Source organism: Cryptomeria japonica, chromosome 7, assembly GCF_030272615.1.
Source record: "Cryptomeria japonica chromosome 7, Sugi_1.0, whole genome shotgun sequence".
NCBI lineage: Eukaryota > Viridiplantae > Streptophyta > Pinopsida > Cupressales > Cupressaceae > Cryptomeria > Cryptomeria japonica.
Window position 1 is genome coordinate 659136506 of NC_081411.1, and position 72089 is coordinate 659208594.

Below are 72089 nucleotides of genomic sequence, written 5' to 3' on the forward strand. Positions count from 1 at the left end.
AAAACCAAGCGAGGGCATCCCTGCCAAGACTTTTTGGAAAAATCCTTCTAAGGTATAGGTCACTATAGGAGACCTCTTGACACAAAATGTGAAATTCACGCACCTGGTCTCTAGGGTCACCCTTGCCTTTGTATTTTTCAAATGTAGGCATTTCGAACCCAAGTGGGTAGGGTGTGATAGAAATGGATGGGTCATAGGGACAATGACATATTTCCTCGAAGGTGTAAGGTCTTTTGTTTGTCCCATTATTAAAGTTTTTGATAAGGTCCTTCATGTCCTGAATTTGTTTTTATAAGGTCAGGTTGTTGATTAGGGACATTAGGGACATAGTGACATGTGTTAGATCTCGAGATTTGATGAGATGAAGATGGAATACCACCACCATGAATATATTGTTATGAGGAAGAAACAGGTCATGAGGAGATGATAGGTTGTGATGTAATGGAAGGTTGCGATGTGACCCGTGGATAGTGCTAACATGAGGCAAACTTGTGTTAATGTAATTGAGAGAATTATAAAGAGGAGTGGTCGACCTAGGAGGTTGGGACATGGTTGGATTAGACGATATTTGAGGTACAAAATTAGAGGTATAGAAGTTGGAGGTGCGCAAACTACTGGTGTAGATGGAGGATGTTGTCAATGTCAATTTGATGAACATGGTCACCTTCTGGAGGTCTATCAAGGGTATACCAGTCAAATCCTAGGGGAAGTCATTCCCCTTGGGTGATGAAATGAGCTACAAGCCCATTAGCATTATGTTTAAAAAATTTCTCCATCATGTCTTGATTGTAAGGATCAACGAGAAAGGATTGGACACATGGAGAAAGGTCAGGTTGATCAACAAGTTGTTCCTCTTGATGTGGGAGGTCTTGATTGTAGAGGATACTAGTATCGAGCATTCCATAGTCTTCGACTGCCATTTTTTTCCTTTTAAGAGTGAGTCAAGACCATGCACGAATAACCTTAGAGATTATTTAGATGAAAGTTTAATGATAGGACTTAGCAAATTTTGATTTGATGGTGACAGATTTAGATGGTCTTTGGATTGGGACAAGATTGATTTGATTAAGATTATACCTTAGTCCTTGGATTAGGATTTAGGGTGAGGGATTGATGATGTTAACCATAAGATAGGTGACAACCAAGCTAGGTAAAATTTAGACCCTATGATATTGATCAAGTCCTCTCCTACTTAGGGTAGACTAATGTCCCTAAGAAAAATAAGACAAAAGATAGGGGTTTGGATCAACCCACAAAGATTAGACAAAACTACTTAGGGAAGATTCTTTCCCAAGCACAAAGGTTAATTTGATTGATTGATTAAGGATGAGGGTCTAAATCAAACTTTGACAAGGAATTAACCTTAGGATGAGATTGATTGATTGATTGATTTTGGGATGATAGGATTCGATTGATTGGATTAGAGGTTTGATTAAAGTTGGATCATTTGATTAAGGGTTCTAAGTCCTTAAAAATGGAATAATAAAAAATATGAACAAGGATGATGATGATTATGGAAGAAAGATGTCAAGGTTACCCTAGATAGAAGATGACTCAATATGTGATTGGTTGAGAAGGCAAATAAGACAAATTGATATGACCTCCCCTATTGATTGATTGTGAAAGGCCTGACCTCTGTTGGAAAGCACATTCTCTTAGAGATTCCTAATCAAACTCGTTGTTGTGACCATGGAGATAGTTGCGGAAATGTTGCAAGAAGGTCCTATGTTTCAACAAGAGTTTTCAATTGATATACAAGAATTTATGACACTTAAGGAGTTGTTTCAAACTAGAATTATTTTTCTTGACTTGACGATGGGTTGACCTTTTAGGATGTTTGGTTGACGTGGGCATGAAGGGAATTTCAAAATTTTCACGAAAAGTTGGTCAAAGTGGGAAGGTGTTTGAAAGAATGGAAAGTGTTTATGAAATGGGTATTTGTCAACTACTCTTGGCAAGAACAAATCAAGCAAAGTATACACATTGGCCAAGTGCAACGCTTGATAATAAGTGTGTAAGTGATGGGGGGGCTAGATTAGCCCAAACAGATTTTACTATTTTTAAACAAAATGAAGACACACTTTAAGACATACAACCTAAGGTTGGAAAGTGGAAACCATTTGATGCGGTCCCCACAATAAAATACCTCCAACAAGCAAACAGATAGAGATTCTAGTAGCACTGGCTCCACTCCATGACACTCACTTCTCTGGCATACCAGATTCTCTTACCCCAAAGATCTGAAGATCTATGATATGGGGAATTCCTATCTCATCTTGATGTGGTACATGGGGGGTATCTACAGGGTACGATCCGCACTCCCTGAACCATCAAACATGGGATTTGGGCTACTAAAACAAATGTTTTTAGTATAATTTTTGAGGGACCACCAATCCATTGACGGATTCTTGAAGAAAGCCACTTAAGGTTGAGATTATCAGTGTAGGAAAGGCCCCCTCATACATCAAATTCACTCAACACTACAGCTGCCTGACCAACTTATTTATATAGCAGCCTGGAAAAACTTGCTCGAGATCGTGCCGCGAGAGTCGATATCCCTGACATGTCCCAATTCGAAGTACCTTTGTGGGGTAATGAAATACCCAATCAAGAATACCCCTCACCACAAAATAAAGGACCGTGTTGTTGATCTCTTTTTCTCTTACACCCAAGATCCACGAAGGCGAGAGGAGAGGATACTCAAGCGCAATAGTGGGTCCACCCAACAGATGTGCAAGCGCACAAATTAAGAAAAACACTCATGTATTTTAATCCCACATGCAAGGTTATCTAATCTATAATGAGAGAAAACAAACTAAACTAGTGGTAAAAAGTATTCTTTGACAAGCGGGACTGCATAAAAACAGTTAGTAGTCTGAAATCAGCCTTGGACAATTGAAAAATACCTGCAGAAACTGAAAATGAGATTAGTAAGTAAAAAACCCTAAGGCCTCAAAACAAACATTGAACGTCTGTGCACATGTTAAATGCCTACATAGACCTTGAAACAAGTCTTCCTAGAAATAGAAAGTAGAACAAACGGGAAAAAAATTAAAATTTAAAAATTTGAATCTGATTATTAAAATACTATGAGTGCAGATGTCATTCTAAAGAACATACATAATTCTAAAGCATAGATGTTAGGCATCTGCACTGATGTAAAAAATCTAGAAGGACAGACAAGATTAGCCAAAAAATTGAAAATTTAAATTTAAATATAGGTAGGCTTTTTCAGGTTTGATGCAAAGCCTTGAGAGGGTTTAGTAAGACAAGACAATATTTGGACACAACTTCCCAAACCTGATTGGGTACACTTCGATCAAACTCTCAACAGACCATAGACCCCTCACAAGGCTCTAAACATCAGTGATGACATACCAAGTATGATAGACAACTCATCATGCAATACATGATAACTCAATGATGAACGGATAGTACCAAACCGGTATTGAGAGGGGGGGTGAATCAGTACAGACAAAAACACAATCCTAAACCGGTTTGTCAACAGACTCTGTGCTTTGGCAGATAAACAGTAACACCGGTCTTAAATAGAGTTCAACCGGCAAAACCCAGAATAACTGAGACAAGCATAAACCGGTTGACACTTATCTTTTCATACAATCTAATACTTCATTCCATTTCACCCTAGTGCATGAACATGTAATCTATCATCAAAGATATATAAACAGCTAGATCAACATGTTTTACCTTCAAACACAGATCACTCAAACCATCACATGAATAACACCACACATGACACACAGATTTTTCATGTGGAAACCCAACTGGGAAAAACCACGATGGGGATGAATACCCACAAGCTATTTTTGAACTCTTTAGAAGTCCACTCTATTAGGAGCCTTGTTTGGTTAAAGACTGATACAATAGTTTCTGTTAGGAACCGATCTTGTTAGGGATCACCCGGTTAAGGGATGGCTAGAATACTCGGTTAAGGGTTAAACCTTGTTAAAGGTTACCTTGTTAGAGGATTTCAAGAACTCAATGGTTTTGAGTCACCCTGTTAAAGGATTTACAGTAAGCCGGTTAAAGATACCTTGTTAAGGGATTTACCAACTGTTGAAGTGGTTAGAGATAAACAGGTATTACAATGATTTGGTAACAACACTCAATGCCAATGCAGATCCGCTTTAGCTCCTCTTCACCTTCTGCACTTACACTCTGCAGGTATCACTTCTCTCTTCTGGTCTGGAAAGAATCACATATCTCTTCACTTGGATACTCACACACAACTTTTGTCAACAACCTCAGAAAGAAACACAACATCGACCTTATAGGGAACATATAGGTCAGTAGCATAAACCCTAAACCCTAAACCTGTTAGGTTAATCAATTCAAATGGTTCAATCCTAACCATTGAGCACATTGCATTAAATGCAACAGTCTTGAACCAATCTCAAGACGTTCTCCATCGTTCATTTTCCATCAATTTCATGGCGGCTGATAACCCATCACGTGTTATCACCATTTATAGACTTCGCACATTCCCGAGGTAGATAGGGGAAATCTCCTTCATGCAAGATCCTTCATGCGCACAAGACTGACATGGCAACACAATTTGTTCTTCGTTACAATGCTAACTCATCACACAAAGTCAATGATTGAGTCACACAGGCTTGAAGTACTTCAATCGGAAACCCTGAAGTTGAGACTACCAATTAGTAGTCATACAAAGCTTCCATGTACTGGTTCCCATAACCACATGCCGATTCACCTTGAACAACCACACCGCTTCACTTTGGCACATATACCGGTTCACAATGTTATACCGGTTCTCACATATACCGGTTCTTGGTAACATACCGGTTCTCTCTTCTTCAACATATTGACATCAATGACAACATACCATGTCATCATGTCCTCATACCGGTTCACATAATGCCAACAATACGAAGCCTAATCCCCTCTAGGATTCAATACTCAATCATAAGACAAACTTGAGTATGATGTGGAATACCTTGGGTGGAAATCCAATAACCTTGGAACATATTGTAAATGACCTTTTTAAACCCCAAATAGGTATGGTTTGGTCACAACATCCAGTCTAGAGTTTGACACAATGAAAACTACACTTTGGTCGAGTAGCCCTTCAACATTGGACAACACTAATATACACAACCACAAGGAATATGGACACCCCTTTCACTCATGAATTAAATTATTGAAAAAGGTCTAATACATGCCACAAATACAACCTTTGATGCTTTGGATTGCCCTTGAAAATCAATGCTGACCTACTAGCTCTAAAGCCCCAATTAGGTCTTTTTTACAAAGGAACTACCCTACAAATTGGTCAAACAAACAAGCCACCACTTGGAAAAATTTCTATCAACCTCCAATCCACAAAATCCACCACTATTTGGGGTCCAACCCTCTTCAATTCTTCCTAGTCCTAAAAACTCAATCAAACCGTTAACTTGTCACATGGAGATGCTAGGTTAAAAACTCTTAGTTTTTCCTCCATCCTTCACAACCATCTTTGAAACCTCAAAAATCCTATGATACACTTGTAGACTTGAAATTTCCCAAAATATTTTGGTTTTTGGCTTAGGGAATGTCAAGTTAAGGCTTCATTTATTCAAAACCCTAGGTTTGGAGGGTTTCCTGACCCGACATGAGAAAATTATGTAGATATCTCTCCCTACTGCACTAAAACACCTCAAACCAATTGGACATGGAATAAAAGTCACTGTTCTAACATTCGAAGTACATCTTAGGCCATAATCAATCTGTACAAAAGAGAATTAAATGACTGTTACGCGTTTATGCAATAATATTAAAGGAAAACATGGATGCTTGTATTGCAAATTCTTCAAAAATGTCTCAATAATCATTGCCCCAGTCAGAGAGATGCTTATATAAACCAATTACAAGTTACCAATTGATCTTAACCACCTTTTGAACCATATTGCCATTGGAAGACAAATTTTGCAAAAGTTGTCAAAAAAAAATGCAAAAGTTGTCATGCACTTTTTGCAACATTGATAACATTGTACTCTTAACCTATCAAACTCACCTAGACACATGTAAATCATGACAAATAGGCCACAAATGGCTCAAATATGAAAAATACATTGATCTCACCCAATTTTGCACACTTGGGTGACCATTGACCACTAGTTGACCAAATAGGTCCTGATAGGTTACAAAGCACAAAATAGCATGAATGCCTTACATCATTGTCAAAACATCATGAAATGGTCCAATAGGACCTTATTACATCACAAAAACATGAAACAACACAAAAAAAAGGCTATGATCATCTTGAGCCTCTAGGTGCTCCTGCACCATACTCCAGATTAGCAACAAAAGTACCATGCTTCAAAATATCTTCTTCACTCATCCATGTGGCATCTTTAGCAAGCAGACCACTCCATTTGATAAGGCACTCCTTGTAGGTCTTCTTTCTAGTCTTCTTGACCACCTTGGTGTCCAACATGCTCTCCAACTTCAAGGGTTGGCTAGATGGTAGATCCTTAACCCAACCTTCAGCTCCTTCTAATTGCAAATCTGCATCTCAACTTGCAACATTATCACCTTTATAAGGAAAAAAATATGAAACATTAAAGATTGGAGATATGGCTAAGCCTTGAGGGAGTTCAATATCATAGGCATTATGACCAGATTTATGTACAATCCAACAAGGACCAATCTTCTTCATGATCAACTTGGTTGGCTACCCCTTTGGAAGTCTCTCTTTCTTCAAGTGTGCCATCATCAATTCCCCTACCTTATACTGCACATCTCTCTTCCTCTCATTGGATTTCTCCTTGTACATTTATGTGTTCTTTTGAATAGTTTCTCTCACTCTATCATGATCAATGCAAAGTCTTCTCCTTGAGCACTCCTTCTTTCTAATCCTTGTAGATCCCTTAGTTCAAGAATATCTCTTGGATGAATCTCATAGACAACCTCAAAAGGACTCCTCCTAGTGATTCTATTAGTAGAGTCATTATAAGCAAACTCATCTTGAGGGATGATCATATCCCATGCCTCATCATTCTGCTTTGTAAGACACCTAAGAAGATTTCCCAATGACCTATTCACCACCTCAGTTTGGCTATCATTCTGAGGGTGATAGGTTGATGTAAAAGATAATTGAGTTCCCAACTTCTTCCATAAAGTATGCCAAAAGTGGCCCACAAACTTAGAGTCTCTGTCAGTCACAATGTTAAGAGGTAAACCATGTATTCTAATAATTTCTTTCAAGAATAAGCCAACAATATGGGAAGCATCATTAGTACATTTACATGGAAAAAAGTGAGCCATCTTACTAAACCTATCCACCACAACAAATATGCTATCAAAACCCCTTTGAGTCCAAGGAAGACCCAAACCAAAATCCATACTAATACTCTCCCATGGCCTATTAGGAATAGGGAGTGGTTGATATAAGCCTACATTTGATGATGTTCCCTTAGTCCTTTGGCATATGTTGTAACCTTCAACAAATTTTCTAACATCTGATTGTAACTTTGGCCAAAAGTAGAGCCTCTTCACTTGTTCTAGTGTTTTATCAAGCCCAAAGTGGCCCCCCAAACTACCACAATGCTTTTCTTTTTATAATGTTCTCCCTCATGGAGCATCCAGGGATACACAATTGGCTCCCTTTGAACAACAACCCTTGGTGCAACAAAAACTCAAAAAAATCAGAATGATAAGAGAGTGAAAGTTGAGTGCAAACCTCATATATCTCCTTGAAATCTTTATCATCCTTTTACATTTTCTCGAGGGAATAAATCCCCACACTTTGCAACTGAATTTCTTGCACCATGCATACCCTCCTAATCAATGCATCCATCACTTTATTGGTCTGCCCCTTCTTGTGTTTGATGGTAAATGTGTAGGCTTGAAGATGTTCAACCCATTTCATATGCTTGTGATTAATCTTCTCATGTCCAATTAGAAAACTGAGAGCATGATTGTCAGTATAAACAATGAATTCTTTAGGCAAAAGATAATGCCTCCATTTCTTCAAGGCTTGTACCATTGCATACAACTCCAAATCATATGTAGAGTACTTTCTTTTAGCATCATCAATTTTCTCACTAAAGAAAGCCACCAGTCTGCCTTCTTGACTCAAGACAACCCCTATGGCAATATTACTAGCATCACACTCCACTGTGAACAACTTGTTAAAATTAGGCAAAACAAGAATGGGCTGCTGTGCTACTATCTTTTTTAGATATTCAAAAGATTCATTTGCTTCATTTGACCAAGAAAACTTACACTTTTGTCCTCCTTTGATTGTGTCTAGGATAGGTGCACATATATGACTGAAATTTTTGATGAATTTCCTATAGAATGTTGCCAAACCATGGAAGCTTCTCACATCACCTACTATCTTAGGTGTTGGCCATGATAAGATAGCCTCCACCTTTGTTGGATCCATCTTCAAATCACCCTTGGAAATCACAAAGACAAGGTAGACATGTTATTCCTTCATGAAAACACTCTTTTCCATATTGATCATCAACTTTTCATCATGAAACTTCTTCAAAATGAGGTTCAAGTGCTCCAAATGCTCCTCCTTTGTTCTACTAAACATAAGTATATCATGAAGAGAAACCACAACAAATTTACCAATGAAGTCTTTCAATACCTCATTCATGAGGCACATAAATGTTCTTGGGGAATTGGATAGCCCAAATGGAATCACCATCCACTCATAGAGACCTTCATTTGTTTTGAAGGCAGTCTTTCATTCATCTCCTTGCCTTATCCTGATTTGGTGGTACCCACTCTTGAGATCAATCTTGGAGTAATAACAAGCCCCTCCCAAACAATCCATTAGGTCTTCAATTGTAGGCATAGGAAACCTATATCTTATAGTAATCCTATTGATGGCCCTAGAATCATTACAAAGTATCCATTTACCATCCTTTTTAGGTGCTAGGACTATTGGGACAACACATGGACTAAGACTCTTCCTCACCAAACCCTTATCCAACAATTCTTGTACTTTCTTGGCAATCTCCTCATTCTGAGATGGATTCATCTTATAGGTTGGTTTGTTTGGTTATGTAGACCTTGGTATGAAGTCAATCTGATGGCTTATGTCCCTAATAGGTGGAAATGCATTAGGCATATCCTCCACCATGATAGCCTTGTATTTTTCCAACAAATGCTGCACCTCCTTGGGAACTTCTCCCACATCGTGGTCATGCAAATCAGGACTATTTTTGGGCTTCAAAATCAGAGCATACTCGGGGTTTCCTTCCTCCTTTAGGATGTCTAAAAACTCTTTCCCACTCAATAACATGACACTTGACCCAATGTGTTTATCTACACTCTCATTTGGTAAAGGATCCATCTTGTATTTTCTTCCATTTTTGGTTATGAGAAAGGAGTTTGTTTTCTAGTCATGTTGGGATTATACACCATATTGCCATAGACACCTTAGCAACAAGTGGCAAGAATCCATGGGGATTACATCACATAGTATTCTATCCTTATACTCCCTTATCTCAAACTCTACCCAATATTGTTCATCCACTAAGACTTGTTGCCCCTTGTTCAACCATGACACCTTGTAGGGGTTAGCATGAGGTAATCTTTTCAATTTTAATTTGTCTACCATTTCTATGGAAACCAAATTCTCAGTGGAACCTGAATCAACTATTACCTTACATATCTTACCATAGGCCTTGCATGTGGTTCTGAATAATGTCTTACTCTGAGGGGGTTCTTTCATTTGAGGCACCTTCAACATGGTTATCCTCATCATCAAGCTTTCTCCATCATGGGTCGGGGCTGAACTTTCAATTGGGGAATTGACACTGTGGCAATCATCTTCTTGAATCAATTGGTTCCTTCTCTCTCCTCCATGAGAGTTTGAGGCTTTCTCAAGACACTTGCTTGCAGTGTACCCTATTTGGTTGTAGTTGAAGAATATACTTGTGAAGACACTAGAACCTCTTCCTGGTCCTCCAAACCTACCCCTCCCATTGGGTCTCCTTCCTCTAAAGCCTCCTCTTGAGCCCGAGTCTCCACTCTATTATTGTTGGCTAGACTCACCTTGGGGTTTTTGAGATTAACCTCTTCCCCCAAAATTTCCTTTTCCTCTAAAGTTCTTGCCTTCTCTTCCCCTACCATACTGTTCACCTTTCCTTCTTAGCTTATCTTCCGCCCTCAAAGCCATTTGAAAGCATTCATCTACTTTCTTAGGAGTCATAAGACTCATCTCATCTTGAATGTTGAATTTTAATCATCCCACTATAAAATAAATGTGTTTTTGATGAAAATCAAAGCAATGACAGTGCTTGGGAACAGCTCTCCTCCATACCTTCGGGTATATCAAACCTTAGTTTTCAAGGCTGGGAGACCTCTTAATTGAGTTTATACCCCGATGCGCTGAACGGATCCCTTACTAGTGCCGATTAAAATAGAAGCTACCCGATTCACCTCCAAAAGGGTGATAATCTTTGTGCAAGAGAGATAGTAACTCTCCCAAGACACTTGCCATATCGTGCCCCCATTAGCGTTTGGAGTCAGATAATACGACATTGAGAATCCATTGCGTGAGACTCAGTGGCTGTATTCTGATTAGCTATTGGGTGTGTACCTAAGTCAGCAAGCAAAGGTTTTCATTCTCAGCCAACTTCCTTAGGGTTTAGCTTGATTGAGAGTCATTTATCACATCATGTGTTTGCTATGTATTCATCCCTAAATTGAAAAATCAGACACTTAAAACTGGAAAAACAAAGTAAAACATCAAAATTCAGTGATCAAAACTCAAACAAGCAAACAATTTTTACCACTATTCAAATACCTGTCGTACGAGTTAGAAGTCTCTGTCGTATTTCTTGATCCTTTATCGAACAGGTCAGGATTCTTTGTCGTACTGCTTGATCTTCTGTTGTACGAGTCAAGGTTCTATGTCGTACGAAACATTGCTTTACACATGAAGTCACTAGTCTGTCATTCTATTTTGTATCTTGTGTCATCCTAAGTTGAATCTTATATCGTACGAAACTTTGCATCTGTCAGTCCAGAACTATGTCTTACATGCCTATTTCAGACTTGTCATTTCTGCCTAATCAATTTGCAGTAAGCATAAAAACCTGTTATCTGTCAATCCATGCTTAGATTGTCTACTTGGTTCACTTGGTCAAGTTATCATCCGTCAAAATCAAACTCTAGAAGATAAACACCCCAAGATTTTCAATTGCTTACCCCCAACAAGTTCAAAATCTAAACATCTCAAAATGCATTATCACCCTCTTTGATAAACTGATCATTCAAACATAGTTTCTCATCAGGATCAATCATCCTTTATCACAAAACTGAAACGTTTGGTCAGGATAACCTTGTCCCACATCGTAGGATATATCTTTCCTACTGGACTTGGTTCTTATCAACCATCACCATTGCACTCTTAAACTGAAGATCAAAAAACTTGCAAACCTTTAAACACTTGAATTCTCTTTAAGTGTCATATCACTCTATTGCCTTGAAATTGACAATTGATCACTTACCCAAAACAATATTTTGGACAATCAAATCCTAGCACAATATCAAACACAATGCCCATTTTAACAAGAGAGCAGAGACATAAGATCACTGAAACATTTGAAATAACTAAAAATCATATCGACATGACATACCAAAGCAAAACACAAGAAGAAAACATAACAAACCAACATATCAGAGAAATCAAACAAGTTCAAAATAAAAATTCAACTATGTTAAAACCTCACAAGGATTTAAATACAATCAAAAGAAAGGTGGCTCTTTTATGCATCTCTTAAAGAGATCCCTAAAGGATTTGGCTAAAGAAGATCAAAATCATGCACCTATATCTAACAATGATCCATCCATCCATAAGCAAATCGATGCTCCAAAGGAATCTATTCCTACACCTCTTGAAAGCTTGCAAGAATCTTCCATAGCATCATCACCAAAGAATACATCCAAAGCTGAAGTTTCCCAAGGGATATCCATAATTGCCATCAAGCCCATTTCAGAGGATCCTATTCAAAGCTCATATCCAAGCATTAATTCATTTCAAAATCCCCATAGTACTTCCTTGTAAATTGAAGTCCTCATTCATAGAATGCTTGTTAAACGTGTCCTGATAGATGGGGGAGCTAGCTTGAACATTTGCTCTATGAATCTTGTCCGTGCAAAGGATAAAAATCAAAGCATTTGGTGAATAAGAACATTACTCTAAAGGAATGGTGATGTTACCCATCATAGTGGGACCTTTGCAGAAGGACACACCATGCCAAGTTTTAGACTTGGACCTATCATACAATATACTCTTGGGGAGACCATGGATATAGGATATACAGGCTATTCCATCAACATACCACCAATGTGTAAAATTTCCCTATGAGGGATAGGAAATCACAATATCAGGAGACTCAAATCTAGTGCAGTGTGGTAATAATCAGAAATCAGCTCAAGAGGCCATTATTTCACATAACAGAGAAGCAACTTCAAGCACACAATCCAAGGAACAATCATTTGAATCAATTTTGTCAAAAATAGAAAAACAAATGCAGCTAAAAGATCAAGGGAATGGAGAATATTTGCTATCATGGAAAAAAAAACAAGAGCAACTTCAAATTGAGAGGGATGAAGAAGCATATATAGTAGTCAATGTAGTTCACACGTATGCAGAACAAATGTTAGGAACTAGCCTACTTGAATCAGAATCACATTTGACTGACATGGACTTAACCGAGGACGATCAGGATTTTCTTATGCGAGGTCATTCTGATGAGAGTATCGTTCTAGACATCAACATACATACTAAAAGCTTTGACATCTCTATCATGACCCTTAATATCTTTGAAACTATTCAACCTGAAGATACTTTATCCTTAAGCTATCTTGAACCTATGGATTGGGAAAATGAAGGACATACTACTATTGATACCTTTCCAAATGACCATGCCATATCCTTATATCTTGATGAAATCAATCCTGCAACAACTTTCACCAGGGATTCCGCTAACGTATCTTCCAGTCAAGTGGGTGTTAAATCTCTTAGTCGCAAAATTGAAAATCAAGAAAACAATATCAGGTCTAATGCTGAAAACCATTTCTTGGCAACATTAGACCGGGAAAAAGTAAAAATAAATGACAAATCTAATGATGAAAACCTCCTTGAGGCACCGAAAGATGGGAGATTTGACACCTTACCTGAATGTTATCAATAGAAGGTATCTATCATAATAGCACCAGCAAAGGCAACTATCATTGGCACAACAATCTCTTTATCAGAACTAGCAAGGCAAAAATACTTGAAACCATTCAAAAGGTGGAAAATCAACTTTACCTTTTCATATACAGACATTCCATGGTTTGATCCATATCTTACAATACATTACCTGAATATCAGTCCAAGAGAAAACATCAATAATGGAACACATCATGGATCAAGAGCAAGCATCAATAATGGAACACATCATGGATCAAGAGAAAGCATCAATAGAAGAACACAACATAAATCGGAGTAGGCATTCTATTCATCAAAATGACTATAGAATGGAATATTAAACAACTTCAAGTCTTTGGAGACTCTCAGCTTGTCATTAATCAAATCAATGATGACTATCAAACAAAAGATGACAAACTCATGCCTTACAAAAAGATAGTGGATGATTTCAAGAAGTACTTTGTAGAAATAACTTTTGAACAAATCCCCAGAAATGACAACAAAGCAGCAGATGCCATGGCTACACTTGCTTCTCTATTGCAGACATAGGAAAATCAACAACGTTATGAATTCCTGGTTGAAGAGTTGTTTCATCCCGCCTATAATTGTCTTGATTCCCAAACCATCTGTCAACTTATTAGACATGATTCCTCCCACTATGGCCAAACTTACACATACTTGAAAGATAATATCTTACCTCCTGACTTATCGAAAAACCAAAAGAAAAACTTTATTCGCCAATCCTCCCATTTTACTCTCGTCGCGGATACCCTGTATAAACAAGGTCTAGACGGTACTCTCTTAAGATGTCTCGAACAAGAAGAATCTGAGAAGGCTTTACATGAAGTCTGTAACGACATTTGTGGAACTCATTCACGTGGTCTTACCCTTTCGAAAAAAATCATATGCTTGGGCTACTATTGGCCGGCTATGGAACGAGATTCTTTTAAGATAGCAAGAACATGCAAACAATGTTAGATCCATGGGAATTTGATTCATGCACCAGCACAAGAACTACATGCTTTGGAAACATCTTGGCCTTTCTATCAATGGGGTCTTGATCTAGTAGGAAAGATAAATCCTTCCTCATCTAGTGGATACAAATTCATCTTGGTAGCTACTGAATATTTCATAAAATGGATTGAAGCAACACCTCTCATCAATATCATAGGAAAAAAAATTGCTGCATTTATCTTGAACTATATCATCTGTCGCTATGGAATACCAATGACCATTAGCACTGATAATGGGCAACCATTCAAAAATCAAGATGTACAAGAGCTATGTGAGAAGTTCAAAATCCAACACAGATTCTCGACACCATATTATCCACAGGGAAATGGGCAGGCAGAAGCATCTAACAAAACTATCCTGAAAATTCTTAAAAAGACAGTGAACGATGCTGTGAAAGATTGGCATATCCAACTAAACCCTGCTTTATGGGCCTACCGCACTAGTATCCGCACACCGATAGGTGCCACACCTTTCTCTCTTGTATATGGATTAGAAGCCATATTGCCAATCGAAGTAGAGATACCTTCTCTACGTGTATCACTAAAAGGTCTCATCCCAGATGAAGAACAAAGAGTATCTAGACTACAAGAGTTAGAACTAATCCATGAACGAAGACACAATGCCTTTGATCATCTAAAGGTATATCAACAAAGAATGTGCCAGAGCTATAATCATAAGGTTAAACCAAGAAACTTTCAAGTTGGAGAACTAGTGCTAAAGGAAAATCCATGCAATCAGGCAGATCGAGAAAAGAAAGGAAAATTTGAACCAAACTAGTTAGGTCCGTTTGTGGTCACAACAGTATTTGGATCAGGAGCATATCAGCTATCAACACAGGACGAAGATCAACTTGAGGAACCTATCAATAACATGCACCTGAAGAAGTTCTATGTCTAAAAAATCAAAAAAATCAAAAACAGTGAAAAAAAAAAAAAAAACAGTGAAAAATCAAAAAAAAAAAAAAAATAGTGAAAAATCAGAAAAAATCAAAAATAGTGAAAAATCAAAAAATGAAAAACAAGAAAAAATCAGAAAAATCCTAAAAAGTGAAAAAGCAGAAAAAATCCAAAAAAAATCAAATATCAGAAAAAGGGCAATAAAAACAGATGGTGAAAACCTAGCAAATAGGCACTATCTGTTAGCTAGCTCTTCCATCTATTAGTTTATGTATCTTTCTGCTTGCATTCATCTTCCATCAACACTGACCATCATAAAGCCTTTATACATACACATACATCCCAGGTGGCTTCTTACCATGGTTTGGATCATTGGATATATCATAATGACTTTGTTTCTAGGCTTGGGGCAAAATCCTACAGCTAGCTGGGGGCAAAACTTTTGATCATTTTGAGCTTAATCAAACAAGTAGAACAAACAGTTAGACAAATATTATCAAGCAAAAACTAAGACACATCCAACATTGAACACAAGATCAAACTATCAACTATCAAGCTATCACAAAATCAATCTAAGCACATCACACACTTTTCAGTGGATAATATCTTTTTGAATAATGATTGTAATATGATTGTTCAACTTTTCTATATTGCTTTTCACTATCATGATTTTTGAGTGACTCCAAGATGTCATTGACTAGAGGAACAAGGAAGAAACATGATATTTTTCTTGTCTACTATCTGAAAATTAATCATTAATATGTGCAAATTTGTCTCGGGACATGATCATCAAAATATCATTGAAGACATTTCCGATTTGCATATTGAAATGATTAATACTGCCTGTTTTACGCAAACAACACTTAGGTCATCTCGGTTCAATTATACCTCAATGCTTGTGTTAACTTGCTATATCAAAATCTAGGAAAGAAGTGCTTAGGTCATCATGGTTTAATTATACCATCGATGTTTGCACTCACTTCCCACATTTCAAAAGCTCAATGATGACAAAAACACAAAATAATCCAGTGACTAGTTCGGTCATGGTATGCATTCTGTTGCATTTTCATTTGCATTTTAGCTTGCATTTCATCCTTGCATGGGATCCAACAAGCTCCTTTTATCCAAGGTTAAATCTATCATAGGAATCATCAAAGTATCATCACAAGTGTATATGCAATTAGAATGACAACTCATCTCTCTCATGATATTATCAACTCTTATGCTATCTCTCTCAACAAAATCAACAATCAGCATTTCCAAATATTTATGTAACTTGATATCAACAAAATGTCAGTTCTTTATCTATCAACCTTATCAAATCAAATCAATCAATCAAATCTAATCAATTCTATCACGTCTTATACAAGATGAATCCTTCCTGAAACTAGACGATCTGATTCTGAATCATGTCTTATATAAGATATATCCTTCCTTAAACCAGACATTTTGATCATGTCTTATACAAGATGAATCCTTCCTGAAACCAGACGCTTTGATCATCGTTGTCTTATACAGGATGAATCCTTCCTGAAACCAGATGATATGATTCTGATTCATGTCTTATATAGGATGTATCCTTCCTGAAACCAGACGTTCTGATCATGTCTTATACATGATGAATCCTTCCTGAAACCAGACGTTTTGATCATTGTTGTCTTGTACAGGATGAATCCTTCCTGAAACCAGACTGAATCTAATCAATCAAGATTTTTCAATCTTATCAATCTAAGAAATCAAGCTAATCAAAGAACTCGCATTTTCATCAAACACAGTTGCAGAAATCAAATCAAATCTATTGGGATATCAATCTCGCAAAAACTCCAAATATCAATTATCTCAATTGATCTCCCGAGGGGGCATCATCATACCGGAATTCAGCAATCAAGAGCTGGGGCATCCTATCAAATCAATACCATAATCAAAATGAGATTATTCTTTGAATCAACGCGTCATCACACCTCGCTTCAAAGAGGGGCAAAATGTATACACCTAAAAATGGTCTGAAGATAATTAATTATATAAGAAATTATTTAATTAATCTCCCTCCCCAATTTAATTAAATTCACTAAGCAATTTGATTAAATTTTCCTTTTCATCTACTTATTAATAAATCTAAGGATTTATTAAATAGTTTCATTTCACCCCTTTAATTAATTAATTCAAATTAATTAATTCCCTCCATCCAAATTCATTTCTTCTAAATCCCCTAATTAATTAAAACAAATCAAATTTATGAGTTGTTGAGATTAATTAGCCATTTTCCTAATATTTGAATTTCTAAATTCAAATTCTCCTAACTTCTACCACTTCTAAACCTAACCATTCCTAAACCTAACCCATTCTACCTGCCACCATGTCCCCTTTCATCCAACATCTTCTAGAACCTTGTGACACTTGTCACTAAGTGTTCCCTTTAATCCAACCCCCTTTGCCAACCTCCTCCAATTTAACCATTGATATCTTCAGATCAATCTCAACCATTGATTCATGCCAACTCACCCCTAGACTTGGAAAATCCTATAAATAGACTCATTTTGGAGTAATATTGGTCCCAATTTCATGTCCCAATTTCATTTGATTTTTGCATATCATTTGATCCCATCTCATTCTCATCTTATGCATTGTTACTATAGACATCTAGCTTATAGCTTATCATCTTTAGCAATGTTATCATGCTTAATTTTAGCTTAATTGCATCTTAATTCTAGCTCATTTTCTAGATTCATATAGCTTAATCATGCTATTCTTGCTAAGATCATGCATTTTTAGCATTCAAATCCTCCATCTAAGTGTAGTCAAGTCACTGGAATATGCATAATCAGATCTGAGAGCATTTTTCATACTCGCATTTACTAGGAGGCAATAAATCGATTAGCTATGGTTTTACATTTCATTGATTTTAATCTTCTAACCATGCTTGTAATGATTTATTGAGTGCATTGTGTTTGCAGGTACAGGTACACTTCACAGAGCATGACAGTGGCTAATCATGAGGATTAGTCACTAGTAAATGATTAAGTGAGATAATGAGAGATTAGAAGACAAGTGGGATAGGTAGGAGGATTTGACAAGAGGAGAGAGAATGACTGGATGAATTAAAAATTAAAAAATAATGTTAATGATGCTTTTAGAAGAATTCATTAGGGTAAGTGAGGATTAGAGGAAAGTGATTTGTAGGAATCACATAATTTAGTTAATTAATTAACTAAAGGGGATTTAGAAGAATTAATTAATTTGGGGAACTTTAGAAGAATATGGAATAATTAATTTATTTAATAAATCAATTATTGGACTATAGTGACATGATTACTTAAATTAAATTAAATTAATTCTTAGAAGAATAAAAGGTAACATAATAAAAATCAATTAATTATGTAGTAAGGTTAAATTAATTAAATTGATTAATTTAAGCGTCAACATTTTGTATGCAACTTTTAATGACTTATTTTTATAGTAAACAACACTTTAAAAAGTGAGATTTATGACTTTGCAAATAACCTTTTTCTACAAAGGATAAAATTATGTTTTTTTGTTTTAATTTAGATTTAAAGCACTAATATCTAATGCTTGCACTTGGTTTCATAATGTTTTTTTTTTAATATTTTTTAACTAAGTTTTATATTCAAACTAATTATAATTTAGACATGGGTGTATGACATTGGGCATAACTTGTTTTGTATGTATCAAAATTTAATTATTTTTTGTTGAAACAAGGACATCAATGCCTAGCAGGTAGATATTTTTCATAATTTTTTTCACTAATTTACTATTTTCCACATGTGTAGAACAAAGAACTTGATGTTAAGTGAAAAACTTATGTTCATTAAAATATTTAAAAAATAATTATAATAAAACAAAAATATACTTGTTGGAAAGCTTGTTTTGAGGGCTATGATCCTACAAGTTGGTTTGTCAAGTTCATTCTAATTGGACATTCAATCTAACTTTGAAAGTCAAATTTATGAAGAAAATTTTAGAGGATGGGCAGAGAGGCCTAGCCAAGGATGTTCGCTCGAAGGTACCTTCAAGTGAACATATTACATACCTTCAAATGAAGGTACCTTCATTTTAAGGTAATTTTCACAATGTAAAAATCTATTAAAACCTTCAAGAAAAGGTGAAGACCTTTGCTTGAAGGTCCACCTTTGAACAAAGTTACTTACCTTTACTCAAAGGTCCATTAAAACCTTCAAGAAAAGGTATAGACCTTCATTAGTAGGTGTACCTTTAAGCAAAGACACCTTCATTTTAAGGTAATTTTCACAATGTAAAAATTCATTAAAAACTTGGGTCCTTACCTCTAGTAAAAGGTTTAATGCATTGCCTCCATTTGAAGGTGTACCTTCAAGTGAAGGTGCTTGGAAAATAATGTCCTCTCAGCTTGGAAAAAGTTTGTGTAATAAGTTTGTAACCCATTACAATGGGTTTTCCCTCTGCATAAATTTTTGGTTTGCTAGAATAAGTCAATAATACATAATATGATGAAGGAGAGTATCATTCAGGGGGTCTAATTATCCTACTATATTTTCTTGTAGGAGTTTGAGGTACCTGTTGTTCTTCTATTTGTTGAATATTTTGTTTTGTTTTGTTTTGTTTTGGAACTACATTTTCTGGGATTTCATCAAGCACCGTATATCATGTGTTTTCCTTTTCCTATTTCTTTCTCTACAACTGATCTTTGTACATGAAATTCTCATTGAATATGACATCTGTACTTCTAATGATTTTTTGATTCTCATAATCCCATAAATGATAACCAAAATTATTAACTCCATATTCGATAAAAGTAAACTTCTTGGATTTTTCCTTAAGCTTTGTTCTATTTTCTATATCAATATGGACAAATTCTTCACAACCAAAAGGTTTTGTAAATAAGCAGTTTACCCTTTTACTCATCCACGACTCCTTTGGAATACCACCATCTAAGGAACTTGAAGGCCTTTTGTTTATTGTGTTAACAATAGTATCTACAGTATCTGCCAAAAATTGTAATGGCAATCCCAACTGCACTTTCATACTCCTTGCATGCTCCGTCATTGTTTTATTCACCCTTTTAGACACACTATTTTCTTGTGGTATTCATGGAACGATATTCTATTTGTGACTCCCATAGTATGAATATTAACCATCGAACTCTTTGCTACAATATTAAGCTCCATTATTTGATATGAAACATTTCAACTTATTTCTTATCTCATTCCCAAACAAATCTTTCCATTTCTTAAAAGTATCAATTACATTAGATTTTATGGGAATGAATAACCCAACTTTTTATAGTTGCATCATCAAAGAAAGTAACATAATAATAATAAGAGCCACTGTAAGAGATGATACTTGAGTTAGCCCCCATACATCCAAATGAAAAAGATCTAGCTTTTTACCCTTCTTTTTCTTCCCAACTTTGAGAAATCTAACTCTCTTTTATTTTTGATAATCGCACTTTTCACATAAATCAAAATCAACTTATTTTGAACTTGGCAATAAATTCCTTGAATGGACAATATTCATCCCTTTCTCACTCATGCACCTGAGATTATTGTGTCATAATGTTGTATTTGTTCTTGTAGAAGCTAATGAAATAGAAAAATCAGAATTACCAGTACATAAATACAATGTGCCTACCTTTTCTCCTTTAGCTATTGTAATTATTAAAAATAGGGTTCACAAGTTTATGCATGAAAACTAGGAATTCAACCTATGTCCAATTATTAAATTTGGAAGGAGAATGGATCCACTTGGCTCAATCCCTAATCTAATTGAAAAGGACTAAGCACAAGCTGAATTCAGTACACCTTGGGTTCAATTGATAATAAGCTATGGAAATATGTAAATTGAATGAAAGCTCTAGGGATAATTATATTCAAAATGACAATAATCAGCATGCACAAATAGTCTCATATTAGATACACAAATATAAGTATAGATATAGAAAGAGGAAGTCGAGAGGAACCTATGTCTAAAATCCAGACTAAAAAATGTCATACAATTTCACTTGGGGTACCCTTGTCCTCAAACTGTTAGATGCATATCAAGATGTCATTCCAAGTGTTTCCTTGAAGTTTCATCAAAACATTTTTGGACAAATTTGCCCAAGGTGACCTTTTCCTCCAATTTCTACCTCTACAAAAGTTGAATATATATGTTCCAATCTGTTATTCTTGAATATACAACCGTGTCTTCTGAATTTGTCATCTACACATAGTAGAAAGAAAATTATGTTGTTGATAGGGGTTTGCCTAGGTCAAACCTCGGGTTTGAAATTAAACCCTATAATTGAATTGAAATTGAACTAGAAAGTGTGCCTTAGAAGGGCAGAGGCTAGATCTAAAATTAAAATGCTAAAATTGGAATGTTATACCTTCACGTTCATCTTGCTTTGAAGTCTCCATGAAATATGTTGATGATTTCTTGTAAGGATATATAAATTTATTCATAATATCTTGATCATGGATGCCATCTTGAATGCTTGAAATTTGAATACTTGGCTTCTCGTTCACTACCTTGATAATGCTTGATCACTTGCTCACTTGAATTTGCTTGATAGGAATTGATTCAAAATTGAGAGGTGATTTACTTGTCTCAAATGAGGTAAGGCATTCTTTAATATCTCACCTCATGAAATGTGTTTGAGTTTACAAAGTAGGTCAACATAGGAAGGGAATTCTTGCCTACATTTTTTGATCGTTGGAGGGTTCAAAATTGGGCCTCTTTAGGTTGGACAAGGGTAATTGGGACACCCTTGTCCAACCTATCAAGGTTGATAAAAGAACCACATGGAGAGCTGAAAATGAGGGTTACGATTTGACATTTGTGTGAGTAGATTTAGACATAATCAGAGCACAAAAGATAGAATGCTAAAGTGAGGCCAAAGTGAGTATGAAATTTTATAGGGATACAATTTACGATGTTATAATTATTATCAATTATTTTTTAGTGACCTTCCATGAATTGTCTATAAAGGTAAGTATTCAAACTTCACTTCAAAGTTATTGATATTAGACTTCTTCTCAAATCAGGAACATTCATCACCTCTTTTAGTAGCCATTGATTTCAATTTGGTAATTTTATTTATATGTTTCCCTTTCCAACAATTTTGCATGGTTCATCACCATCCAAATAAACTTGTCAAAAATCACCTTGAACATAGTTTAGAAAATATTTCTTATGAGGTGTGGTGTGAAATGAAGCCCCTAAATCTAACACCCAAGAATTAGTAATATAATATAATTTTTTTATTAAAGTGTCTTCCAACACATCACCTACTACATTTTATCCTTGTTGTTTTCTTTTTGTCCATCTCCTTATTTTTCCTTTCAAGACCAATAATCTTTCTTCAAGTGTCCTTTCTTTCCGCAATGTCGATACTCTAGCCATACTCAAGATTTTGATTTTTCATTCTTATCTTTCTCATGGTTTGTTGGGTTCCTCTCTCTCTCTCTCTCTCTCTCTCCTTGTTCTCCATAGTCAAAGAATTACTTGATATCTCACCTATGCTTTTCTATCGAATTTCCATGCTAAGAATAACATTAAAAACATCATCAAACTTTAAAGTGTTTGAACAAGAGACAAAATTACTGATAGCCATGACCAAGCTATTCCATCTTTTTGGCAATGAGAACAAAATCAAGAGCGCTCTAACGTAATCATCAAAAGTTACTTTTACAGAACTTAGCTGACTAGTGACTATGTTAAATGCATTCAAATGATTAGTTGTAGACCCACCTTCTGACATTTTCGTATTAAATAAATATTTCATAAGAAATATCTTATTAGAAGCCAAGGGTTTTTCATACACTTTGTCTAATGTTAGTATTAGGTCCACTATTGTTGTTTCTTTTGCTATATTCAAAGCCACTAACACTATTAGGCACAACTGTATCATTCTTAGTGTCTTTCTATTGAGAACCTCCTATTGTGGATCTATCATATTTGTTGGTTTTTTTTCTTTTCTACCCAATTCTAAGTAAACATCCTTTTGATATAGATAGTCTTCCATTTGCATCTTATATAGCTAATATTCTTGGTCATTGAACTTCTCAACCTTAAGCATACCTTCTTTTGTCATTGCTCCCACTCAAATATGAGATTTCTTGTCAAATGACTTTAATACATGGCTTTGATACCAATTGTTAAGATTGAGGCAGAACAAAGCAATAAAAAATATTAAATATAATGTAGAATAAAGAGGCAAAAATAACAATTCACAATAACATATAAATTTAATGTGGTTCACCCAATGTGGGCTACATCCACAATGAAAGACTCGTCTACTTTATTTTCTTATCCAACGAAGATAAAATTATAATCTATTGATTTCACATTACATAACCACTTATTTATCAAGCCTTTTTAGTAGTTTACAAAGATTGATTTGCATGGCCCCCCTGCACTCCCATGTTAATTGATTTGAGGAGAAAATGTGGCTGACAAAGTCACCAAAAATTTAAGCCCGACAGTATGATTAGTCACCACATACCAACAAATTTCTTTAGAATTAGTAATGACTAATACAAACCAATTTCTAACTTCCATGTTTAGATAACTGATAAATTTTAACACTTTAGAAATATTTTTTTGCATCCTTATACAAATACAACCAATAATAACTCTCATTGATCATTGGTAATGTCTTGTCATTAGCTTCTCATTAATTCTTCTTTCCATATTAATTAAATAATTTTTAATTATTTAATCAAGCTAGTATATCTACTATTAATTAAATATTTTTATTATATCATTATCATTTTTCTCTATGAATTAAATAATTTATAATTCTTTTCTTTCTATTATTAGTTAACTATATTTTTTATGCTAGTAGTGGAATGGTGTGACGTTTATGTTGTGGTGTTGTTGTTCTTGCCATCAAGTTCAAACCCCACTAGGGTGGTAGTGTTGAATGTTTAAATGTGGATGAGGTCCCCTATGTGACCTCACCGATTCGTAGCTTTGGGTCAAAAGAGTTTACCCCTTCTTTAAATTAAAAAATATAAATATATCATGCAATCAATTCATCACTTTCTCTCCACTATTAATTAAATAATTTTATTATTTAAAACAATTCATCTTCTAGTCCTCCATAATTAAATAATTAAAAAAAAATATTTAACTAGCTGACACTTCTCTCAAAATTAAATAAATTTTGAATAATTTACTTAATTTTCCCTCCTCAAATAAATAAAAAATTATATTCATTTATTTTATCTACACATTTGCACCTTTGTTTATCTTTCCACCTCATCAATCCATGTGAAATTATAGGTCCTCCACTCTCTCAAATTTAATCATTCGCAATCTTTGTAATTTATCTCCACCATTGATCAAACGTGATGTTGGGCATATAAAAAAAACCTTAACCCATTCATTTCTCCCTAGCCAACACTTCATCAGATTAGGAGCACTACTATTATTTTGAGCAAGCATCAATCAAGTAAGCTAGCACTATCACTATCAAGCGTCCATTATCAATCGTCAAGTCTTCATACTATCATGATGATATCAAAGTTATGCTATAGGTTTTGAGAGAAAATCTACATCAAGCATTCATCAAGAAAGAATGGAGCAATATAAGGTCTTTGTTATGGTATCGATTTTTATCATTTAATTTTATATATAGATCTTAGGCTTTATTGAGTAATTTTGTGAATGTGGGCTTTGGATCTTGCATTGCACTGCTTCCATTATTTCGATTCGATATTTTATCAGTTCACATTTTAGCATGCCAGGTGTGGTGCAAGAGAACCTAGATGGCCATATGCTTCTTTTTGGCCATGTTGAGTCATTTTAAGTTTCAAAGTGATGCAAAGGGATATGGGATGTTCAATCACTTTCTTTGGTTTTTGCTCAATAAGGGTCTCCACTAGGTGTCACCCAATGGACCAATGTCCTTAACCATCCCAAGGTTATTAGAGTCTACCCTAGATCCTTCCCAAGGATCTCTCCACTCAGGACAACTCACAATTGACAAGGAGTCTCCTACCTCTTAGGTTCCAACCCTTCAACCAAAGTCACCTAACAACCCCACACCCCTAGCAACAAGATCTTTACTCACAAGGTACAATTTGGCCTATGTGAATGTTCACACATGTGTTATATGGAATTTTCATAGATTTTGACCCCTCAAATGGGTGTTTATTAGCCTCTTGTGTCATTTCCCCTATTAGACCAAGGAAATAGGGCTACAAGCAATTAGCCCTCCAATCGGACTTTTCCTAATTTTTCTCACAATATACTTGAACAACCCCCTAAATAAATTAGATATTTGGATACCCTTTTGGTCCTTCTACATGATTCCAAACTTTTTCATCTGGGTTTTGAGTACGGATGGTCAAACCCTACTGACCCTATTTTGCCTCTTCTAACCGGTATTGGGGTTTAAGCTCTCAAAAGCTTCACCAGTCAATAAGGAATGCAAGAATGACACTTGCCAGGGGTTTGAACCTACCCAAGGGTTCATCACATGCCTATTTTTACCATCTACCAATATGTTGTTCAGGTTTTCTATCTCCTTTTTCTATTGCTCAGGCTTGCCACATGACCGATGTCAAGCCTAGGGCCTCATCTTAGGATAGTCAAATGATACCTCCTATATTCACAACCACTAGGAATAGTTAATATAAATTCAAAATCAATATACTCCTAGGTTTCAGATTGATCCCATGGAGAGATGTTGATTTGTGCCCCTATTAGAATTCAAACCCTTGGTTTAAGGGTTTTACCAGACCAATGGGATTGAAAATTCTCTTTATTTCAAGCATGAATGTTTCAAGTCCTAAAATCAACTCCAGATGATTGGTAAAACTCTGATACAACTTGTAAAATTCTCATTTCATTCCCACCAATTGTTAGGAATCATGCAAGAGCTAGAATTCAAGGAAAATGAAGAAAAAACTCAATAACCATTTTGTTTGAAGACAAAGATTTCATTCAAAATTTACTTCTCCAACTTCTCTAACTGGAAGGCATCATTCCTATAGGATTATATCACACCAAGGAACTCCAACTTCCTCAATGCATACAAGCAACCAACCAACCATTGGAGTAACCACATTTGAAAATGTTGCAAAAAAGTTGCAAAAAAGTTGCAAAAAAGTTGCTTGACAACAATTGCAACTTTTGCAACTTTTGACAACTTTTTACAAATTGATCTTGCCTTCACACCAAAGGTCAAGAATGAACATACTACACATTTTAGACCCATAAAAAATAAAAATACCTATATAATTCCCATACAAGGCCTTTGACCAAGTTGACACACTTTGGAGCCTTAGGGCTTATTACATTGCCTAGGCCTAATCAACAAGCCTTCAAAAACACATACACAGACATTCTATTCCCAATACAACCATGAATCAAAATGATGTGGACACATGTCCTAATTCTCTTGCACCAAAAAGACATGTAAATATGTAATATGGTCATGAATTACCATTTTTCATGTAATAAGGTCCTTGAAGACCAATTTGTAATGTCTAAGTTCAATATGTGGTCCTACTTGTCTTGTATTGTCAAAATTGTCCTTATAGGGCTGAAGTGTGTGCAAGGAATCAAATGAGGTGTTTTATCATGTATGAAGGATATTTCATCCTAATTTTATGTATTCATGATTCTTATAATTTATATAGGTCTAATTTTAGGTTTATAGTCAAGTTGCACAAAAATTGTCAAAATTGACAATGTTATCAATGCAAAATTTGTTGTAAAAAAGTGCATTAGGAAGTGGTTTGGTGGTAGTTGGTTTTCAAAGGGTGGTTATGAAAATTTGAGAGTTATAAAATCCTTTAAATATCTTTATTTCCATGGCCAAGTGCTGGTTGGATCGTGTATTGAGGCATAAGCAATAAAATTTCAAAGTTTACCCTACACTTTTCTTGTTTTCTAGGAGTACCAATCTGATACCAAGCATTTTTAGCTATGAAATCCTTATTATGGATATATTAAAAATATTTTAATTGAAATATAAATGAGTCCTTGAATTTTTGGCATTGGTTTTATTCATTTTCACTCTGTTTTGAGCAAGTTATCATAAATTTTGTAAAATCAGTCACAAACACTTGCTAGGGTAACCAGTGACATAAAAATATGTAATTTTTGGTCATCCCATAATCAAATACTCATGAAAATGGATGGGATGACCCTTGAAAATGTCTATTTTAAGTTTTCCTTCCTTTCAGGATGCCACATACAAGTTTGCACGTGCCAAAGGGTGACACAAATCTGAATTTTGTGTCTCAATCCGATTTTTCTCAATGGAATTGATGTGTTAGAGTGTTGAATATACAAAAGACTGAATCTCCAATGGTTGGTGAGTGTTTGTAATTATGTGTGGGGTTAGTGAAGACCATTATCAAGTCTTTGAGGCCCTTGATTGGTAAAAATTCTCATCATTTTTATGATTATCCTAAAACTGGGTATGTTGTTGTCCTAAGGAATGAGTGGACTGAGATTTTGAGATTATGATGTAATGAGTGAGTTTTATGAGTGGAGGAAAATTGGGAAAGGTGTGTGGGAGTCCTTAGTAATCCTTGGAAGTGTTAGGAATCCCTGGAGAGAGGTGTTTTCTCATATTATTATGACTATCCTAAACAAAGATGTGGCTACCACAATGAACCAATGATATAGCAACAAGTTTTCTTTATGGTCTTTAGGGTGGATGGGACGGTGAAGGATGGTGATTTTCCTATTTTTAAGAGTCTATTAAAGGGTTTCTTGAAGACCCTTGGGTTGGTGTACACCTATTTAGCATTGTGAGTTGATTTTATGGACAAGTCGGAGTCCTAAGTGAAGATAGGCTTGTATGAGTGGGCTTTAAGGATTTGGTGTGATCTAAATATTAGAATGTTTCAAGTTGGCCTTGAACATGTGTAGTAGGCATAATTTGAAATGTTTGAATAGTTGGAAAAGGTGGGAATTTGGAGTTGTTGAGACCTATCATGTATCTAGTAGCCTTATGAGTGTTTTGGAAGGCTTGTGAAGAACAATCACCTATATGAGTAGGTGAGTTGGGAGAAATATCTCCCTAGGTTGTGTTGTGTTTTTCGATGATCTACATCAAAGTGGTATTAGAGAAAGGGGGTAGATTCTTGAAGGAGATAATTGGAATATGAAAGAATAGTGAGTAAGAGGTTGAAGACTAGATGTCTCCTAAGAATGTTGGTACTGCCAAAGAGTTGTAGGAGTTGAGAGAGAAGAATACCAGGTTGCAAGAGTCCTAAAATGTTGTGTTGGCAATGCTTAAATCCTTGGAGTTCCATCAAACAAGAAATGTTGATTTTAGAGATGTGAGTGATGAAGAGGAGGAAGAAGAAGAGTTAAAGGAAGCAAAAGTGGAAGAGCAGATAGATCTTGAAGAGTAGCGAACACTTAGATTGTTAAAGGCAGTGAAAGGTGACCAATATAAGGTAAGGGTTGATTTACCTATGTATGGTGGGAATCTGAATGAGGAAGAACTACTAGATTGGATTGCAGCCATGGATACCTACTTTTAAAGTGAAGATGTACCTAATGATCAGAAGGTTAAGGTCGCAAAGACCAAATTGAAAGGGCATGCACTTCTATGGTGGAACTATGAACAAGTAGAGAGGAGAAAGAAGTGAAAGACCAAGATAATATCTTGGGATAGGATGATTTCCAAACTCAAAGGTAAGTTTCTTCCTAGAGATTATGAAGTTCAATTGTTCAAGAAGTTGCAAAATTTAAAGAAAAAGGATCTAAATGTGAAGACATATACTGATGAGTTTAATAAGTTAAGCATAAGGGTAGGTAGGGATGAAGATGAAGTTGAAAAAGTGACTAGATACCTTGGTGGCCTTAGGTTTAAGATACAAGATGAATTGGTTGTTGCTAACCCAAGAACCGTGGAAGAGTGTTTTCAATTGGCTATCAGGGTGGAGGAGAAGATAAAGAGAAGGCAAGATAAGTCTAATTGGCGAAGAGGCAGCAATACAAGAGGAAGGCGATCCTTTTCTACCAGCAAGCAACCATATGAGGAACAAGAAGAAGCAAGGGTAAGGAGCAACACGATGATGCAAGAGATGGATTTAGGGGTTCAAAAGGCAGATTTAGAGGAGGTAGAAACTCAAGTACCTTTATAGGTAGATTCTACAATTTTCAAGAGATTGGAAACCCAACATTCAAGTGCTTTGAAAGGCAAGGATCCACATCAAGTGGTGTTGAAAGGAGGATTGAGAAGAGAGTACAACTAGTCCAAGAGGAAGGAGATGAAAGTGCAAACTCTCATGGTCTGGTAAATTATTTTTCAGAGGTAGGAGAGTCACTAATGCCAATAAGAAGTTTTTTACAAGGCCCTAAGGAAGAAGAAATCAGTCAAAGAAGGAGCTTATTCAGGACTACATGCAAACGTAGAGGTAAGGTATGCAAAGTTTTCATTGATTCAGGTTCACAAAATAACATGGTATGTAGGGAGATGGTAGATAAGTTGAATCTAGATAGAACACCTCATGAAGCACCTTATCACCTCATGAAGCACCTTATCAAGTTTCTTGGGTAAATGATAATCATTCTTTATTTGTGAATGAGAAAGCATTTTTTGAGTTTCAGATTGGTGAGTACAAGGATAGGGCTTTATGTGATGTCTTACCTATGGATTGTTGTCATTTGCTATTGTGAAGACCCTAGCAATTTGATAGAAGGACAATGTATGATGGTAGATAAAACACCTACCTTATCAATAAGGATGGAAAATAATTTAGACTAACTTCTTTGTAGGAAGATGAGAAGGTGAAAGGTAAAACCAAGATTGTGATGTTTGGCAAGAAGGAACCTGTAAGGTGTGATGAAGTTGAAGCCATTTCAAGGCTTGAAAACACTAAGACAACTGGGTTGCTTGATGGATTATTGATTAGGATAGTCATGTGTCCATTTGTGGAGGACAAAATTAGTCAACAAAAAGATATTATAGGTACAACAAGTTTGGTTCAGAGGGGAAGGAGTGCAAGTGCAAGCACCAAATGACACCTCTAGGTGTGAACCAAGGATGGAAATGGTTTTTAACCCCTTAATATCTGATATGTCTTTGTTTTATAGTTTAAATCCTTTTTATGTAGGTGTTTAAGGATTTCAACAATAGCATGGACTTGGATGGTACTCATGGGACATGAGTTTTCCCTTAGGGGGGTGTATGGTGCAGGAGCACCTAGATGGTCATATGCTTCTTTTTGGCCATGTTGAGTAATTTTAAGTTTCAAAGCCATGTAAATATTTAATAAGGTCATGAATTACCAATCTCATGTAATAAGGTCCTTGAAGACCAATTTGTAATGTCTAAGTTCAATATGTGGTCCTACTTGTCTCATATTGTCAAAACTGTCCTTATAGGGCTGAAGTGTGTGCAAGGAATCAAATGAGGTGTTTTATCATATATGAATGATATTTCATCCTAATTGGATGTATTCATGATGCTTTTAATTCATATAGGTCTCATTTTAGGTTTATAGTCAAGTTGCACAAAAATTGTCAAAATTGACAATGTTGTCAATGCAAAATTTGTTGTAAAAAAGTGCATTAGGAAGTGGTTTGTTGGTAGTTGGTTTTCAAAGGATGGTTATGAAAATTGGATATTTATAAAGCCTTTAAATATCTTCATTTCAATGGCCAAGTTCTGGTTGGATCATGTATTGAGGCATAAGCAATAAAACTTCAAAGTTTACCTTGCACTTTTCTTGTTTTCTGGCCGTAGAAGTCAGATACCAAGCATTTTTCACTATGAAATACTTATTGTGGACATCTGAAACATATTTTAATTGAAAGATAAATGATTCAATGAAGTTTTGGATTTGGTTTTATTCATTTTCACTTTGTTTTGAGTAAGTTATCATAAATTTTGTAAAATTAGTCACAAACCCTTGCTAGGGTAATGTTATCACAAAAGCTTGCACCCTTGCTGAGCTATCAACTCAACAACCTTGTGAAACATGGAAACAACCCTGAAGTGTGGGACCTTGCACAAGGAGGTTGAATCTCTGGAGAAGGCCGACTTCCTTCTCAATCCAGGTGAAGGTGTTGAACCAACTCAACACTTCAAAACTTACTCCTAAGCCTATCCTAACAACTTGCAGAGGAAAAGGGAAGAGGGAAATGCTTAAAATGAAATGAAGTGATGCACCAAGATAAGATATTTTTTCTCTTCCTACCAAAAATGACACAAATAATCAACTAAAATACCCAGGAGATGCACAAACTTCAGTTGTATGAATGGCCCCAATGAATGTATGGAGGTTAGAATTCGCTAAATGTCAAGAGGGGAGAAGGATTCCCACAAGTCACACTCAAAAATAAATTAACACATCATATATGAGAGGAGCCATCAAACATACAACTATGATGAAGGTAAGGAAACATACACATCATTCATAAGTTGAAGGAAGGCAAGAATAACAATTTCAATTCATTCGAAGGCCAATGGCCAAACTTACAGTTGCAGAAATGCAAGATAAATACAAGAGAAGTGAAAGTGAATAGAATAGCTCAAGCCAGTAGGGAGAGAACCCTTTACAATGAGGCTTAACAACTTTTATATAGAAAACTAGTTACAAGAGTGATCATGAACCTTGTGTGTGCAGGGAAATATCAGTCTGGGAGTGTAGGGACATGCACGCACCTAACTTTCTGTACATGCAAGCAACCTAGCCATACCCTGAAAATGCAACCTTGAGAAGGGTAGATTGACTAACCTTCCAAAGTCAGAGCATGGAGACATGACATAAGTTACCACAACAAGCATGGCCCTGTACCTCTCTTGATGGAAATCCTAAAAAAGTCATTAAATGCACCCCTGTGGCTCTACAAAAGAAGGTGCACAATTAACAAAATTCATCAGAGCATTTAAAACTTTGAGTGTTGATCACGCCATCCAAAAGTGTTGCAAGTCAGAAAGGAGTCTAAGGAATTCAAAAACTCAGGTTCCAGAAGTGTGGAAGACAAGGAAGGAACTTTGAAACCTTGGGGTTTTGGAGTTTCGGGGAAGGAGAAAGAGAACCTCAGAACCTTAGGGATTCGGAGTTCCGGGAAAGGGAAGAAGAGAGTAAGCAAAAGGAAAAGGGGAGACCTAGCAAAGGAACTTCAGAACCTCAAGGTTCTGGAGAAGAGGGAAAGGCATCAAGGAAGGGACTTCAGAACCTCAGGGTTTCAGAGAAGAGGGAAAGGCATCAAGGAAGGGACATTAGAACTTCGAGGTTCCGAAGTTCCATAGAACAGAGAAGGACAACAAGGAAGGGCGGGCCTTAGCAAAGGAACTTCAGAACCTTGGGGTTCTAGAGTTCTAGGAAAAGAAAAGGGGTAAGGGAAAGGAACTTCAAAACCTCGGGGTTCCGGAGTTTCAGAAAACTAGAAAAAGGGGTTAAGGAAAAGGATGAAATTCGGAACCTCAGGGTTCTGGAGTTCTGAAGAAGGGAAGAAGGGAAGGAGGGAACTTTGGAACCTCAGGGTTATGGAGAACTAAAGAGGAGGGGGAAGGAAAGGGAGAAACTTCAGAACCTTGGGATTCTAGAGTTCCGTAAAGGAGAAAGAAGAGGCAACAAAGGGAAGGAACGTCGAAACCTCGAAACCTCAGGATTCCACAGTTCCGGGGAAGGGAAGAAGGCAAGGAGGGAACTTCAGAACCTCAGGGTTCCAGGGTTCTGGAGAAGAGGGAAAAGAGACTTAGGAAAAGAATTTTGAAACCTCGGGGTTCCAGATTTCTAGGGAACTGAAGAGAAGGAGGAAAGGAAAGGAACTTCAGAACTTCGGGGTTTCGGAGTTCCAGGGGAAGAGAGAAGGAGGCTTAGCAACCTGGGAACTTCGGTGTTCCGGAGTTCCGGGTTTGAGGACTAAGGAACTCCCTACTAGACAAGACAACACTTCACACTTCATAATTTCATTGCTTTTCTCCTTGATCAACTGGGGCAGCGCTGGTCCATGGAACATATCTCTGATTGGTTCTCACTGATGGACCAAGGGTGTCATAAAATGACAACAGGTAACTAGTAACATAAAAATATGTAATTTTTGGTCATCCCATCATCAAATACTCATGAAAATGGATGGGATGACCCTTTTAAATGTACATTTTCATTTTGTCTTCCTTGCAGGGTGCCACACACAAGTTTGCACCTACTAAAGGGTGACACAAATATGAATTTTGTGTCTTAGTCTAATTTTTTCCAGTGGAATTGATGTGTTAGAGTGGTGAATATGCAAAAGATGAATCTCCAAGTGTTGGTGAGTGTTTGGGAGTATGTGTGGGGTTATTTTAGACCCTTATCAAGTCTTTGAGGCCCTTGATTGGTCAAAAGTCTCATCATTTTTATGACTATCCTAAAACTAGGTATGTTGCTGTCCTAAGGAACCAATGGACTAATATTTTTGAGATTATGATGTAATGAGTGAGTTTTATGAGTGGAGGACAATTGGGGAAGGTGTGTGGGAGTCCTTAGTAACCCTTAGAAGTGTTAGGAATCCATAGAGAGAGGTGCTGGAGCAGGTTATTATGACTATCCTAAACAAAGTTGTGGCTGCCATAGTGAATGAGTGATATAGCAACAAGTTTTCTTTATGGTATTTAGGGTGGATGGGAGGGTGAAGGATGGTGATTTTCATATGTTTAAGATTCTCTCTAAGGGCGTCTTGAATTCCCTTGGTTTGGTGTACACCTATTTATCATTGTGAGTTTAGTTTATGGACAAGTTGGAGTCCTAAGTGAAGATAGGCTTGTATGAATGGGCTATAAGGATTTGGTGTGATCTAAATATTAGAATGTTTCAAGTTGGCCTTGAACATGTTTAGTAGGCCTAATTTGACATTTTTAAATGGTTGGACAAGGTGGGAAGACATGGATTCCCTTTTGGAGTTATTGAGACCTATTATGTATCTAGTAGCCTTGTGAGTGCTTTGGAAGGCTTGTGAAGAACAATAACCTATTTGAGTAGGTGAGTTGGGAGAAAGATCTCCCTAGTTTGTGTTGTGTTGTTGGATGCTCGACATCAAGGTGGGACCCACATCCCTATTTAATCTATATATTTGGAGGTTTTTCTAACATTATCTTGTTGTTTTGGTCAAAAACTTGCAAGACTTTGAAGTCAAAACCATAGGATTTTCAAAGATTTCATTATATCTCTCAAGTAGTCGCATTTTTTTCTACATTCTTTTACATGAAGTTTAGAGATCATCTCAAGATCCTACAATAAAAAAATTAAATTCAAGTCATCAATTTTGAGTGTATTATGATAATTTTATGATTATTCATAAATATTATTTTTTGGCCACAAATCAACAATTTTTTAATATTTTTGAAAAGATATTAGAGTTCTAGAGGGGATTTTCTCTTTACATTTTCAATTTTGACATGAAATAGTTAATAAAAAAATAGATCTTTGTAAATTGGTTTTTTTTTCATAAATCAACTTTCTAGGTTTCAAAATAAGTGATTTTTCTAAAAATTTAACATTTTTGGAAAACTCTCAAAAATTTAATAGGAGTGTTTTCTTTGCATTTTTATTTTTTGGGTAAAAAATATTGCAAAATAATTGGATCTTGTTTGACTAGGTCAAAAGTAAAAAAAAAAATTGCAATCTTGTGATGAGTATATATATTCTACTCTATTTTGTTGTAGTATAATATTACGTTGTGATATTTGAAAGAGTTGTATTATTGGAAGGAATTAATTTGTGCAATACATTTATTTTCTTTGAACTATCATGTTTGACATGTTTTCACACATTTGATTTGAGGTTGATTAAAGCTAGTTTGGAGCTCTTCATATTGGATCAAGGGTTTTCCAACAAGATTTTATTTTAAACCCTCTCATTTATATTGTCAAAGTGATAATGTAGTCTATGTCATCTATCATAAAATCATTGCTTGCTTCAGATCAAATTCTTTGGCATGTCTTCCGCACAGTAAAATCGGACTTCAAATCAACCTTTCACATTTGGATTTGGGCTTAAAATAAATCATTGTCTTTTAATACCCAAGGTCTACTTACATATGCTCTCCACTCACATCTTAGGGATGAACTTGAGTGATCAGAAGTAATTGGCTTTTCTTTATTTAGGGGGAATTCTTAAAGAAGTTATCACTCTAGGCGATGGCCTAAACTCCCGCGCTTCGATGGAGTATAAAGATCAAGGGGTGAATTGAAAGACACACCTCTTGGAAGTGGAATCTTATCAATCTTCTAAGCCTCTAAGAACATTATAATTTAGGGAAGTGAAGGGAAATAGTGGGCCAACCTCTCCTCTCGTCTATTTGGCATTATTCTCTTTCATCTATGAATTTAGTCCTCAATGTACCCTTGTGGTATATAGATGATAACCCTATTTGAGCTTATGAAGCCTAGTTGAACATTTTTAGCCATCTTTTCTTATGGTGTCTTGTACATACAAGGATTGATAAACCCACTTAATAGGCTTGTTGATGTGTCTTATGTGCTTGAGTGTTTATATTACCTTACTCACATGAAGCTATAAGGGAAAAAAATCAAAATTGAACCATAGGAAAAGTGTCTTCATCTTTCATTTCTTATTGCATCAATTAAAATAACAAAATTTAAAACAAGAAAATATTTTATCTTTGTGAATCTATACGTTGTTAATGTGCTTGGTGACTTTACATGCTTGTTGTTTATATCTCTTGTTGAAATACATCATCCAACCAAAACAAAGAAAACTAAACTTCCAAAACAATCACACCTTAACAAACTTGAAATTTACAAATGGCAACCACAATATCAAAATATAGGAAAAACTTAGAAGCAATTCAAGAGGAATTTAAGTATTAAATACAAACACAAGTACCCTATCAAGAAGAAACTCAAAATACTCAACCATCATATTAAGACATGGTATAATATCTTCATACTGCTCCCAAATTGGAAGGCATAAGAGAATTTCAGCAAGATCCTAAAGGGATGCATTTCATAAAATAGGTTCTTGATTTGAATCTTGATTACTATCTTTAGTTGTTTCTTGCTAAGGGTACTAAGTTACCTATGGGTGTTACCATCCCTAGTCATAAGGAGCAAGATCTTATATATTTTACTACCTCTAGCCAAACAAATCTGGTTAATGTGTCCATTCCCAACATACCACTAGCTAACATATTGATTGCATCATACAACATCTCTAAAGTTTAATGATATGACCAATTCACACCTAATTCATCTCTTTTCAATGCACCTTCCATCCCCACCTCTAGCATTCCAAACATGTCCCCTCCATCAAGTCCTCCTCTTGTAGGCTATGTGGCATCCTTACTCTAATCCTTATCCACTCCACAAAAAATAACATCCCAAATGTTATTTCCACCCACCAAAAAAATCAATCAATAGTCCCCCATGCCTCTACCTATCAACAAACCCCGCTAGTGTAATACATCCCTCCTATTTAACCCCTTGGCTCTACTTACATTCTAGAAAGTCAACATTTATTTCCCATGCTAAAAAGTCAACCACCTAGTTCCACTTATGACCTCAATTCATTTCCATAAATACCCTTAAGTGATATGGCATCCAAAATTGAGAGCTTGAAGCAACAAATGATAAATATGCAAATGGGATCTACAGACACTTGAAGACATATGCCCTTATCTCTTTGATATATCTATACCTATGACACGTTTCCCCCAAAATTTTGGCATTCATAAGTTTGACAAGTTTAAGGGAAAAGGTGACCTTCGTGATCATGTAAGAGAGTTTTATCTAGCTTGAATGGAGGTTTCTTATAATGATTCTTATCTATCTTCTCAAGCTAGTGAGCCTAGCTCGCGTGTCAAGCTTCGCCATGTCGATGAGCCAATTGTTTTATTTTTCTATAATATTTCTACTTGTAGGCATTTGGCTTTAAAGCCCTTTGAAGGCCTCATTCTTGTGAACCTAGGCATTCTTGTGATGTGAGGTACATGATTTCATATATAAGGAAATCTTGTCTCTATACATCTGAAAGGAAGCTAAGGTGCGGAAATCGCTTCCTAACACTAATCTAGTGGGGGAGATAGTGCAAATTTTCTTACAAATCTTCTATTACAAAAATAGAAACACATTCATAGAGAGATAATAAACATGCATATAGATAAACAATGAACACAAGATATATCACGGGGAAAACCCTTTCAGGTAAAAAACCCCACACTCCAAAAGCACAATACTTTGTATTCCAGTAATCAAAATCTTACAATACAATGTCAACACTTAGCTTCTTCAATAGGAGTCTACAACTACAACCCACAAATTGGATTAATTATGGCAGCATAACACTTCACCTAGAAACATTACATTACATAACACTCCTCAAGACTACCTTTTACAGAGAAATACAACTCAAGAGGAAGCTTCTAGATGAAGCATCAATATGGGGTCGTGCATAACATTTCGCCCTTTTTTTTGGCCACCAAAAAGCATGCAAATGACACATGTACATCTGCAAATGAATCCCCATTCAAACCTCCTAAGTTGGCCACTCAAAATTTACTATTTTGAGCTATGACAAATGCTCTTATGCATCTTATAGCTGTCATATCTTACAACACTTACAGTTGTCAGAAAATTTGTCATAAATGACTAATTTTAGCTTATTCTCTTACAACTTGTCATAACCCTCTCCATGCGAAAGGTAGCTCATGCCACTTGTCCACTCTGTCATAGAAACTATCATAGGCTGATACTTGTCAATATCCTCATGTGGGATGCCTACCTCCACACGTGCAACATATGTGTCATACAATCATTGCCAAGTAGGATGCCACCAAGCTTGTGGATCCCACTAGATGACTAGACATTTGTAGGCAATAAATAAAATAATAAATAAATAAATAAATGCATAAGACAATGTTGGAATTTGCAAAGGTTGAGACACCTTAATCCTAACATTCTCCCACTTGTCGAAGGCCTTTCAAATAACCCATAAATCAATTGTAGTGGGCCGAGAGGCCCATAGAACTAGAACACCATCTAAACTTCTCTATGCTCACTGGTTTCGTCAATGCATCTGCAACATTCATCAAAGTGTCAAACTTCTCCAATTTTACCATCCCATCCTCTACCATATCTCAAACAAAATGAAACTAAACGTCAATATGCTTCATTCTGGCATGGAAAGTCGGATTCTTTCTAAGCAAATAGCACTCTGACTGTCATAATAGATAGTAATCAATCCCACATCAATCCCAATATCTAAACACAACCGCATATGCCAAATGGCTTCCTTACAAGCATGAGTTACTGCCATATACTCTACTTCTGTCATGGATAAAGCAACTACAACTTGCCACTTACTCATCCAACTAATAGAACCACCATTCATAGTGAAAACATAACCACTGGTGGATCTTTTGCTGTCAATGTCACCTGCCCATACTGAATCCATATATCCATGAATACTTACAGAATTATGAGGTCCTGTAGGATAACCATGATAACACAAGGAATACTCGGAAGTACCCCTCAAATATCTAAACACTCTCTTAACTACATCCCAATACACCCATCCCGGATTAGCCATATATCGACTCAAGACTCTCACTACTTGGGAAATGTCTAGTCTTGTACATACCATATCATTCATGATACTGCCAACTGCACTCATATATGGTACACTGGCCATGTCCTCCACCTTAGAAGGATATTTTGGACAATCCTCCACAAATAATTTCACTCCCAATGCAATAGGAACTATTATGGATCTACAAGATGTCATGCTGAATCTCTCCAACACCGAATTCACATACCTACTCTAGCTTAACCAAAGCTTTCTATTAGATATATCCCTTTTGATCTTCATCCCCAAGATGTAACTAGCTGCACCTAAATCTTTCATCTCAAACTGTGCTGACAATGGAGACTCCAAGTCAGAAATCAAATGTCCATTCCCAAACAGTAACATATCATCCACATATAATGCAATAATGAGAATGCGACCATTATCAGTTTTAAAGTAAACACAAGGATCGGATTTAGATTTCTAAAATCCCAAACTAACACATAGGTATCAAAATTTAGGTACCACATCCTAGGAGACTGTTTCAAACCATACAAATACTTTTTCAACTTGCAAACAAGATTTTCTTTACCTTTCACTATGAAATACTCTGGCTATGACATATAAATCTCTTCCTCCAAATCACCATGAAGGAATGTTGTCTTCACATCCATTTGCCTGATTTCCCAATCATGAACTATAGCAAGTGATAACAAGAGCCGAATGGATGTCATCTTTGCAACAGGAGAGAAAATCTCACCATAATATATTCCCTGAACCTTGGAATACCCCTTCGCGACCAACCATGCTTTATGCTTCTCAATACTGCCATCAAGACCCAATTTTTTCTTGAACACCCATTTGCATCCCACAGGCTTATGTCCTTCAGGAAAAGGTACCAGATCCCAAGTATTGTTCTTCTTCAAAGATGCCATCTCATCATTCATGGCTTCCATCCATAAATCTGCATCATGCATACCCATAGCCTCTCTAACAATCCTAGGCTCATTAGTGTTAGCAATCAAAGCAAAAATACAACTAGAATCTAACAATGAATATCCAAACCTATCTGGTGAATACCCATATCTATCAAGTTGCCAGCTATCACAAGTAGACCTCCTCAAAGGCCAAGGTTGAGGTTCTTCATCTTCTTCAAAACTTTCATAGCTGCTAGAACTCTCCTCATCATCAGGTCCACCAAGAGCTTGTAGTTCTTCTTTCTCAGGGGTAGAAGGAATCTGAACTACCTCCTTATTTTGTTTCTCTTCTTTCTTTGGTTGTAGCTCAATAGTGGATGGTTTCATCTCTCTAAAAATAACACTTCTACTATAGATAACCTTCTCTAACACTAGATCCCAAAGCTTGTACCCTTTTACACCGACACCATAGCCGATAAAGATACACTTCACTACCTTGTTCTACATCTTAGATCTCTTTTTATTCAGAACATGAGCATAAGCTTCACAACCAAATACTCTAAGATGTCTCATCAAGGGCTTCTTTCCTGACCACACCTCCATAGGTGTTTTATCAACAAGTGCTGATGTAGGAGATCTGTTTACCAGATGGCAGGCAGTGGCTACTACTTTAGCCTAAAATTTTTGTTCGAGGTGAACACCACTAAGCATACTCTTATCCCTCTCCATCAACGTCCCATTTATCCTCTCTACAACTCCATTCTGATGAGGGGTGTATGGAGTTGTCTTATGCCTCTCAATCCCATGATCCTTACAGAACCTGTTGAAATTTGCTAAGCAAAACTCACCACCATTGTCAGTCCTCAAACACTTAATCTTTCTACTAGCTAGATTCTCAACAAGAGCCTTAAACTGCTTAAAAACTGACTAAAGACTTCAGATTTACTTTGGAGAAAATAAAAAATGTCCATCTACTATAGTCATCAATGAATGAAACAAAATAAATAGATTTTGAAATCAAAGGAACATTAACGGGACCAAAAACATCAGAATGTATCAAGTCCAACAACCTAGACGATTTGTGAGAACTAGAGTAAAGCTTAACATGATTTTGTTTACCATAGATGTAGTGTTCATAGAAATCAAACTCAAGATTGCAATCTTCAAGCCCCTCAATGAGGCATTTACTTTTTCAAGATTTTGAGACCCTTCTCACAAATGTGACCAAGTATTTGGTGCCATAATATTGTCTTCTTTGTTGGTAGTTTCATCTCCATAGCATTGGCACCCTTAGGTACCCATAAAGCATGACCATCAGATGTAGAAGAAATAGTCCTCTTCACAACTCGATCTGATGGTGAAAATGAAGAATCTAGAGCCCTCTTCTTGGAATCCATAGAAGCACTATTGCACTGTATAGTGCATGCATCCAACTTATACAAGGTGCCTATCTGAATACCCTTAGATAGCACCATAGAACCTATACTAATCTTACATTCTCCTTGCGAGAAAACAACCTGCACACCCAGATCACTCAACTTACTTACAAAGAGTAAATTTTGTGCCAAACCCGAGATATGCATTACACCATCAATCCCCTTCACTCTTCCATCGAGGAATCTAATATTGACTCTTCCATGACCAACAACCTTCAGATGCGAGTCATCACCGAGATACACCTTTCCATCGTCATATTTTTCATACTTCGAAAACCAACCTTGATGTGAGGTCATGTGAAAAGATGCACCTGAATCAATTAGTCACACATCTTTCGATGCATGTGTTGCCAAGGCCGCGACAAATGCTTCACCATCATCTTGAGAGGATTTGTTTGAATTTGAATCAGAGGGTCTCTTATTCTTATTTTTGACTAATAATCAAGAATAATATTTTCTTATTTTTTATATTGTCATCTTAAATGAATAAATATTAACATACAATTTTCATATTATTTTATTTTTTATAACTTTTATTTATAAATAATTTATTGTTACAATCATTGTATTACATTAATAAACAATGACTTATTCATCTACACTAATAAACATCCCTAATTTTATATATCCACAAACAAACATTTTTTTATTTTTATTTTTAAAACTAGTGAAACAATTATTTTTTAAAATCTACTATTAATAAAATATTTTTCAATCTTTAATAGAAAGAGTATTTTTTGAGTCTTTGATTTTATCACTCAAAGACAATTTTCTAAAAATATGATTTTGTTTTTTGACTTAATTTTTTTTTTTTTTTGAATAAAAGGGTAAAAACTTTATTGAAAATTAAAAAAAAGCATTACACAGAAAGTCAGAGCCTCAAGGCCCTAGAGAAAACAACCAACCCAACCACAAATCAACCAGCTTCATAACCATCCATGTCCTCAGTGAAAATCTTCTGCAATTTCTTACAGTAGTCCCCAGAGAGATGCTCCCAACCTTCCACTTTCCAATCACTATGATGATCTGAGGCCCACTTGGCCAAATAATCCGCCACTCCATTCCATTCGCGAGGAATATGGATGAAGGACACCTGCTCCATTAAAGAGCTAATTTGGAGAATCTGTTGAACAATCCCTACCAATTGCCACTGAATCCCACTCACCTTCTGCTCAGACAACAAGTCAACAACAATTTGTGAATCTGATTCACAAATCATCTTCCTACAACCCAACGCCAAAGTCCGCTCCAATGCATAAAGAATCGCTAAACCCTCCATAAAATTATTAGACTACCATCCTTTATTCACCAAAAAGAAGAAAACAACCTCCCCCCTACTGTTCCTGCCAACACCCCCTACTCCAGCAGGGCCTGGGTTACCCCTAGATGAGCCATCAGTGTTAATCTTGATAAACTCATCTTGAGGGGGTATCCACCTTCCCACTCTTTGCACCTTCTTAGTAGCCCGTCTACCTCTCCGGACACAAGCAGAGGTTGGAGATAGCTCCTACAATCCAAGCCTACTCACAATATCTGCCTCATCTCTACCCAGTGGGAAGTTCACCTCACACTTAGCTTCCACTGTCTCCCGAATCATAACAGTGATCCTATTCCAAACTTGTTGAACAAACATTTTGGCCTCATGGAAAATCCTTCTGTTCCTTTCGAGCTAGATCTGCCATAGAATGAAGATGGGCCCAATATACTAGATAGTCTGGATGAAGGAGGACGGAATAGGAGGTCTGCCCAAACTACTCCAAAATTCCACCAGAGAATCAGCATGGACACAAGGATGCTTCCACACCCCCCACCAATAGTGCCAGATAAGCATAGAGAATGGGCATCTGAAGAACAGATGAGAGGAATCTTCCTCTCTGTTACCACATAGAACACAGATAGAAGGCCCCAAGAATCCCCGCTTGTGGATATTGTCCCATGTAAGACATATGTTCCAAGCTAAAGTCCAAACAAAGCAGTTACACTTCGGCCAAGAAGCATTATTCCACACCCGTTTCCACCAATTCACTTCCCTTCCCTCGAGTCTTTAGCTCATCAATTCCCAGTAACCACTAGCCACAGAAAAGATGCCCTTAGGATTTGGGGACCAAGCAAGCCCATCCTTACCCTTAAGAGAGCTACAATGTCTATTCGCCAAAATGCCCTGTAGCTCAGCACATTCTTCCTCCATCCCAACCACCGACCACTCATTAGGATTCTTCCACCACTCCAAATCCAGCTGATCACACCTATAGACAACCTTAAAATCACTCACCCTTGACCATACCGCATCCAAAAACCTCTGGCCTAGGTTTCCAAGGTTAGGAAACTGTTCAAGGATGGGAGGGTAACCATCCCAAGAGTCCTTCCAGAAAAGGACCTCTTCCCCCTTCTGCAAATCCAAAAAAGCCCTACCTTAATGAGAGAAGCCCCCCTCTTTAGTGTGTTCCAGATCGATGAGCCCTTTCCTTCAAGCGAATATCTAGGGATTTCCTCCAATGGGATCCTCTGCATATATTTGTTGGCCAGAATCCTGGCCCAACCTCGATCTTGCTCAACACACCACCTCTAGTACAATTTAGTTGGAAGAGCCTCCCCAAAAAGAATAGACTGCCTTAACCCAAGCCCCCCTGACTGCTTTGGGCTACACACCAAGTCCCAATTGACCAAACTCCACTTGGAAGAGGAGAGATTTCCTGCCCATAAGAACTGCCTAGCCAGAGAGTCCAAACCCTTCAAGAACCACTTAGGTGCCACCTGAAGCATACATCGATAGGTCGGCAGAGCCTGAACCACCGACTGAATCAGTTGAACCCTCCCCGCAAAGGATAACCATCTATGGGTCCAGTGATCAACCTTTGATCAGAATTTATCCAAGATCCCCTGCCACGACTCCCTAGGAGGGTTGCTTGGAGAGATAGGAATTCCTAAATAGGTCAAGGGTAGGGAGCCAATTTGGAATCTCAGAATAAAAGCAATCCTCCTTTGGATATCTTCCAGAGTGTTGAAAAAGAGGATAGAAGACTTATCCTCATTAGTCAACTGGCCAGATGTCGCAAGATGTATATCCATGACCTTCCGCAAATTAGAAGCTTCGTTGATCTGAGCTAGCCCCATAAGGGTTGTATCATCCACAAACTGCAAGTGAGACTGCGGCTGTAAGTCATTACCCCAATTCCAACCTTGAATATTACCCAGGCCCACATTATGCTTAATCAGCCTCCCCAGACCCTCAGCAAGAAGAATGAATAAATAAGGGGAGAGGGGATCCCCCTGGTGGAGACCCCTTGAAGCCCCGAACAGCTCAGTATGGTCCCCATTGATAAGCATTGAGAAAGAGGTGGACATAACACAACTCATAACCCACTGGATCCACTCATCAGCAAAACCAAAAGCCCTGAGGATCTTTTGAAGGAAGGACCATCGAACTCTATCATATGCCTTGGCCATATCCAACTTGATAAACATAGCCTTTTCCTTGGAGGTTGCCATAGAGTGAATTGTGTCTGTAGCAATGACCACCCCATCTAGAATTTGGCAGCCTTCCACAAACCCACTCCGCTCCTCCGAAATAACACTCCCTAGGCACTTCTTCAATCTGTCTGCTATCAGTTTAGAGATGATCTTATAAATCACATTGTAGAGAGAGATGGGGCGGAACTGGCCTAATCAGTCGGCCCCTTCACACTTGGGGATTAGAGCAATGAAGGTCACATTCAAAGCCCTAAGCATCTGCTTATTTCTTTGGGACTCCTGGACAACATCCAATAAATCTGGCTTAATAATATCCCAGAACTCTTGAAAGAATTCAACCAGGAACCCATCCGGTCCAGGAGCCTTCCCTTTCCTCATATGGAAGACAATCCTCTCAAGTTCTTCCATCAAGATAGGATGCAAAAGTTGCTCATTCATCTCCCTCGAGACAAGAGAAGGGATGCAAGCCATAACCAGATTCTCCTCCATTGTTTCCCCCTGAGTTTCTTCCGTAAAGAGGGACTGGAAAAACTGAAGGGACTCTCTAGACATCTCCTGCAAGGATAAGCACTGCTCACCTCTATCATTAACTAGAACAGGAATGGAATTTCCGTGTCTCCTTGCTTTCACAGAGTTGAAGAAGAAAACCGTATTCTTGTCCCCCTCCTTCAGCCAATCAATGCGAGCTCTCTGCTTCCAATAATTTTCTTCCCTAGTCTCCCATTCCTCAACCACCTTGATAGCCTTGTCTTCCTCTCTAAGAAATTCCTCCGACAACCCATGCTCTCTGATTTCCCTGTTGATCTCACTCAACACAATTTGGGCAGCTTTCTTCTCATGAAAGATGTTCCCAAACCCTTGATGGTTCCACTGTTTAAGCTGACGCTTAACAAATTGCAGTTGCTTGGCAAAAGTTAACATGGTAGTGCCAAAGGCGGGCATGCCTTTCCTCCAGTAGTCCGCAACTAGATCCTGTAAAGAGGGGTCTCGAAGTCACATAAGTTGAAATTTGAAAGAAGGCGAGTGGGCAACCCGAGCGGAGGATGAAACCAACTTGATGGGCCAATGATCCGACCCTCTCCAGTCAAGAATCTCAAAAGTTGTGGACCACCCCTCGCCAATCCAAAAGCAAGAAACCATAAAGCAATCCAACCGTTCAGCAATCCAATTCTCACCCACCCTCCTGTTGTTCCAAGTGAACAAGCCATTGCTAGGGTTGATGTCAACTAGCTGCAGCCGGGAGATACTATCCTGGAAGAGGACTGAAGATGGTTCCAACCGCATAACACCCCCCTTCTTCTCACTCAACTCCAGAATGGGATTGAAGTCTCCTGCCATAATCCAAGGATGAAAAGGGGCCAACCTTCGCATACCAGCAACATGAGACCATAAGTTTTTCTTACCCTGAAGATCAGTGGGAGCATAGATATTTGAAAACAAGATGACTTCCCCAGTCTCGAGACTAGATAGCACCCTGGATATCGAGGATCTAAAAGTGGCCCACCAGATAGGGCAAAGCCTTAAAGGGTTCCAAAGATAGGCCACCCCTCCCGAGGAACCGACTGCCCCAACACACTGACATTCACCTCACCCCCACAGCTTTGGCACAAGACCCATCATACTCTCCACTGAAAGTTTAGTTTCTTGCAAGAAAAGGACATCAGTTGAATGATTCCTAATCAAATCCTCAACAACTTTTTGTCTAGGGCTGCTATTCAAGCCCCTTACATTCCATGAGAGTACAATCATTTGGGAGGGTTGGAAAAGTGAGAATCCAAGGTCTTTACTGACCCTAACTCAATCAAATTCTCTCCCATCATTTTGATTTTATCCACATCCTTCTTTCTGCTAGCCTTTGAGATTTTTTTTGAGGCACTTTTCTTAATAACCTTCTGATGAAGACCCAGGTGAACAGAAGACTTACTAGTCCTAGCTCCAGCCGGTTCCAATTTCAGGGCTATCGGGGACCCCTCCCCCCAACCCAAATTCACCTCTGAACTAGGAATGAGTCCCAACTCGGCCCCTATAGCTTGCTCCATCTCCATTTGTTGGTTTCTAGTCACTACCAAGGCCTGGGAAAAGTCCTCCCTAACTCTTTCCGGTGCCCCCCCTTAAGCCCCCTGATCCAAAGGGGTTAACCCCGGATTCACTTCTTGTTGGCTGAGGTCATCCAGCGCTTCAAATCTATTAAAAGTATCCTCCTCATGTCTCTCTTGAAGGGACCTCTTCTGGCCTCAATTTCTGTTCCTTGTCTTAACTGGAACAAAACCCTTAGCACCCACAACATCAGTCACCATAGCACTTTTGCCTTTATCAGCCCTATCTTGATCCTGGGGCGGTTGTTGAGGTTGGTGCACCACTAGTTTATATCTAGGGCATTTATGTTGTAAATGACCATACTCATGACACAGACGACAACGAAAAGGTAAAGTCTCATAGTGTAGCTGTTGAACCCATGAGTAAGAACCCACACACATATCTACAACATCTGGTAATGGTTTACTAAGATCAATTTCAACACAAATGCACGCAAAGGTCATTACCTTTCTCCCTAGGGTTTGCGATGAAGATCCCACTGGTTTCCCTAGCAGTGCTACTAGCATCCGTAACACGTCCTCTTGACAATATTCCACTGGAAGACATGGTAACTGAACCCATACATGAACCCTGTTTGGGAGCTCCTCCGAAGGGTTAAACCACTCATGCCAAGGTTTGATGAACAACCCCACTTTGTTGTAAAAATATGGGCCTCCTTCAAAAACCCTATTTTGGTCCTCCATACAGTTGAAAGTAACCATGAAATAGTTGTTCGCTAGCAGCATAATCTCCATTTCCCCATCTGGCGCCCAAGACCTCTGCGCCCAGTTTTCCAAGAACCGCAGGGAGACCCTCATTCCTAGAAATTTGTAGTAGAGTGAGTGTTTTGAAAAGTACTCAACGTCTTCCGCTATCATTTCCAGAGGAATGACCAGCTTCGGCCTTTCACTGTATCTCTCCAGACACCCATTAATCTTCATAAGGCAAGAATTACCAGTACTTCCAGTCCCCGGTTCTGAGGAGAAAAGGTTATCGAAAAATGTCTTCCTATTCTGAGGTGGGGGTTTAGAACCCACTGCAGCACAGAAGTCCATGGCTGGAGCCACATGAGAGGCCTCACCACCAAAACTCGACATTAGAGCTCGAATAGATTTAAAAGGCGAAAAGGGCAACCAAGAACCCCAACCCGAAGAGCCCCTTGTGAAAGCACCACCCCTAAGGCTCCCCCCTTTCAAGCTCCTCCAAAATATGCCCCCAAATGGACCCCTCAAACACCATGGGAGTCCCACTGGAAGCCCACTGCCCGCAGCAGTTCGGAGCCCTTCCTCCCGCTCAGCCACCCCTTACTCCTACACAGCCAAACCTCCCCCTGACGGTCGGCGCAGCAGCTCTATTCCCCCAGCCGCTCCCAGCCTGCCACTCTCCCCTGACACCCTTCACTCCCCTCCCCCTCTGTAGTTGCAACAAAAGCCTCCCGTGAGCTAGGGCTTCAAAACCCTAGCTCGGCCGCTCAAAGACATCTACACGCACGCCATCCCTACTTTGGCAATTTTGTGGCTACTTGAGATTTTACATTGATTGTTTGACTTCATTATCATAGCAATATTTAACTATTTATATAGGACTCAAACTTATAAAGAAAATATAAAATGATTAGAAGGCATAGGAAGGAAAATATTAGTGTAATATATTAATATATTGATTAAGACAAGTTAAACAATCATGGCCAAATTACTAGGGGTTGCTTTTAAGACAAGTTAAGAAATATTTGCAAGTTGAGTCAAATTATATTTACAAGTTGTGCAAGATAAAATAATAATAATATACATGGGAATTTGGTCAAGCTCCCTTCACATATCCAAATGTTTTTCTCTTTGATTTTTTTTTCAAGAGTAGGTGCTATTTTGGAGATGGTGTTAAATATATAAATATATTAATAAATATTTTATTTTTACATAAAATCGAGTCTTTTGTTTTATGTCATTTATTTATATATGTTATATTTATTTTGTATATTTATTTCAATTTTTTTATGTTTATGCATTGTCTTATATTCATTCTATTTGTAGATTTATTACACTTAATTGGTCAGATACTTTTATATACTTAATTTCTATTCTATCTGATCACTTTTATGTCTAATCTTATTTCCAAACTCGACCCTTTCAAATTTAAACTTTATTAACTATAATCTATATTATTTTGCGCCTAGGGTTGAATAAACACATAATTAGGTAATGCATCGCTATGTATTTTTATTTAAAGACAATTAATATATTCATTTTCATTATTTGATCATTGTTGTCTTCTCATAATAGGTTTGAAGTTAGAGATTTTGATGCTTATGTAAATCTCACGAGCACTACAAATTTGTGATAGTATCCTATCGCTATTGTAATCACTTGGATTTGATGCTTGTGTTCTTTGGATTGGTGCATCTTCACCTTAGTTCATTACTTATATTTCATAGGTTGCATGTTAGAGGATGAGAAGAGATCTTTCTTGATATGGTGAATACCTAGGATGTTGTTGCAAGTATCTCAATGAAGCACAAGAGCATGATGGAGATTTATGTGGTTTCATGGATTGTTGTGATGATATTATTTGATTAAGGTGTCTCAACCTTAGCAATTCCTAGCATTAATGTTGTTAAATGTTTATTTATTTTAGCCTATATTTTATTTTTATGTCATTCTTATGATGTCATTATGTGGGACCCATCCTAGTGTGTTGGTGTCCTACATGGAAATTGAATTGGATGACATGCCTCCTTATTTTATGAAAATAGATGTCCCACTTTGTGGACCCTACTATGTAGCATAATTTATAGAATGTGTCATAAGTTGTAAATGATATAACCATTTATGATGGGATTATGATAGGTCATGCCATATGACAAATTATGATAGTTGTAAGAGTCAAGTATGATAGACCTATGATAGGTGGGACCTAATCTATGTAGGAACCTATGCATGCATGTGGCTTGCATGTTGAGTTTTTCATATATAGGTGAAGGCATGTGCATTGCATGTTGTCCTTTCTATTTGCATGCAAGTAGTGAGGAGGATGTTGACATGTGGTAGTATTGGGTGTCCATCTTGGTGCTATGTAAATATGGTTGTTTGCTTAAGGTGTTGTGGGGAGAATTATTCATTGGAGATATGCTATCATATTTCCTCCAAAAAAGAAGGAAGTAATCTCCACGTTAATGCTGAGAGCCTGCAAGTGTGTTACAACTTGTTGTTACAAATTAATTCATTAGTTCAATCTTTTAGAGTGTGAGTTTTCTTACCTAAAAAGGGTTTCCCCATGTATATCTATATTTATTCTTTTATGTGTATTTTTCTTCTATTCTTCTTCTTTCATGTTCTTGAAGTGTTGATTTACATGTTGTTATGTACTGCAATTTACTTAGATTTGCAAAATTATCTTTCCTCTAAGGGTTAATGTAATGGGAAATCAAATATGTTCATTTCTGATTTAAATTTATAGTAGCATATGTGTTTGTATCAAGTTATTGAATAACTAATATAAAACATAACATATTGAAAAGTACATACTAGTTCTCAAAGGTCTTTCTGAGACATTCTTTCCTTTTCTATAAAAGACTAACACTAGTTATACAAGAGGCTACACTTTACATAATAAAATATATTATATTTAAATATTTAATTTATATTTTTAAATAATTATATATTTTATTATATAAAAAATATAAATTAAATATTATAATATTAATTTTTTATACCAATTATATAAAACATAAAAATTTAAATAAGTCTCATAATTTTTTTTAAATACATATTATTTAAAATAATTATACTAATTTTTTATAAACATATTCTAAAATTTATATTTAAAAAATACTATATTCTTAAGTGGAATACATAAACATGTACATATGTATTTTATTTAATCTATGTTATAATGGTAAACACTTTCTATTGAGAGGGACATGAGCCTAACTTTCTACCTTTTAATTATCATCAAAATTATCAATACTATAATTATTGTATAAACACATTAATTTCAATGCCACTACTTTGAATAGTCTCAATTCTATAATTATTGTATAAACACATTAATTTCAATGCCACTACTTTGAATAGTCTCAATACTATAATTATTGTATAAACACATTTATTTCAATGCCACTACTTTGAATATGACTATTATATACCATTCTAATATAAAGTTATAAAACCTTATAAATATTACATAATTTTCTAATATAAAGTTATAAAACCTTATAAATATTACATACTTTATAAAACAAATGATAAACTTAAATAATTAATAATCTAATAATTATAAATATTTAAGTAGGTTCTCTCTCATTAAGAGGGAAGGAGAATCTTCAGATTAATAGTGAATTTCGTTACTATGCACATAAGAGGTTTATTGGTCATGCAAAAATAAGTAGTTCCTTAGGTTCAGTCTACGTTTTAGTAGACCATTACTAAGTGTTTTATAATGGAATGTAACTTAATAGAATTTCTTATCGAAAATATTTTTTCTCATATATGTATTGTGTAATGTGTTTAATTTGTGTGCTTGTAGTTATCATCATTTATTTTTTTGTTTAGTAGTAATAATAAGTGTCCTTGTGTTTTATATCTTCCAACCAAAAATAAATAATTTATTGACGTATATGGCTTAACATTTTTTCTAGTTTTTAAAATTTTATATCATTCATTCTAAAATTATTCCTTTTTTAAATGTTAAAATAAAAAAATAAAAAACTCAATGTGATTTAAGATTTATTTTTCCATCTTATAAATATTTTTTCCATCAACTTCATGTTGTTTCTAGTGGAATACGTATGTATGTGTTAACAAGAAATATGCTAGTGATAGAGTAGAGGTGAAGATTTGTCGCAAACCATCGAAAGAATGTTGTGAAGCTCCTTGCTGAATAGACACCTCCTAGATAATTTGTAGATTGTAAGAGACACCTCCCATTAGATGAATACATGTATAAGATAGAACAATATGTAATAGAGAGAAATACATGGAAATATAGAAGAGACATAATACATGGATGTGGAAGAAGGATATTTATAATATTAAAGGACAATTATACATATATATTATATATGTGATGAATAGATGGTAATATCTATTTTAATAACTATAGTTGGTTACTATGTGTGTTATGGTATGAAGGCTATTTAATTTTTGTTCATTATTATATGCACCTATTTTCTCCATAATGTATGTTAATCTCCCATCCCTCTATTACTATTGAGTTTGGAGCATAAATACAACTCATAGAGAATACCTAGGGCTTCAAAATTTGGTATGTGTCTCTGCAGTTTTCTTGCTAATATTGGTTCCATTGGAGATTAATTAAATTATAATCCAAGAAGAAATTTTAAGCAAAGAGATATCAAAATTCTTGTAAGATGTGGCACTATCTCCTTGGTGTCAACATTCTGAGAGGGGGTTGGGAATTAAGGGGATGGAGAATGGAAAAGGGGGGATATTCCAAAGGAATCCCTAAAAAAATGTTACAAAATAACTACCATGGGATGAAGTAGAGTAATGTAACAACAAATTGAAAACATCCATGGCAAAAGGAGATAGCAAGAAATCAATAGATATTAAAGAAAAAATTAAGTTGACACATAAAGTTAACATGGAAAGTCCAAACAATGAAGAAAAAAGGAAAGGAAAAAATGTTGAGAGGGAAGAAAGACATCACAAGATATTGGAAATTAGAGAAAAGAGAAAGAGTGAGTACATCAATGTGGGTGTTGCTAAGCACACTAATGTGGGTGTTGTAGAGCATGCTAGAGTGGGTGCTACCAAAAGAAGGAAGGGAAAATAATTTAAGGAAAAGGATGAAAGATTCCAAAATAAATGGACTCACACTTGAAAGAAGAAAGATAAATTTTGACAAATTTAAAAATAAGTATAGAAGAATTTGGAGAATACAAGAAATTATTGGTAGGTAGTTGTGGAAGTAGTGAGGCTCTAGACCTACTGAAGAATTAAAACAAAATAATTAAATAATTAAAGTTATTTAATTATCGAGGAGTGTATTCAGTAAAATTGGTGTATGTAGGCGAGGGACAATTTTGGGTGTCTACATTTTGCCTTTCTTTGAGACAATGCATTTTTGAGCATCATTTCAAAGAAAAGTCTGCCGCAGTATGCCCCAATGACAATAGAGTAATATGGTGTCCCCTCAAGAAATTGTTCATTTTTTAATTATTTCAAGTCCAATTTGATGACAATGCTATCCAAATCTGATATATGCAGTTTGGAGAGGAAATGAATTTGTATGATCAACCTACAAGGCATTAGAGGTGAAAAAGGACCATGACCATTAGGGTAGGAATCCTTAATTAGGGCTCCATTTGGGTATAAATAGGAGAATTTGGAGTTCATTTGGTCATTTGCATTCTTGGAGCTTAGGAAATTCAGAGCAAATTTGGAGCAACTTTTGATTTTTTGCGGAGCTATGGTGAGAGTTGGGTGTAGGCAACACTTATCGGTGCAGGTCAAGATGTATGACAGACTAGAGGGCATAGGTAGCAAGGTAAGTACCTAGACCTATCTAGTCATTTATTAGAATTTATTGCACTTTGAAATTTAGGTCAAAAAATGTTATTTTTTAAGAGTTACAAATTTGTGCATCGATTTTCACGTATTTGCTTAAATTTTTACGCATTTTATGACACATTTACACATTTGATAAGAGTTAGGCAATTGGTTAAGTATTGTGCACTTGCCTTTAATGTATTATGCATTTGCGTCTAGTTTTGTGCAATTTCTAAATTATTGGTGCAACTGATGCTTGATTTATGCAATTGACATAAGTGTTGCATATTTGTAAAGTAGGATTACACAATTGCTAAATTTGGATTTTTTTTGCATTTTAGGTCTAAGGTCTACATTTGGCTAGGACAGTTAGGTTATTTGATAGGTATGTGCTAATATTAGGGAGTATTTGTAGGATGTTCTTTCAGTCCTTGGTGCCTAGGAGAATAGGTCTAAGGGTCTTGCGTGACACAATTAGATAGATGATTATGATCGAGCCTACTTGCAATAGAATGGTTTATACCACATGTGCTTTATACTCAATGTTACAACCAATAGGGGTTTGATTTTAGCACTTGCAAAGTGATGACAATCAAAGATGAGTTACTTCCATCTACCAATTGGGGAGGCTTCTATGAAATTGGAGGACATTTGGCACATCTTGTGGATTCATATCCACAGTGAGAGGGTGACCTATGAGCCACGATATGGGATTGTTGCTCTTTGTGACTTATATGAATGTGATCTAAAGGAGCTAGGTCTGGATGAGTTGTACGAGAACGGGTAGAGGACCTTGATGGGTGCATATGATAGGTACATTATGATGTTGTGTAGATTGATTGCTGATACATTGGTTCATGATAAACGAGGGCATGATTTCCCTGTCAGGTGGTGCAAGGTACTATGGGTGATGGTTTCAGATTGTAGAGTTTATTCATGGGGTTTGTGCATGCTAGCCATGCTATATCTTAAGGCTTAGCATATTGAGATTCGTATCACACTCCTATAGTTTTGGGCTTGGGAGCACATGGTAGTGTTTCACCTAGTGGTAGACACACAACTAGAGGCAGAGCAAACTTATGTATACAAATATTCAAATGCAGTGATTCAAAGACACATGGGTCATAACTTATACTGACAACATGAGATAGATATCTTACAACATTTCATTTGGAGACAATATTAAGACTATCCTAATTGGGATGATGGTGCTTAGAATATTCCATATAATAGACAATAGAGATACCTAATTGGTCATATAATAAGATCCTAGAGGATCATTGATATATAGTTTCCAGATCAAGTCTTGAGACAATTTGGTAAGGTTCAAGGTGTTCCATAGGGGATGACATATTTTGCTTGGTCGACTAGGGAGGTGATAGATTGTGGGGCATGCATCAACCATAGGTTCCTTATGCTAAGTTTGATGGTCTTTGTTTGGTTCAGTGGGCATGGCAGTTAGTGGTGATTAATGCAGGGACTACGCTACAATATGATATGTGGTGGTCTACACAGAGGGTGACTCCCTTGACAAATTCGATAGTGCCTATCATTGGTGGTATCAATTAACAAATGACACATGACTGAGGTTGAGGTAGAGGGGACATAGGTAGACATAGAGGATAAGGGAGGAGGGGGAGAGGGAGAGGTAGGAAGAGGAGAGGAGATGGAGATGGAGATGGTGGAGGGGATGAAGGAGGTGACAGAGGACTGGATGCCCCGATCATAGTTGCACAATAGGCAATTGGAGGTGAGGAGGGAATGGATATTAATATTGAGGAGATGGAGGAGAGAAATAATTCCAATGATACTAGTTTGAGCTCTGATGACTCTGACTCTAGTGAAAATGATGATGATCACGATGAGGGCCCTGTCGCAGGCATGATAGCTATACAAGTACCTGTTGCTAAGATACTAGATGTATAGGTGGGAAATGATGTTTCTTAGATTCTAAATCCATAGGTTGTAGAGCTTAGATTCAAAAATTGTAGGATTAGATTGTAGAGATATAGCTATGACTTGGTACAACAGTAAGGCACAAGGCTAGATTCTAAATCCATAGGTTGTAGAGCTTAGATTCAAAAATTGTAGGATTAGATTGTAGAGATATAGCTATGACTTGGTACAACAGTAAGGCACAAGGCTAGATTCTAAATCCATAGGTTGTAGAGCTTAGATTCATAAATTGTAGGATTAGATTGTAGAGATATAGCTATGACTTGGTACAATAGTAAGGCACAAGGCTAAGGACAGGGCATCCTTTATGGAGGAGTAGGCTAAGTGGATATAGAAGAGATATACTCTTATTGTTGAGAAAGATTCTCTTATTGTTGAGAAAGATGCTCTTATTATTGAGAAAGATGCTCTTATTATAGAGAGACACCGTATGTGGTTTGAGAGGGAGGATGTCATAGCCAAGGCATAGTAGGCCACCACTTCTTATTAGAGATATTTTATAGAGGGCACAAATCTTGGCATGAGGACTATGGTTGATCACCTCTATGAGTCAAGGATTGAGGTATCTTACTGGTGTAGACTATATGAGAGTGTGGTACCAACAAAGAAGAGGGAACCGAGTTTCCAGGATTATCAATCATAAAGATGGTCACAATTGAGAGCCACTACTAGAAGTGGGGGTGTTATGGGACCACCACAAAGACCACCACCATATTTTGGACATCCTAGGAAAGGTACTTTAGGCAAGGGACAAGTTAGGGGTCCAAATGCTAAGGATAGAGGGAGAACTGGTTGATCCTCCTTATGATCTAGACACTTGTGTATTTTGATTGAGCTCATGGGCCTTTTTATTTCTCTCAAACATGATGACATTGTACCTTGACACTATTTTTGAGTTATATATATGACATCCAGTTTTGGTGGCAATCTTATATGATGTCTTATTATCCTGTATGCATGTTTTTATGATGTTTATTATGTGATGGACAATTTATGATACCTATGTGATGTTTTATGTTCTTTACATGCTTTATGTTGGATATATACACCCTTATAATGTATATGCTTGTGCTTCTATATGATATGGATTTTATATTCAAGATGTCTTGGATGCTATTATGGATGCAAATTATTAAATACATATATGTGATGAACACACGATGGATGTTACATACTAACATGATTTTATATGCATGATGCCATGTGCCTGTGAGTGTGTGCATGTGTGTGTGTGTGTGTGTGTGTGTGTGTGTGATGTGATGTAGATAATATATTATGATATGCCTATATACTAACATGCATGTGGGTGCAGGATGGACTTATTTTTGCGTGCCAGAGTACCATGCCAAAATGACTATGTGCAATGATTAAAGAATAGTTAGTGAGAATAATGAATCAATTATAAATGAGGAGTGATTAGGGAATATAATTGATCGATGAATAAGAAATGAAACTATCACAAATTCTTGTGCTTCTTGGGTGGTATAACAATTTTATCATTGAGCCTTATTATGTATCAATGGAGGTTTGTACACCGATGTATGAAAGACCAAGGTGTAGATGCTTTCCCATTGCATTAACAGACACATAGCAGACAAGGAGTATATTCATCCATTTTAGGATTGTTGTACTAAGGGTCGAGGTATGTATGATAGTCACAAGGATAGTTATCCCCAACTTCTTTTTTGCATAGGATACTTGTCGAATGATCGTACCAACATAGACACCCAAAATACATGTGCTCTAAAACTTCATGAAAACAAACTAAAAACAAAAAACAAAGAAAAAGGATCATGAGCCATGCCGATTCCTCTAGTCACTTGTGGACATCCTTGAGTAGCATAGGAACGTAACTCGAGACAAGTAAAAAAAAGATAAGACTAACTTGACCAATGAGTCAACAACCATACTGATCTTTGCCAATGTTGATTGCTTGTGTGATGATGATGATGATAATGTCCAGTTCCAGAGATTTAATACCTCGTATAAGACTGATCTATCTATTTTTGAGTTTATCCTTCCCTATATAAGACAATTTGATGAATGATTGATAGGGATTGATCGATTGATTGATTAGACATGTGATCAGTTTGATTACCAACTTGATTGATTGTTTGTCTATTGTTGCTTGATTTGATTGACATTTTTGACTTGTTGTGTAGTTGCTTGTACGTTTGTCATTGCAAGAAATAGTTTATTGCTTTGGATTTTCTTGATTATTTGATTTTTAGATTTGTGTTCATACAATTTCATGGTTTTTAGTATTTTTTCGAGACATTATTCATTTTTTAATGAATATTTTAAGGACTTTATTTCATTTTTAGGTTTTTTTTAGGACTTTTTATGCTTTTTAGGATTTTTTCAAGACTTAATTTGATTTTTCAGGATTTTTTTTAGGACTTTTGAGGACTTTTTATGTTTTTTTAGGATTTTTTGAAGACTTTAATAAATTAGGGTTTTTACCCTAGGACTAGGACCATGTAACATGAAAATGGGGAGTTGGACTAACTCAGCATGGGAATGGATTCTAACATTTATGACTAATGGAACTTAGGCCGTGAGAGGTTTTTTGCTACATTTTATTATGAACAATGGGATGAAAATGACAGATATAGTGACAGTTGAGCAGATAAAACACTAATAGATGGTAGATTTGTAACCTCCTAGACATGGTGCATGTTTGCCAAGTTTTTACCATGGTACTTACCCAAAGCACCTGTTTACTAGGTTTTCACAATAGGGTGAATTATTTCTCTTTACATTTTTGCCATTTTTTTAATTTTTATTTGTGATCACACAAGATGCTTGTTTACCAAATTTTCATCTGGGGGTGACTATTTTTTGTATTTTTATATTTTTATGTTATTTTTGATATTTTTCACTTTTTTTTAACTTTTCCCTCTAGGATTCTTTGAGACTTAAGTGTGGTACTTGTTTTACAAGGGAAACTCATTGAAATTAGTGCTAATTAGAATAAAGGGAAACCACAAAATGCAATCTAATCAACAAATTCCTACGTAACATCAATGAAAGTAATTATAAATCAATAAGACAATAAAATAATCAATCAAAACTCCCTATTTATATAATGCATGTCGCTTCCATTATTCTTCTCATTCTTGTGGAGTGCTGGTTCTTAGAGTTGTGCTTCTAACCTGAAATATGACAACAAGAATTCAAAGATCTTAGTTCTTTGAAAATGAAGGATTGGTGCTAAATTTATAGGTTCTGGATAGTTTGATTGGATGACTAAGATTGATTTGAGAACTGATTCGATCAATGGTTGAGAATGATTGAGACAAGAGAGATTGAGAGAATTACTCAATTTGATTGAGAGACGAACTCATTTGATTGATAGTCATGAGGACTAATTTTCTTTTAACTAATTTGATTTATTAGTTGGCTGACTTGTTTGATGAGAAGATTAAATTGATTGATCTATTAGAAAACAACGATTGAAAGTGAACTGGTTAGTTAGAAAAAGCTGATTGATAGTTGGACTCAAATTAGCGATTGTATGAAAGATGTATCCATTGATACATGATATCTGATAGGGTACCTATTCTAGGAATGATGTATCTGTAAAGGCACTTTGTTTGATAAGGATGCTGAAATCTGATAGGCAATTGATCAATGAAGTTGTAGGCTAGCTTAGTAGTTTGTCTTTTGATACATGATTTGTTAAGCTTAATAATTTGCATGATGTTATAGTTGTGTTTTCTCAAAATATTTGTCTTTTCAAAGGATTTTTTTATTGTGAATTGTGATTGATGGATTATTTTTGGGTTTTTGATTGTTTTCTAGTTTTTAGGTTTTCAAAATTTATTTGATGTTTTTTGGATTTTTTTAGGGCTTTTTATGATTTTTTTTTGTATTATGAGAGATGTTTGGATCAGTGATTGAGGTAAAAGGCACGTGTCATGATTTATCCTCAAGAAAGATATATTTATTTGCCCCAATGTATAGCAAGGCATGTAACATTGAGAATGTATGGAGGAATTAGTCGGCTAAAAATGGATAGGTGAAAGATGGAGGTAGCTTACTATGGAATCGGAGCTGATATAGTTTCCAAGGACTATCTCACAAGGTGACCTCATGTTTATCCAAGCTGAGGGATTGGTATGGAAATGTAAGGTGATGGCTTGGTGCATTGAATAGTATTGGGTCCACAAGGATGGACATGTCAAGAGGATTTTGAAAACATGTTTTATATTTTATGTCCTTAGTTTTGATCAAGATCAAGGGATGAATTTGGATAGGATGGAGTTATGATTGGATAAGATAAGATGGACTGAGAGTGATAATGGATGATAGAAGTAAGAAATGGATAAGATAAGCAATATCGAGAGTGATAATGGATGATGGAAGTAAGAAATCGATAAGATAAGGGATATGGACTAAAGGGTGTGGATAATTTGAAGCAAATAGGATGTGTGCTACTTATGAAGATCCTTAGCCTCATCAAGATCAAAGGTAAAAAAATAAGATGGACATAGATAGGGTGATGGATAGTGGATAAAGGATAAGGGGAGATGTGGCATGAAGGATAGAGTGGATGAAACTTGTCCCCAAGTATAGAGGTATCCATTTGCAAAAGCATAATGTGAGAAATTATCACAACATCTAGTACCACCTGGATAAATGTTCGTAAACATTTTCGAGATAGAGACCTAACCCATACTTAGAAGCTCTGAAAAATTCAACTGAACATATCTACTGACTAGGAAGCATACTCAAAAGGGAAGAAGAATACCAAACTGGATCAAGGTACTTAGTCTTTGATTACCCATGTGTGTGCAAATACATTCATTCTGGTTTATATGATCATTGTAATCCTTATAATCCAATGTGATTAGCTACGTGACTTGTCTTGTCTTCAAACAAATCCTTGATAGAGCCTCGCTGCTAGCAAGTGTCCATAACTCTGATAAGGTTATTGTTGTAATCTCATGAGTATTGCTCCAATATCGACCAGGCATCCATAGCCTCGATGGAGCTACTCACATATTCCTGTGGACTTTATTTATCCACATTATTAATTGAGGGTGGTATCCTTTTTGTCTAAGTCCTTGGCCCCTTGTTCTCACTTGACTTTCTTTTGATAAGGTTTGCAAGCGCTCACCACGTGTTGGCATGGCACACATTCCCGATGCCTTTTTCTTTTCCTTGCTGAAGAGCCACGTTCATCCAACACGCAGTGTTTTGTCTGTTTGATCCCACAAAGATGGGTCCACAATTTTACAGTGAGGCCATTGCAATATGTGGAAGCTCCTCGGGAGGTTATGAGATTGCAATTTTCTCAAGGCCCAACTCTTTCCCTCCTGCTGCCACATGTATTTTGGAGAAATAGTCTGAAGGCTTCACACATTCAGTTAGTAGGGGTAGTGTCATGGGAAGTTGCTAACCATTTTTGAAACTACATTCTACATATTTTGAAAGGGGTCATTGCAAGAGAATCACTGGGATCCTTTTGATCTGAATAATAGAATATTGGATGCAGTTGTGCTATGAAGTGAGAAATTTTTTCCCTGCATGTTTGGGTGTTGCCATGATTGCACAAGGAAGTGCCAACGATGTCTTTTGAAGATGCTTTTCTTGTTTTTAGTTTCGTGCCTTTAGGTCTTGTTCTATAAGAAGTGTAATGTTTGTTTTGCAAAGGGTTCGAAACTTTTAGTTTACTAAGAAGGATAGACAAGTTTTCTAGGAAGAAATTGAGCCTCTAATTTGTTATTGTATTTTTCTAATAATATAATCGAACTATGCATGTGGCCTCTAAGACTGGCTTATTCAGTGTGCATTAATAGTTTTTGTGCTTCTTTAAAATTTTGGCTTAAGTTTAGCAATATAAGCTTAAGATTCTACTGATTAAATCATGTTCTTATACTCTTTATCTAGTAGATGCATGGTGTATGTTGCTTTATGTTAAATTAATATTTTGGATGTATTTTTCTTAGTATTCAGGGCATGCAAATTGTTGAATGGGTGTCATAATGATATGCATTTAAAATTCTCTGTGCTCTTAGTTTGATAGAAAAATTGATTTAGCGCATCACTTTAGAATAGATTTATTTTAATGTTTCCTCCTTCCCCTTTTCTCCCCCAAATGAATGAAGAGCTAGCTTCAAAAATCTTGAAGGTTATTCAATGAAAGCACGTGGGTCCCCCATCACTAATTTTCCCATGAGGCTATTTTCCTAGTAGCAATTCTAACGATCAACAATTCTTTTTCTAGCACGCCCAATGGGACTCATTTTTGCTTATTTTTAAAAGTTGGTGTATGAGCCATAAATCCATTACTAGGAGCCAAACTTCATCGAATCCAAGTTTATGGTTACCACCTCTAGTAGTAGTCCAAGTAGTAATAGGAGGAGGAGCACAAATCCCAATTTAGTTAGTCCTTGTACCAATGACAACCCACTCTCCTAGAAATTTTGTTACTTGGAATAGTGGGAGTCATCTTATTCCACTTGTTCCTCCTGCTCAGTGGGATGTTATTCCAACCTCCGCACTAAAAGATCTACAAAAATTTACCTGAGAAGATTCTAAGACTCCTGGAGAACATCTACAGGATGTAGTCGATGTATGCATTGTGCATAACGTCACACATGAAAATGTTGCATTAAGATTGCTTGTAGCTTCTTTTAAGGGAAAATCTCAGGATTGGTATAGATCTCTCACATCAAAGTCAATAGGCGATTGGGACCAACTGGGAGATCATTTATTTGAACACTTCATCAAAAAGGGGATAGATCTTCCTTGTTGCAGCAATTGATAACCATTAAAAGGGCTCCTCAAGAGGCTATAACCGACTTTAACTCCATGTTCCAAAAGACCTAGCAAAAAATACTGATATCCGCTCGTCCTCCCGCAAATATGGAATTTGTGTTTTACCTAAAAGCCTTCAATTTTGATATATCTATTATGATTCAATCCCTAGGTGACAACACTCTTCTGAATGCCTATAAACTTGCAGCCTGAGCAAAGAACAACCTAATTGACGCCGGTAAACTACCACCAAGACCACCCATGCCAGTATTTCCTGAGTTGACGAACCAAACACCTGAGCCATCATCCCCAAGCACATCTGCTTTGTAATCCATGTATGTATACCCAAATGCCCAACAAGCAAGCACTCTCGCTCCTGCTTCCTTAGATGTGGAAATAAACGATATGAAGAATTTGCTCAAACCTTTTTCAAATGAAATTATCAACCTTAAGAGGCAACAAGCATCACTCGCTAGTCCCCCGTTTCAAAACTACCAATGTGGAAGGCCTCCTTATCAACAAAATCAGTATCAAGGTGGTGTGAGAGCTAATCAAGGTTAGTCAAATAACCATATTGTACATGTGCCAACCCCTTTGCAAGTCATACCTCCTAGTCAAAACAAGGAGTTAATTTTTGGCCAAAACAATCTAGGAGAAGATACCAATTCTTGGTGCTTTCCCTACAATGACACCCACATGCCGCAAAATTGTCCAAGGGGAAATTTGCAACAAAAGGTGGCAGAACAAAGGAGCCAAGGGATGGATCCTGATGTTGGAGTATATGCTTCCCCTGGGATGGATAATGTTGTGCTTATAGCCCAAATGCGGAATGTGTCTACGGAACAAGAACCTGAAATTACCCTAAATCACACCCTCTTTTCATAGATGGAGGGAGAAGAAACCATTGTTACAAATGATGCTTCAAGTGTAGTCAGACTATAACCTCCACTTGAAGCACCGGTTTACAGGAGAACCTATGACTCAATAGACAAAAGAAAGTGTAGAGAAGTATACAAAAGAACCTATTGTGATTTCCAATCCTCATAAATCTAGCTTCATACCTTACAAGGCTAAGGACTCAAAATATACCATTCCCACAATTCTTGATGTTGTGGAGCAATTGAAGAAAGCTCCAATGAATGTATCCCTATGGGATATTATCACCATTCCAAAGTAGAAAAACTGCCTACAAGAGGCACTAGGTGAAACGAAAAAGCCTCCAGCCAATTTGATCGAGAATATATCATGTACAATGAGCAATGAACCCAATTCAGGAGATCAGTCATGAACATCGATGATACTTATTAATGAAATCCTCAAATCCTCTACTAGCATGAAGGAAGGTAGGCCAAAGCCCAATCCTTTTTTTTAACCCTTATAGTAGGGGATAAGTTACTTCACAACTCCATGATTGATTCCGATGCTAGCACCATTGTAATTCCCAAGCAAATAGAAGAGGTCTTGAAGTTAGAATATGAGCTGTGAATAGGGGGGTTATGTAACTTGATGGTAATAGAGTCTAGACTCTGGGTATAATAAAAAGCAAATTCCGCTAACCTTGTTCGCTTGTCCTGGTATCACCGTAACCCAAGAAGTAGTAGTCATTGACATTCCCCCTATTTTCAGCCTTTGCCTGTCCAAGGATTTCACTGTAAAAGTAGTGGGATATCTCTCTTTAGATTGGTCTCATCTTATCCTCAGAACCAAACATGGAGCAAAGTTGAAAATATTGTTTGAGCCTTTGCACTTAGAGAATATAGCTAATGAAGCTATGATCAGTTTTGAAAAAACTCATACATCCATCTCAGAAGATGAGATGAGACGTGTGGAATTGTTTGAAGATGAAGAAATTACCGGGGACCGAGCTCCAGACCAAGAGGTTTTCCTAAATGATTTCATAGATGCAGATCCTTATGGGAACTATCATGCCACAAGAATTGGGATTTATGTGATATTTAACGAGGATCCGACAATTCCTAAAGTGTCAAAAGACCCATAGGATAAAGAAAAGAAAAAGGAAGACTTGACCTCAAAAATATCGATCTTGCGCTTTGATGGAGCAAGATGCAAAATTGGCTCCAATGCGGGAATTTGTCTAACTTCCCCTTCCGGAGAGAAAATCCTGAGGTATTTTCGTTTCCAGTTTTCCTGTTTGACCAATGATGTAGAGTATGAAGATTTAGTTCATGGTTTGAGTCTTGTAGTGCGTCTAGGAGTCAAGCATCTAAGAGTCTTGGGGGATTCTGAGCTAGTGGTTCATCAAGTCCAAGGAATATTAGATGCAAAGCATATCAACATGCATTCATATCACCATCAATTTTGGGATCTGATTGAGAGTTTTGAAACTTTCAACATTTGAAGAGTTCCCCAGAAGGAAAATGAAGTTTTTGATCGTATGGTGAGGATTGGATCTTAGTTTGATCCTGCCTCAAAATTGCTAGAGAATAAGCATTCAGTTTGAGTGATTGTCAAACCTGATATACCAGATAATGGTGTACACTGGCAAGTTTTTGAAAATGACAAACATATAGCCATGTTCATACAACAGTTTGGTAAATTTACTGATGAACTACAAACCAAGGTTGTTGAAGCATACAGTGGTCAAGTGATCCAACTAAAGTCAAATAAATTCCTAAAGGGTTTGATCACATTGGAGAACCTTTTTGACTATGAGGATGCAAGAAATGATAAAAGAAAGTTTACGGAAGATAAAGGAGATTATACTGAGCTTCAAATTGGTGAGGGACAGAAGCTTAAAGTGGGAAAAAATGTTCCTTAGCATGATAGAGACAAGTTGGTTCATTTATGTGATGAATACGTAGGAGTGATAGCATGGTGATATGATGAGATAAAGGGTTATAACCCTGATGTAATCGAGCACAGTATTAAGCTCACTGAAGGGGAAAAACCCATTTGACAAAAACAAAGGCCAGTTAATCCCAAGATTGAATCGCTTATGGATCAAGAATTAAGGAAGTTGATTGATTCATAGATTATCTATCCAATAAAGTACAACACCAGGGTTTCCAACCTGGCGACGGTCCATAAAAAAATGGATATATCTGCCTTTGTGTGGATTTACAAGACTTGAACAAAGCATCCCTAAAGAACCATTATTCTCTTCCACCTATGGAACAAATTTTATATACAGTTGCTAGGTTAGAAATGTTTTCCATGCTCAACGGGTTCTCTGGGTATAATCAAGTCTTAGTTAACCAAGAAGACCAACATAAGACGATGTTCATGACAAAGTGGGGAACATTTGCATATGCTAAAATTCCCTTTGGCCTTTCAAAATCCAGAGCTACTTTCCAAAGAGCGATGGACATTTCTTTCAGGGAAATCATGAACAAAATTATCCTAATCTATTTAGATGATTTGACTATGTTTTCTAAAAACAAGGAGGATCACTTTGACCACCTGGAGCTTGTTTTTCAGAAATGTTTAGAGTTTGGGATCTCCCTAAATATGAAGAAGTGCATCTTCATAGTCCCTCAGGGAAAGCTCATTGGTCATGTAGTATCCAAATAAGGGGATTCAATTGACCTAGACCGTGTAAAGGCTATCAAAGAGCTTCCCTTTTCGGTAAACAAAAAAGGTGTCCAATCATTCTTGGGAAAGATCAACTTCATCAACCGTTTCATATCTGATTTTTCTAGAATGGTTAGACCCATCACTCTTATGCTAAAAAAAGATCTGCATTTCAAATGGACCCCCGAAGCTAAGGAGGCATTTGAAAAGATTAAGGAAGCCATCTCATCGGCCCGAGTCCTGGCTAATCCTGACAAGTCTCATAATTTTTTAATGTATGTTTATGCCAATGCTTTAGTATTGTTGTCATGCTAATGTAGAAAGATACAAACAACGCTGGAGAATATCCTGTTGCCTTTTATTAAAGAACCTTGAAGGGTTATGAAACCAAATATAACTTTGTAGAAAAAATAGACGTTCACTAAAGTAAAAGGCATAAAGAAGTTTAGATACCTTATTGCCTGCAATAAGACAACTGTCTATGTGGCTCACTCGGTTGTATGTAAGTACATTATGGAAGGGGAAATTACTGAAAAAGAGCCAACTGGATTACCAAAATCCTAGAATATGACATTGATGTCACACCCACCAAGGTAATCCGCAGGAAAGGTCTTTGTGAATATATAGCCCAGGGTGCTAAGCTACCAAAAGGCGAGGTGCAAGATGAAATAGTGTTAACAAATGATACACCAACTGAAAGGTATTAGGTGAACGACAAGAAAGAGTTCATGCAAATTGGAAGGCTCCCTTCAAACCTTCCTCTTGAAAAAAGAAGGTTTATATATTATAAAATAGTGGTTATCGCTTGATTGAAGGAATCTTGTTCAAAAGGAATTTTGATAGAGTTCTACTCCATTGTGTAAATAAACTATAGGACAAAAAGATTTTACATGAGTTCCATGACGACCCTTTGGGAGACCATTTCTCATCTCAGACAATTGCTATCAAAATCACTCGAGCAGGCTATTACTAGCCTTCATTGTTCAAAAATGTACATTCTCTGGTCAGAGAATGTAAAGAATATTAGTTCTATGTTGGGAAACATAGAAATATAGTGATGCCACTTAAACCCATAGTGGTAGACAAGCCTTTTTCCCAATGGCAATTAGACTTCATCAGAGTGATTAGCCAAATATCCTCCACCGGCCACAAATGGATCCTCACTATGATAGATTACTTCACATGCTGGACAAAGGCAGTTCCTCTGAAAAATGCCACCGAGACAAAGATATTAAGATTCTTGGAGGAGCTAGTTTCAAGGTTTGGTCTACCAAAAACTATATTATCAAATAATGCCAGAGCATTTACAAGCTCCAGGGTTACCCAATTTTCCCTCAGCCATGACATTTATCTAAAAAATTCCTCAAACTATTACCTGCAAGGGAATGGTTTAGCTGAGTCAACCAACAAAAACTTGATTCAACTCATTAAAAGAATGGGAGCCAAACATAAAAGGGAATGACACCATCATTTGAGAAGCACACTCTAGGCGGATTGAGTGACTCCCAAATAAATACTAAAAAATTCCCCATATGAGCTCGTGTATGGAAAGGAAGCACAGTTCCCAATCTCACTAGAGATTATAGGCTTGCAGCTTTTGAAGTCTCTAGAGTTAGAGGACAATGAAACTATGGAAGTAAGGTTGGCAGAACTCTTGGAGTTACAAGAGAGGAGAGAAAAATCCTTTAATTCTCTCCACAATCATTTACAAATTGTTAAAAGATGGTTCAACAAGAAGAGCTTAGACCTTGGTTTTGCATGCAGAGACCCTATCTTCAAATATAATGAACAAGGTGCCAAACCTAGACAACATGCAAAGTTTGATAACTTATGAGAGGGCCCATTCCACATTTTCTAATGCAAAGAATTCAACGCTTTTGTGCTTGAGAATATGCAAGGTGAACTATTAGAGATCCCAGTTGATGCAGTCAAGATAGGGAGATCGAATGAAGGACATCCCCGCCTTGCAGCCTATAACACCACTAATACATTTGGGGTGAAATTCCGATGGAGGTTTCCGACGGACAAGGAGCATTGTGTGAAAATTTGATTTTTTTTTTTAAAATGCCTGTGTTTGTTGGAATTCTGACGACCTCGGGCATTTTATTAAAAAAAAAAAAACACAACACATTTTCATTTTGAAAGCAAACTGAAGCAAGCGGCGACCATCTTGCCTCCCTGCCCCCCCCGCCAGAGCGATCTCTGCACAAGCAAGGTAAGGTTTTTTTTGCAATCAAAGGAACTCTTTGTTTTTCAATGAAGGACAACTAATTTTTTTTTCGCAATCAAGGGCAACTGGTTTTTTTTTGTGAATTAATCCATTTTGTGCATATCTTGCAATCTTAAAATTCCATGAAATGACATCTCTTTGAGGTATTCTGTCATACAGTTCACATGCCATGTGTATGCTACCCCATTTTGCGATTTTTGTTATTGGAGCATTTGCAACTAATTTCTGACAAAAAACCCCCGTCGATTATGTTTTGATGGATGTCCATACCTTGTTCCAAAGCTCCTATTTTGGCACACGCAGGGAGGATGCTAGCAAACATTGCATTGAGATAAACATGACTTTATTTCATGAGGATTTGAACTCAAAGCATTGGCACTATCACTTATGGCTATATTAGCTTTTTAAGACACTTTCATAGTGCACTTCACCTGTCCTAATAACGGACTATCATGAGATTCTTAAGAATGGAAATACTCCAAATATTCATGCCCTCTATGTTGTCATTTTGGTTTTCAATCGTTGCGACTACATGCTTTTCAAGGACCAAGTAGTGTTCTTTTTTCATTGTTCTACTGTGCTTCTCAAGCTGCACCAACATAGTTTTATTTAATGGCTTTGTTTTGATAGTGATTTCTCCATGGCTTCCACTGTCTTTTTCTTGGCACATTCAATACATTGTCATCTATCACTACTATTTATTGTCCTTTTTACCTTTATTGAGGTTGTTCTCATACATGTCATTCACTTTGTCTATGAGTATATCTCAACCAATTCACTATTGTAAGTAGAAATAAAAGATTAGTCTCATCTCTTTTACCATTTTAGACCTTCATAGTAATCTTTGCAATATATCATTTCCTTCCAATTATATGGAATAATGATTTTCTTTTTATGGAATGTGATGAAGGCTTGAGTGTGTCTTCTTGAACTCACTTATTATCAGCTCCTCTATGATTACCTTAGATCTTTGTGGCTAAGAATTGTTCTTGATGAACTTATGCTCTTTATTGATTTCTTTTACTACCATTATATTATCCTGAAAAAGGCTTGTTCAATGCTCCCTTAGCATGCATGTGCTCTCTTTGTATTGATCTAGGGCTACTCATTAATGTATCTATGGATTTCCCTTATTCACTATGTTGTGACAGTCATTTGCAGATTTGGGACTATCATCTTTCATAATTTGATGTCTTTAAGATGTGGGTACATTGCTTGACAAGAAAAGCTCAATCATTTGTGAAGTTCAAAGAGTTTAAACCCCTTGTTGAATGGTCATCCAGTTGTTCTCTAAATGCAAAGTGCTCAAGTAAATGAGAAATTCACTCAAAATGGTTTATCCACAACTAAAAGAAAACAACTAACCCTACATATATGCATCAACAAAGAAGTGTTGTATGGAGACCTAATCATGCCTTCATGGATATGTAGATCAAGTTCCTACATTTTGGACAAAAGCAATTCAGACAATAATATATTTGTTGAACACACCCACCACAAAGATTTGGTTATGCAATAATATATTTGTTGTTAACTTTATCATGGAGGATTTGGTTATGCTTGTTACAATCAAGGTTTGACCAAACTAATTCTTAAATATACAAATGAAGAGTGTGGTTGGTTGGTGACTAATTACTCTTTTTAAAACCATTTACAAGATCATATCTAAATCAAGTGTCTCAAGAATTAAGCTACTACTAAGAAGATAGTTTGCCTAAAGCAACTGGGTTTCTTGGGTGGCTATTTATTGTAGATAACTTAGTTCCTTCATGAGAATCAATAAATTTGGAACATGTATGACTCACATTTGTGACATGTCACTAATGCAATTCCTTAGTACTTGTTTGAGTACTATCTCCTCTATTGTTTTCTATCCACTTTTGTGTCCTTCTTAGAACAAATAATAGATTAATGAGAAGCTGGAAAAGGTGGATTCACCTAAGAGGGAGTGGATTTTCCCAATAATATGTTAGATTCTCCCAAGGATGGATGGACTATACACTTGAAAGGTAGATGATTAAGGATGATGACAAGGTGAATTTTCCTTAGAATGATAGAGTTGATTTTCCTAAGAACAAGTAGATTCATGTAAACTAGAGGATACAAATTTGGACAAAATAATGGAAGGAGACTAAAACTAGATAGATTCACCTAAATGGGAGTGTAGTCATCTAAGGATAGGAAAAATTCACCATTTGCGTAAGAAATATGGATAAGATAAATGATTTATGTGAAATAGATTCACCTAAGAGAAAGTAGATTCACATAAGGATAGGTGGATTTTCCTAAAGATGAAGGGATAAGACTTAACAAAAAGAGGACTTAGGATGATGACAAGGAGGATTCATTTAAGGATATGGCATATTCACCTAAGGGATAGTGTATTCTCCCAAGAATATGGAAAAATTATTGATTGGTGGAATGACATACTAGATCAAGGAATGATACAAGGGCAGATTCACCTAAATATAGGGTAAATTCAGCTAAAAGGGTACCCATGAGATTGTGGTACTGAGTACCTATCTATGGATGGTGTATTTGGATACAAGTATGATGAAACCATGCTTGTGTATGATGAAACAAAGTCCAGATCTCTATTATAGGTCCAACATAATCTCTATTATTTGAGACACCATTTTATTAGCATATCCAATTAGGGTAATTTATGGGTTTAATTATGGATCATGTTGTCTATTTCCATGCACTATTGAACTTATTTGGATGTATTGTGATTATTTTAATTTTGAAGTTATAAATAAATTATGTTTGTACCTTAGAAAGGGTAACTCCAATTGATGTTTGTGTAGTTTATTTGAAAACTTATGGTGATTATTGCCCTATGTTATGTAATGGAGTTATTTTTACACTAAGTAATTAAATAGAAAAATGAATTTGTATTGTTGTACAAGTATGATGAAACCATGCTTGTGTGTTTACATATTTGTGCATCCTATTGAGAACCAACCTCACTGTTGAGGAACTCAATAAATGTGGTGTTAAGTAGAAGAATGGAAAACTCAAGAAGCTATGGTGACATATTGTGGCATTAGTAGGGATTATCTCTATTTACCACACCTTTCAAAGATAGTATCCCCTAGTTCTCCTTATAGAATGGACCATTGGATGGCTCATAGTGGTATCCTATCCTACATTTATCTTGATGGAATTGTCGATAGTTGGTATGTGGTTCTTGGTACGGGTTTCCTCTTACCCTATTATCTTATTTATATCTTTGATCCAACATGTGGAGATTGATTTTTGTCATGCTATGATTATTTTCATGTTTGCATGTGTTTTGACATTATGCAAATAGATATGATGTCACACCATACTTATGTTTTGATATAGTGTAGGTGATGGTTACATGTTGTTGATGGTAGCGATTTGGGTTCAAAGACACAATTCCACACACACACACAAATATTTGAAGATGCATTTTATATTATTCCTTCTTAGTGGCGATTAGTGTTGGAAGATTTGCACACATGTAGAGAGGAACTCATGTTAGATATAATAGGTTGTGTTTGATAACATATGAATGTGCCTCATGATGTATACATATAGCTTTGGTGTGTGACATGCATGCACATTTTTACATAAGACACATTGCTATGTGGCATGTGCCCTATGCATGTCTTCTTTGTGAGGCACGTTGCTATGTGCAATGTGGCCCTAGGTGTGTCTTCTCTATGAGGTGTATTGCCATGATATGTTAGGATTTGTAGTGTGTAGGCTACAAATGCATGCATGAGGGACTATTATTATAGTCATGTTTTTTGGGCATGTAGCCTAGGCATGTCTTCTCCATTAGGTACATGGCCATGCCATGTGGGAGTTTTTGTGTTCATTCCACAAATGCATACATGAGGGACTATTATTGGAGTCATGATGAATCTTCACTCTATTTAGCCACAATTTCTAGTCGTATAGTTATGTAATGTGCACTTTTAAGGATCGTGAAGTTTCCTTCAATTATTGATGATCTCTTATCTTTGTTGCATGGGCCAACAATTTTATTTTATCTTGTTTGAATTAGTTTAATCACTATTGTGAGTTTTCTCTATTGTGTAGTTATTGTGGCTATGTTTGTTTTGCTATTGGAATTGAACACATTTATTTGACTTATTATTGGTACTATTTTTTCTTTCTTTCAATATTTATGATCTTTGGTAGTTTAGTGAAACTCTTGCTATTTTTTAAATGTTGCCTTCTTTGTTGTGATGTGATTCCTCACCAAGATCGACGTAGATAACCTTGGATGAGTGTATATAAGGAATCAAACATTGGGAAAATTTGAGGATAGAGGTAAGTGTTTGTTGTATGGGTAGCTACGATCCACTTATACATTCTTAGTGATTATTGATGGCTATGTCTTGGAGGCTAATCCCATTAAACAAACAAGGGGGAAGTCATACATAATCGTATGGATCCTCCCTAGTTGTGTGTGGATTCAAGACCATCATTTCATATGGTTCTTGGTTACTTTGTGAGACCATGGCATCCTCTTAGACCAATATGTGAGCCTTGTATTGTTATCCCTGCAATGTGGATGAATAAGTGTATGTTAAAATAAATGCTTTGCATGCCATATAGTTGCATATGAGTTGTTCACATCATCAGATCATGATTTAGAATATGTGAAT